Source organism: Halichoerus grypus, chromosome 8, assembly GCF_964656455.1.
Source record: "Halichoerus grypus chromosome 8, mHalGry1.hap1.1, whole genome shotgun sequence".
NCBI classification, from domain to species: Eukaryota; Metazoa; Chordata; class Mammalia; order Carnivora; family Phocidae; genus Halichoerus; species Halichoerus grypus.
The window spans coordinates 19,255,513-19,327,601 of record NC_135719.1 but is presented as its reverse complement, the minus strand read 5'-3'; the positions used below and the strand labels follow the sequence as shown (position 1 = coordinate 19,327,601).

The window sequence follows — 72,089 nt, the reverse complement described above, 5'->3', positions numbered from 1 at the left end:
TCATCAGACCTCTTTCTCTGGGGAATGGCCAGCCAGCGTCTTCAGCAATTATACCAGTCAGAGGAGAAATTTCCGTGACTTCCGTGGGCCATAAAAATCTGATACCGTCAGCAAACTGGAAGGCATTTCCAGTGAAGGTGGCTTCACATACAAAAGCAGCAGAACTGAGTACCACAAGCTCATGGCAAACCGCCAGGCCTGTTCCAGGACCCAGCCCTGCTCAGTGATGCTTATTCATCTGGGAGACGAATCCTAAATCTCAACTCCAAGCTGTGGGGCAAATAAGGCACCCAGGGGAGACTTTCTGTGCACCTGAGCACTCAGAGACACGCTCCACTTGCAAACACGTGAAAGAACCTGAAAAAGTAATCTTTTTTTAAGTCTTTAAAACATGAGAGAGCTTATCAAGACAGGGAGGAATTGCTAAGCCAATATGACAGAGAAACTGCTTACGTGGATAGGTACATCAACTGGGAAGAAAGGTTTGCCCTAAGGGTACTTGTCAAGCCCAGAAATTTTTAGATTTCCTTCTGACAGCCTAAGGGGGGAAAGGGGATAGAAATGACAGGTTTGGCAAGGTGTTTTTTTTACAGTAATGGAACTGTTCTAAAATAAGCTTATTGTGATGGTTATATAATTCTTTATATATGCTAAAAATTCGTGGACTTGTACACTTAAAATGGATGAATTGTATGGTATGTGAATCGTATCTCAATAAAGGTTGGGGGGGAATTCAGTGAAGTGAGATCACTTTCTATTTGAGGGCAAAGTTAGGGGGAAACTGTCTTCTAGAAGCTGGCTGGCCTCCCCCTTCCCCACCCCAACTGATCTGCTCTGGTTGCCAGGCACATGTTTACCTTAGAGACAGAGCACCCCTCCCCCCAGGGTTGTGAGCCTTCAGTTGAGACCCATAGAACACTGGCCCTTGGAGGCAGAGCTGTGGAGCCCTACACAGCCATGGAGGGCCTGCTGCCTGCCATCAGATCCACTTTCCAGTTGGTCCTAGAGCCCCTGTGGGGTGCCCTGCTGGTGATTTCTGAAAGCCGGAGACATGTTGCAGTTCTCCATGAGTTTCCCTGGGAGATCGTGGCATATATTGTAATACTGGTTTTGACAGCGAAGAAACGACCCATTTGGAGAAGTGTGAAGGTGCTAGGCAAAAGGTGTTTGGCCCACGCTAAAGTCTGTGGAAAAGGTAGTGGGAACATGGGACCAATGACACAAGCTGATGATGCCCTAGGGCTGCCCGGGGTGGAGGCCAGTCTTCCCACATTACAAACCTTATGCTTCTCAGCAGTAAGTACTAACCGCTGTAGGCTGGCACTTCAGAACACCATTGACTTTCTGAAAATGGCGCAGAAGACCCAGCCTCTTAAACTTTCCCAAGTGACTGGTGATAGACCCATCTTAAGAACGTCAGAGAAGAATGGAAAACAACTTTGGAAGAAAATAATGGATGATTTGAATGGAAACACTGACGTTCTAGAGAGTCCAGAACTGCTCGCCCAAGAAATCGCGAGATGGAAGCAGAGACTCCAGGAAACGGAGCAGGAGAAAGAAAGGCTAGAGCAGTCGAACGCAGGAATGCAGCGGGCTCTGAATGATAAAGTCAGCCAGTTAATACCACTGGGTGAAAACCTTCTGAAGGCCATCCCCTGGCCTTGTCTCCTTGGAGATCTCTTGGGTCACGTCAACTGGGAAGTCAAGCAAAAGAGGGAAGCAGAAAATGACAATCAGCCCATCCATCGGTCAGAGGGTGATCTGAAGGGTGTCACTGACGATGCTGATTCCAATGTGTCCCTTCAAAGTGCTGAAGAGAAAAAAGAGGAACTAGCCAGACAAGTGTGGGAAGAAAAGCGAATCAATGAAGAGCTTATGGGACAAATAACAGATCTTCGAGCCAAGGAAGCCTCTTTGCAGACGGAAAATTCACAGCTTCAAAGTGAGATTCAGCAGTTGAAACGGAAGCTTCAACTTCTGCCTCAATTATATCAAGAATACACCAGGGAACTTGAGAGAAAATCATTGGAGAAGGAAGCGCAGTGTTCAGACATTGAGAAGAGTCTTTCCTACACGTGTGGAAACATCGAGTCCGCAACTCAGATTCGCAACTTCTACAAGAAGATGGCCGAAGACACCCGCAGAGAACTGGAGGAGAGCACCTCGCACTATCTAAAGGAGATGCTCTTCTATGCGAATAAAGTCCAGGAGAGCTGGATGGCAGCTGTGCTTACGGAGCGAAAAGTCAAGGAGCTAAGGGAAGAAAATGATCCCATCAGGCAAATGTTGGCCAAAGCAGAGTTCAACTTCCCGCCTTTCCCAAGTGGCCGTTTTGCTCCTACTCCCCCACAGGCAGCCCACGGAGGCCCAGAAGTCTCAGGGGACCCCCTGGATCATCAGCACCGCCAGGAAGGAGAAGAGCCAGGCCGCGAGGGCCCACGCATCCAGGGACACCCGCAGGTTTGACTGAGCTCACCGCAACCCGGTCCTGAACGCCCACCACCACGGCATAACATCTGCATGTGTTTTCTGTCTTTGAAGTAGTTTTCACTTATCTCTTTTTGGTTTAGATACTGCTATTTAATTGATATTACAATTGCTTTTATTCAAGTAGATTTAGCATTATACTTTTCAGATAGTATTTCTCCAGTAAAGTGTCATTTCCTATAATTCTTACCAATATGTTGTTTTCACACTATCAGACCCTCTAGAATTAGATAATATTAAGTATTGTATTTTGATTTAAATTAAAAATCCACAATTACTTTAACAACTATTGAAATTTGGCATGGATACAAACATTTAAAATAACATTTTTCTATGGCATGAGCATTTTTGTATGCCATTTTGATACTCACGAGCATGTATTAGAAGGCTGTACAAGTAATTTAATATATATCTGAATAAATTTTGATTTAAAAAAATTGGAAAAGAAAATCCCCTATTCCAACTTCATAATATTTTGATTAGACTAGCTTTAAATTCATAAATTAACTTATCGTAGTTTAAGGTTTACAATTTTTTTCTCCTCTTGTTAACTTTTTTAAACGTGTTTCTTTTGTTTAAGATATTGTTTGCTCTTTAGACGTTTCTAAATTTTATGCAGTGAAAATGAAGGTTTTCCCTTGATGGCAAGCAAACACACACACACACAGCCCACCATGCCGATTCCAAGGCTCCCTGAGTAGGTATGTCAGGAACAGAGGATAATATAACAGGAAAGAAAGCTGCAAAATTTAAAAAAAATTTTAAAGAAAGAAAGAAAGAAACCATGCTCACACAATTTGTATAATATACCTAACTCATATACACACAAAAGGAGAGTTGCCCAGAAAGTGAGGAAAAAGCACGGGGAGACTCCCAGATGCTAACAACCGGGAAAGCTCTTCCCAGCCCTGGGACTGCCTGGAGGGAGAAGGGGGGTGCAAGTGGGGGGCTGTCCTCAAGGAAGACAAAGATTTGCTGCAGGTACACATGACAGCTACCAGAGGGCGAGGGAGCGCAGGCCAGGGAAGTGCATGGCACTAACTTGGAGAAGGACCAGCACACTTGGGTCTATACAATCTAAAGTGTGTGTGTGTGTGTTAGTGCATTAATTCATATCCATTTATTTAGTACAAGCAGATCTCAGAGATCGTGCAGATTTAGTTCCAGGCCACCACAATAATGCAAATGCCACCATAAAGCAAACAATTCAATAATTAATATTTTTCTGGAAGTCATTTTTTTTCTGGTTTCCCAGTGCACACAAAAGTTATGTTTATTACACTACACTGTCATCTAGTAAGTGTACAATAGCATTATCTCTAAAAAAATAAAAATTAAACCATGTTGAATTAAAAAATATCTTCTTGCTAATAAATGCTAACCGTCGTCTGAGCTTTTAGCACGTTGTAATCTTTTAGCTGATGGAAGGGTCTTGCTTCAGTATTTGCTGACTGATCAGGGTGGTGGTTGATAGAAAGCTGTGGCAATTTCTTAAAAGAAGACAACTACGAAGGTTGCCGCCTCAGCTGACCCTTCTTGTCACAAAAGACTTCGCTGTATCGGGCAGCGCTGTGGAGGGATGTGAAGAAATTGGAGCGCTGTTGGGTGGGAATGTGAAACACCATAGCTGCTGTGGAAAACAGTGTGGAGGCTCCTCCAAAAATTAAAAAGAGAGATACCATATGATCCGGTAATCTCACTTCTGAATATGTATCGCCCAAAACTGAAATCAGGATCTGAAAGGGGTACCTGCACTTCGAGTTTCATAGAGCACTATTCTTAGTAGCCCACGAGAGAAAGCCATCCAAATGTCCACCAACGGATGGATGGATGGGCTCAGAGAATATGGTATGAATGAGTAAAGAAAACGTAACATTATTCTGAAAAGAGAAGGAAATTCGGTCATACGCTACAATATGGATGAACCTTAAGGATAGTATCCTATGTAAAATAAGCCAGTCTTACACACACACACACACACACACACACACACACACCAGATATTGTCTGATGCCTCTTATATGAGATCTCTAAAGTTGGTGAAAAATAAAATAAAAAATAAAGCAGTCCAACTCCTACAAACAGAAAGTGGACCCGTGGCTGCCACGGGCTGAGGAGTGAAAGGAATGGGTGGTTATTGCCTGGGTGTAAGAGTTTAAGATTTGCAAGTTTGAAATTTCTAGCAATCTCTTGCTCAACTATGTGAATTTAGTTAATAATACAAAACTACCAAACTTAAAAAGAATTAAAAGGGTAGATTTCATGTCATGTGTTTTTTACCACAATTTGAAAAAAAAAAAGAAAAGGAAATGTGAGTTTTGGGATTTGAGTGGTGGGGAATTAGACTTGAGCTCTGTCTCCGACCAATGACTTCACCTCTCTACGTTTCGGTTGAAGGAGTTGATCTAAATAATTTTTAATGGTTCTACCCAGTTCTAAAATCTAATTGCTTTATAATTATAAAGAGAATATCTTAGCCATTGACTCTAAGACAAAGTACTTTATAGTACAAAATGTTGACCTCCTTATCTTCCAAAAAATCCCTCCACTACACCTTGTCAATCGTATCAGACAGACAATCAATTCACATTGGATGCTCAGTGATCAGCATCTCACTAAAGTAATTCATGCTGAAAACAACATGATAATAACTTGAAAAAGGACAATGTTTTTACCTCAAGCCGAAGGAGGACCAAATTTTAAATATTCATATTATGCTCATTATATTTTTGATGACTTATCTTTACTGGATGTGTACGAGAAAGATGAGAGCAAAGGTCATTAGAAGAAAGAAAATTATCTCTGAAATGACCCTGATATCAGGTGAAGATCATCTGAATGCAGGAAGTACTAGAGGGATGGAAAGGAAGGAGCAGAATTACGACAGGTTGAGGATGGAACTTGGTGGGTATTAGACAGCAAAGGATCAGAGGATTTTCTAAGGTTTCAGTCTGGAGGGATGGGGTAACAATGAAACAAGCAATGTTTGTAGAAAGGAAGGTGCCTATGTCGAAACACACAGGAGAGAGCTTGGGTCCTGGGATGAAGAGGCATCCTGGGGAGACTGCATGGGTACTTCTACATAGTGTTTGAAGAGAGACAAGAGCAGCAAGGCCTGGACCGATCCTCGGGGCACAGCGGCAGTTAAGCCAAAATCCTCACACTTGCAGCAGGTGTCTTAGGTGTTACAGAGTGTAATGAATAAGAAAGCTTATGAACAAGGAAGAAGAGGCCCTGGCAGGGGTGTAAACAGGGAGGAGGAAGTAACCAAGACAGAGAAATGAAGCCAAAGGGGCCAAGGGTGAGACAAAAGAGCGCCCTGCAGCAGAAGTCAGAGGAAGGGGCTGGTGGGGAGGTGTTGGTTAGTGTATCTTTGCTGCCAGAAAGGTATGGGAAGGAGGACATCCAAAGTGAGAAAATTCCTGAAAAGGCAGGAAGGGAAAGATTTCCAGGCTCAGACGAGAGAATCAAGTTTGGAAATCGAGGTGGGAACGGTGGAAGGATGAGTGTAGAAAGAAAGGTTATTTGCTGGAATGTATGGCCACAAGCCACAGCAAAAGAACTTTGCTAGCTCAAGTAGAAAGGAATTTATTTGGAAGGCTTTGGGGCAACTCCCAAAATGCATACGAAGACCAGATAACCAGACTCGGCAAGAGGGCTGAACCAAGGGAGACTGGGCCTAAAAAAGACATGTGAGCTCCAAGCACAGCATGAGCTTGGGTTAGGCCCCATCACTGGTACTAGACACGTACCAAGGACACAGGTGTCATCTGGTCTCCTCTACTGTCACCTCAAAGCTCTGAAATCCCCAACTGTCCTCCCAAGATTCAAAAGCCCGGTGCCAAGTGTCTTCTTAGCTAACTCTCCATTATCTGCCCACTCTCCCCCCGCCATGACTTCTAAGAGCACCTGACTCTTCCGCTTTCTGAGACATACTTGATGTCCCACCAGATACCCAGGGCAGACATTCTTTCAAAAAATAAGGCTCTTACAAAAACAAAATAAAACAAATGAACCAAAAGCCTCAAAGAGTCAAAAGCAGTCAAAACAAGAGACACTTGTCTACCACTTCCCACCTCGCCAATTCCCAGACCTGCATTTCAAAACGAAAAGCAAAACAACGTATATGATGCAAAAGTCTTCTGCCTCACATAAAAACAGTCTGCCTTTGTACCGCCGAGAACACTCTACTTCCCAGAGCAAGCCATTAAAATCTCTCCACTCTATCCAAGCTCCAGCCCCAAGACCCCCGACTGACACCCTTTCCTTTGGTTTGCATTCTCTAGCAAGCTTGTTCTGGTATTTTGCAAACCACAAAGCAGTGACAAAGTCCGACAACACTAATGCATGTGTAAACTTGGTGGAAAGAGATTGAAAAGGAAGTTAAAACACTGACATGATACAATAAGGAAGGAAACTCTGGGTAATGGCTTTAGTTCTCTTCTCTGTGGCAGGTCTCCGCTGTGGGTCACATCAACGGCTTCCCTACGCCAGAGCCCCCTCCACGTCTACTTTGCCTTCAGCCAGCACTTTTGCAGCTGGGGACACTTAATCCTCGGGGTGAGCCTGTGACCCTCAATGTCACACATGAAGATGTCAGCTCTGGGTCATCCTGCGTGTATAGGGTTACAACAGCCTTTCAGAACTGCCTTTCACTAACTTTTTCTTTCTTTTTAAAACATCCTTGGTTTTATATTGGGCAAGAGCAAAAATAAGATTACTTGATAGTAAATCGCCCCTACCGTACAATTCCAAAATGCTGCTCTTTACCACATTGTAAGATTTCAATACGCAGCCAGCCTATTTCTGATTTCTTCATGGGGACTAATGTGATATAATAATAAAGATGGCTGTATCCCCACCAGGTAATTCAAATCCCCACTTAAATCCTCCACAAGTGGCCCCAACTTTTCTCTTGTCAAAATAAAGACTAAGACGCAAAATGCTTTAAGAACAAATGAAAACTCCATCGCCTTCAACCAAACTCTAGCTCTATCTGTGTAAATAGTAAGAAGTATTTCCCTCTGATTAAACCATCTTTCATTTAAAGAACTATTTCACACTTGAAATTCTTAGGCCATATGCAAGTGTTATGGGATAAACTGTGTTCCTCCAAAATTTATGTTGATGTGCTAACCCCAGGTAACTCAGAATGTGAATGTATTTGAAGATAGGGCCTTTTAAAGAGTGATTAAGCTAAAAGGAGACAATAAGGGTGAGCCTAATCCAATCTGACTGATGTCCCAATACGAAAAGGAAATTTGGACACACAAAGGGACACCAGGGACATATACACAGAGAAAGAAGGCAGCCATTTGTAAGCCAAGGAGCAAAGCCCCAGAAGAAACCAAAGCTACCTCTACCTTGATCTGGGATTTCCAGGCTCCAGAACTGTAGGAAAATACATTTCTGTTGTTTAGCCCCCAGTCTGTGGTACTTTGTTATGGCAGTCCTAGCAAACTCATACAGCAACCCGTTCAAGAGACCAACTGGATTATTAGTAAAGAAAACAATGTATGAATTGCCATCTACTTTCATTGGTGTTTTAAATATTTTTCCCATGTCATGGGTGGATGGATTTTGTAATTCCCAGTAGGAATACATACTTGAAAAGCCTAATGGCAAATCAGTTGTAAAATGTTTTTGCTGTGTCGGGGCAGGCAGTAAGGACTGTCTTCGAAGTCCCCTGACTTACTTTACTAGAAGGCCAGATAGATGCTGGCTGCTTGCATGACTGTCCCTCGTTAAGTGATCTGTGTTGTTTTTCTTTCAGCAAACGCTTTATTTGTTTAAAAGACATGAGTCTCGACTTCCAAATTGAAGTGACCATTTGCAGATAAGATTCGTAAGTGTCCTATGTCCACTGCCCCCACCTCAGACTCTCAGACAGGGAGTGTTGTACAGGTGACTTATGAATGAAGTAATCCCAAAGGCAAATTAAGTCAGAAGATCAGGAAAATAAAAAGGAGGAAGCCAAATAAGGACATGTCTTCAAGCAAAGTTTTACAGATAATCACTTCAGGTTTATCCCACGATGAGGATCACTGGATCATGAGAGTATAATTTGCACCTCAGCCCTGTCCTGACCCAAGGCAACAGCCATGGAACTTTCAAACTCCCAAATCCATCAGTCACTGGCTTAGGGGATAGGAAATTGCCAGACTCTACCAGGCCAATCCTTTGGGAGGAAAAAAAAGAGCTTCAGATGCTGTCTATTGGGAGCAAAAGTGCCTCAAAGTCCTGGGGCCCCAAAAATAAAATAAAAGGGACTTGAGGAGGTCTGGTGGGAATACCAGCATTATACATCACAGTAAACACTGAATCATTCTGTTTCTTCAGCTCATCTGGAAGATTATGGGTCGTATTCTGGAAGGTCACCTAGACATTTGGAGTCTGCATTGCTTTAAGAACTAAGGCATCACTCAGATTTTTATTAGGCCCAGATATTCCTATCATTTCTACCATGCCCCGCCTCCTATTCCAGGCATTCCTTCCTCAGGGAAACCAGCTGAAATGAGCTACCTGAGCTATAGAGTCTCTGTATTCCCTCTTCCTCTGCCCCGCGCCCCACCTTCTTCTCAAACCTTCTTCACCCGGCCCATCATCTTTCTGAGGGTCTCTCTCTCTCTCTCTCTCATCACATCCTTCACTCCTACTCTGTGATGTTCTACATTTTTCTGGACTCTTGGTTGGATTTCTTTCAGCACTGTGCTGGCATCCTTATTGTAATCTGGTTGACAAACAAGAACAGTATCATGGGCTGACTTTCCGCTGGGTCTCAGAAGACTGCGTGCTTTCTCCCGCCACCCCGGGCTGGGTTGATTAGGACTTACATTCCTGTCTCTGTCACGGCCTCCAGTGGGACCATACACGTTTTGCAGTCTGAAAAGTCCCTTGATTTCTTGGGCTTTATATTGACTAATTGAGAATTTGGCTTAATAGGATACAGCAAAAGTAGGCATAAGAGAAATGTGAGTCATATGCTGATACAATTTCTCTGTGCCTGTGGGGCCTGCTCAGGCCTAATCTTTACATACTGCTTGGATACGGTGATGCTTTGCTGAATGGAATAGATACACAGGTCATAATGAGTAACTCAGGGCCTAGGGTCATCTGGTTTTCCATAACCAAGAGTTCAGTTTTTATCAAGGCCCAATATCAACCCCAAAGCTCTTTCTGTCGAAGAGAAGAAATTCCTGCTAAAAAGTAACTTGACTAAATCCTCAGTGGTCTGAGATTCTCCTCTTGGGGTTTGTCATTGTCTCCTCCAGTATCTTGATATACTTCCAAAACTTTAAGTGCCATTTATTGGATCTGCTTAGACTGCAATCTGGACCATCTAGGGAAAATTGTTCTGGATCCCATTCCAATTGGGACCCTGTATTAATTTTCTAGGGCTGTTCTGTTGTAACTAATTACCACAAACTCAGTGGCTACAAACAGCAGGAATTGATTCTCGCACCGTTCTGGAGGCCAAAAGTTAAGCATCAAAGAGTTGGCAAGGTTGGTTTCTGCTAGAGGCTCTGACGAGAATCTGCTTCATGCTCCTCTCCTAGATGTTGGTGCCTGTGGCAATCTTTGGCGTTCTTGGCTTGTAGATGAATCACTCCAATCTCTGCCTCTGTCTTCCCATTGGCCTCCCCTCTGGGTCTGTTTGTATCTTTCCCTTTTCTTATAAAGATATTTATCATTGGATTTAGGGTACATGTTTCTATAAGGATGATCTAAATCTAGGATGGTTTCCTCTAAGATCCTTGACTTAATTATGTCTTCAAAGACTCCTTTTCCAAATCAGATAACATTTACGGGTCTTGGGATTTAGGACGTGGACATATATTTCAACCCACCACAGAATTATTTCTGATTACTCAGTTATTAGCTTTAAATATCCATCCAAATCTAACATATATTCTTACTAGTACACAATACAAGGTGGAGGAAACAAAGGAAACCTGTCTTTTACTTTGGAAAAAAATACCCCAACATCTCTAAGACTATGAGGTAGTAGGGTTTTCACAGAATTTATGCCCCTTTCCATGACATACATAAGTTTTACTAAGGCCAAAGAATTTTCTTGTATTCATAGTCTAGCAGCTCATGTCACCAGTATATTTGGCCCATGTAATATGTTATGAATGAGTGAGACAGTCATGCCTCTGTAGACTAAATTGTGGCATGGAGCCGAACAGTTGAAATAATTCTGAGGTGAGATGGTTATGACATGCTGTTAGATATCTACCTACGTAAAATAAACTATCCCAGTGGATCAACAGGAGGACTTTTATTGCTTTGCTCCTCGAAAGAGATCACCTCCAAATAATAAATGCAATTGGAGTTGCCACCTGCTAAGCTTTAACAATTCATTTTCATTCTCCAAGACCAATCCAAGATCAGTTGACCTGGCCAAACCTGAGAGTTAAGTAAAAACAAAATAGAAATCACCATCCTCACATCTTGAGCCCTACTTAATGCCCATCACCCAATGTGATGAGCACTGGGTTTTACACACAACCGATAAATTATTGAACACTATGTCTGAAACTAATGATGTACTATAAATGTTGGCTAATTGAATTTAAATAAAAATTAAAAAAATACATCATCCTCATATTTTCCCAGGAAAAATATTTTGGGGGGTAGCATTAAGTTTAGACATTTCTCCATAGAAATTGTAGTATCTTTGCATTATTAGTTTGATAGCTAAAGGGAGCTCCATAGGCTTCAACTTCGCTCTTCTTACCTTAATAGCTCTTGTATCAAAATCTGGAAAGCCAGTTCTTCCAGGAGAGAGGGTATACATAGCAACTACATGCTCACCAACCAGATAATTGATTTAGTATCAGATAAAAGGATTTGTGATCTACTAAAACTATGAGAAGCATTTGTGAATCAAAAGTCCATTTGTTTCTTGACCCTTGTAAGACTCTATTATGACCAGTGCAAAGCAATGGTACACTGAGATCCCAAGAATTGATGTTACATATAGCCAGTGTCCAGTGACCCTCGGAAGATTTGAGTAGCTCATTCTCTTTAGGGGGAAAAACAAAAAAACCTGCTACATAGCTGAAGGGAGGTTAAATAAAGATTTAATATGTGTATTTCTGACTTTTTTTTTCAAAATCTCCAAGGTACTCAGTTTGAGAATCAGGCAGTGAGGTATGACATTTTGATCCAAATTCTATTCTCTCCCGACCAGGAGCTACTTTTCAATTATAAGAACCACGAGAAATGGGATTTCCACTTTGGAGAAGATGGACTCTTCCCAATATTTTTCAATATGGACTCTTCTCAATATTTTTCTCTGTTCCTCTTACTAAGTACAACTAAAAATCCTGGATGTCTTCTCTATTTAAAGGAGAAACAGAAAGATCCACAAATACAGTTGGAGACTTCAACACCCCTGTCAACACTTGATGAAACAACTAAACAGAAAATCAGCCAGTATAGAGAATACAAGATACCCTCAACCAATAGGATCTAATTGACATTTATAGAATACTCCACCCAGCAACTGCAGAACCCACATTTTTTTAATTGCCTGTGAGACACATACCAAGATAGACCATGTTCTGGGCCATAAAACAAACCTCAACAAGTTTAGAAGAACTGCAGTGATACAGAGTGTGCTGTCTGACCACAGCAGCATGAAACTAGACATCACTCATGGAAAGAAAACAGGAAAATCTTCAAACACTGAGAAACTAAAAACACACTTCTAAATAATACATGGATCAAAGATGATGTCTCAAGGGGGGAAAAAAAAAATTAACCTGCATGAAATTATGTAAACCCCTCATTCCTTCTTTTCAGCTCTCTGGGGTATGAGGGCAGCTGTCTCATTCTGTCTTTCTGGAAGATTCCATGCCCAATGAGACTTCGAATGGTAGAGACACCATGGCCCCAATACTGACTGTCAGTGGGCACTTTTTTCCATATTACCACATGCAATAATTACATCAGTTATTTAAATATTTAAATGTGGCTTTCAGAATCCTGTTTCTTAAGAGAAAAGAAATTTTATTATCTTCAGCCACACCTCAGCCAGATAGACAACCCCAGAGAGCCACTGCTGTTCTATCCCCTTAGATTATACTGCCTTCAAGACACTCCTGGATCCCACACTGTAGATCACTGGGTGTAAGGACACTTGGTTTCATACAGTGGAGTCCAACTCTGCCTACGGAGACTTGGTAATTTCCAGAACTGATGGGAAGCTGGTAACCAGGCTTTGAAACTCAGCTGGGACGAGGAGAGACCAGACAACAGTAAGTATAAGCATCTCCTTCCACAGAACTATCCTTTTAGGACATCTCCACCAGCAACACTATCACTAGACCTCAACATCATCATTGCAGGACTCTGGATGCTGCCATAGCGCCCCCCAACCCCGAATAATGTTCCAACTCTCTCTACAGGACACGACCACTCATTTAGGAATAAACGTCCCAGACAAGAACATCCATCTGGCCCCCATGCCACCAAGTCAGGATTCACAACTGCATTTACTTGCTTTCACCCTAATAATTATGCTGTCTTGTTTCCCAAGGATGGCCTTTAAGATCTCGGTAAATTAGAAGTGTGCAGGTAAATGATGGGTGGATAGAGGAGATGAAATTGATGGGCTAAAGAAGGTGGATTAAAAATAATCTATTATTAAATTCTTTATTTGCCTCAACCCATTGATTGGCAGAAGGGATGGAATGTCCAGGCCAAATTTTATGGTGAAATTTACTGTATTACCTTACTGAAAAGACCAGGAGTAGATCTGACTTTAATTGATAATTAATCAAGAGTTCAACGGTCCAGACCTTGGTTTTTGTCTGCTTCTCGGAATCCATCCCCTCACCTACGCCTCAGACTCAGTCTTCTACTCCACATGGTGACAAGAAACCTGCTGCTTCCCTGGGGTCCTGGTCCTCTCAGCTTTAAGCCAAGTAATAATAAGAAGAAGGGTCTCAAGGGTCTCTTTCATTTGAGTGCAGCAAACCCTCAGTGTTTCTCACTATGTTAGCCCCGGACACATTCCCTAAACCCTAACCTGTCACCACAGTCAATATGATGTTCTGCATTGATTGGCCAGGCTGGACCAATTCCTAACTTTTGGAGGGGTCTAGAGCAAGATTATAAATAGAGGCCCCTATAATATATGTCAAATTATTTTAAAATTATAAATCAAATGACATGTTAAATAAAATATATTCTACCCTCTTAACAATATACTTTAACAATAACCTGGGAGGAAGGTCTGCATTTAGAATTCTCAGACTCCTTAGAGGCCTGCTCTGGAATATGGGCATCATGGAAAAGGGTAGCCCAAAGCCTGATGAATTCTCTTTCCTTTCTTGCCTCTGGCCTATGGCCTGATGATTTCTCTTTCTTTTCTTGGCTCTAGCCTGTAGCCATATGTACACATGTGGTCACTCTGGCATGCACATCCATACTTGGTCCACAATGCCACAAACAGCTAGCTATTAACCACACAGGTGAGCACATACCAGCTGCCTTGTCTGCTCTCAGGAGAGGGAAGAGGCCACCATGTGACTTGGAAGCAGGTAGAGATGTTTAGGCAGGTCATTTGGGATCCTGGATACTTAGATCTAGAACATGGACAAAAATGGGAAGTGGGGGGTCCTGTTGGGCATATCAGCTGGGCTCAGTGTATTCTCCACAGTGCAGATCAATATGATGCAGGAAGGCTGAAGCAGGACCCACGATAGGGTCCTACTTGCACAGATCTGGGGGCAGTGCTGAGCAGAGGGTCAGCTTCTTGTCCTTCCTTCTAGCCAGGAGTGAAATCAACACCACAGGAAGCACAGGGCCATTGAATGAAGATCTAGGAGTGGTCGTCCAGAAAGAAATTAGAGATCGCCCTCAGACTTTGGATAAATGGATATCGGGTGGCCAGGAAATAGCAAACGCCAACTGCACGCATGACTTTAAATATGCTTTAAAATTGGACAGGTGTTTTTGGCTCCCACTTTGTTGCTCTTCTGGGTCCACTGTGGGTCAGTTTGGTTTCCTTCCAATTTAAATTTCACTGCTTGCCTCCATTAGCCCCGTGCCTTTCTCTGCTGCGCTAGTGATCCCGGGCTCTGACCCAGGCAGAGATTCCACTGGACTCTCTCATGGAACATCACCCCAGCCACAGCCCATTGCCTCTCATTCAGACGATCGTAACTGCCTCCTTGTGGGTCCGGTTCTCTGAATCCTGTTTTTTCCCTCACCCTTACACCCGACACTCTACCCCTCACTGCTGCTGCCTTCTATCAACAGACATTTTCCGTTCTGTAGTGAGAGCAAGAATCTTTTAAAAATAATTTTTAAAAACCTAAATGTTGCACCTGCTATGAAGACCCCTAGCCCTCAGGACAACGCTGCCCCTCAGTGTGGTTGGCAAAGCCAGCATGGTCTGGTCCAGGTTAACCCCTCCTCAAACACCTCTCTCCGCTCTGCCCCACGGGCCCTCCCTCCCCAGTTGTGGGGGATTTCTTTCACTTCTTTGGATCTCTCTCTCTCTCTGTCTGTCTCTCTCCCTCCTTGTCTTGACTCTCTTATCTCCATAGTTTCACAAAGTATTTTCCCTCTCCCAAATCCATTTACATCTCATTCCTTTTACTTTAATTAAATAAATACTCATCATCCTTTAGCTTTTAACATAAAAGTAATAACCTCTGGGATACCATCCCTGACTCACCAATACAGGGTGTGTTCCCCAAATACAGAACCCCACAGAGGATGCAGCCTCATGGCAAGTCAGATCATGTGTATAATGACACATTCCTAAATTAGGCAAATTCATGAGGAATGTCACCTCCAGTTCTCAACAGAACTCTATGGGGTGCTTGGTTTTATTAATGCGTGAAAGATGGGGACTCTGAAGCCTGAGGACTTAGGGACTTCTCCAAGGCCAAGGCTACATAGGTAGCAATGGGAGGTGCCAATTTTCTCTCCAAATACCATGAACATCAGCCTATTATTTGCATCCCTGGTGTGTCCCAGCCTTCCCGACAGTAGAGAGATCATGGTTTCCGTAATTCCTAACACATCCTCCTTAAAAGCCCAGGCTGGAGCTGGCTGAAGCTGCCAAGAAAACAGCCAATTAGTGCTCTGTTTGGGGTTCCTTTTCCTCTGTATTACTGCACTCCTTGAAGACTCCTTCCTTTGTTTATCCACTGAAGTTCAGCACACCCCCTGGGGCTTGCTCTAACATGGAATCATAATAATTAGTCCAAAATGACAATTCTATTATAATTTCACTTTATCTCCGGAGATGCCTAGACACCTTGCCAACACTCAGTCTGTACTTTTGTCTGAAGATGGGACCAACTGTGGGAGGAAGTGGGAAGTCCCCTTATGGAAGCAAATGTTGTAAAAGAAAATTGGTATCTGGTTCCTGTCCCTTGTGCATGTGTAATATTTGGGGGTTAACAGAATGCACTTGTAATTTATAACTCTATGCTGACAGATATAAGCTTGGCAAAGGCAATTTTAGGGCGGGGAGAGGGATGACTGTTATATCTGGAGTGGTCTATGTCTCAGAATTTGACTGTAAGTCAAGTTATTCATGGCAATCAACTTGGAATGAAGGGTTTCATGGGATGTAGGACTTCCGGTGATAAAGCTGGGACAGTCCAGAGCAAAATAAGATGCGCTGGTTGCTTTCCCTAACACAGATACCAGCTACGTACCAAGGTTTGGCAAATGACCTGCCACCTACTTTTGTAAATGAAGTTTTATTGGGATACAGCCATGCCCATCTAATTATGAATGGTCTATGGGTGATGTCCCACTACGCTAGCAGAGCTCAATAGCTGTTTAGAGGGAGACCATATGGGCCACAGCGCTGAGCATACTTGCTACCTAGCACTGCACAGAAAAAGTTTGTCACATCCTGATCTATATTTCACTTAGAAAAGATCTTGAAGACGATGTATGCAAAGATGTCTAAGGATTTTGGGGCACCTGGGTGGCTCAGTCAGTTAAGGGTACTACTCTTGATTTCGGCTCAGGTCATGATCTTAGAGTGGTGAGATCAAGCCCCGGGTCAGACTCCACGGTCAGTGGGGAGTCTGCTTCTCTCCTTCTCCCTCTCTCTCTGCCCCTTCCCCCACTTGTGTGCTCTCTCTCTCTCAGATAAATCAATCACTCAATCAATCACTCAATCAATCTTAAAAAAAAAAAAAAAAGTCTGAAGTATTCATCAGAGATAACCAAACCCACATTCTTTCACTTTATGATCAACCACCATAAAATGGCTTTATATAGTGAAGTTCTGATACAGACATCCAATTACTCCTTAATAAGAGGGAATGCTAACCTTTCACCAGAAAGAACAAGAGAACAGTTGCTATTTTATCTAAAATGTTCTTTTCTGTCTAGGTTCTCTTTGTCCTGGGATTTAGCTTCCTGCTGTTCAGGATAGTTTGTAGATCTATAAATCTCTCAATGCTCAAAGTTGGGTTTTTTTCCGTAATTTTATTAAGTTTTTAAATTTTAATTCCAGTAAAATCATCATACAGTGTTTATTAGTTTCAGCTGTACAATACAATGCTTCGAATATTCTATACATTACTCAGAGCTCAACATGATAAGTGCACTCCTTAATCCCCATCACCTGTATCTCCCAACCCCCACCCACCTCCCCTCTGGTAACCATTAGTTTGTTCTCTATAGTTAAGAGTCTGTTTCTTGGTTTGTCTCTCTCTCTCTCTCTTTTTTTCTTTGTTCATTTTTTTCCTTAAATTCCACGTATGAGTGAAATCATATGGTATTTGTTTTTATTTCACTTAGCATAATACTCTTTAGCTTCATCCGTGTCATGGCAAATGGCAAGATTTCATTTTTTTAAAGATTTTATTTATTTATTTGTCAGTGAGAGAGAGCACAAGCGGGGGGAGTGGCAGGCAGAGGGAGAAGCAGGCTCCCCACTGAGCAAGGAGCCCAATGGGGGACTCGATCCCAGGACCCAGGGATCATGACCTGAGCCAAAGGCAGATGCTTAATTGACTGAGCCACCCAGGCATCCCAAGATTTCAATCTTTTTATGGCTGAATAATTTTCCATTGTATATGTATACCACATCTTCTTTATCCATTCATCTCTAGATAGGCAATTGGGCTATTGTAGATAATGCTGCAATAAACACAGGGGTGCATCTATCCTTTCGAATTAGTGTTTTTGTATTTTTGGGGTAAATACCCAGTAGTGTCATCACTGGATCATAGGATAGTTATAGTTTTAAATTTTTGAGTAAATTTCATACTGCTTTTTACAGTGGCTACGCCAGTTTTCATTCCCATCAACAGAGCACGAGAGTTCCTTTTTCTCTACATCCTTGTCAAGATTTGTTGTTTCTTGTGTTTTTAATTTCTCAATGCTCAAAATTTTAGGATTTTTTTTTTAAGTAGTCTCCACGCCCAGCCTGGAGCTCAATGTGGGGCTCCAACTCATGAGATCAAGACCTGAGCTGAGATCAAATCAGATGCTTAAACAACTGAGCAACCCAGGTGCCCCAAAGTTCTAAATATCAAGTTTTTTTTTTTTTAAAGATTTTATTTTTTTATTTGAGAGAGAGGGAATGAGAAAGAGCACATGAGAGGGGGGAGGGTCAGAGGGAGAAGCAGACTCCCCGCCGAGCAAGGAGCCTGATGCAGGACTCGATCCAGGGACTCCAGGATCATGACCTGAGCCGAAGGCAGTCGCCCAACCAACTGAGCCACCCAGGCGCCCTAAATATCAAGTTTTTAATGTATAAATTTGTATAGATGATTGTCTCCCAAAGCTATTCCTGCTATGATGTTGACTGCTTGCTTTGTATATAAAAATGGACTCTAGAGGGCACCTATTATGGTATGTTCAAAGAATTAATGTAGCCAGAGTACTAAGCACCAAAGTATACACAAGCATTCAATACATTTAACCTACTGTTTATTAATATCACCATTATTAACAACTCCTTAAATCATTACTTGGTCTATTATTCTGAAGTTATAAACTTTTACTTCCTTCTTGGTGCCTGTATTAGTCAAGGTTCTCCAGAGAAACAGAACCAATAGGAGATAGATAGATAGATAGATAGATAGATAGATAGATAGATAGGTAGATAGATAGATAGATAATGATTTATTATAAGGAATTGGCTCATGGAATAGTTCAAAGGCCTGAGTGTTGGTGGTATAGATTCTGGGTCAGGTGTGAAGGTCTGAGAACCAGGAGCACTGAGGGCAGGAAGATATCTCAGCTTCAACTGTCAGACAGAGAGAGATTCAGGCATTTAAGAGTTTGGGTTGAATGATGCCTACCCACACTGCACAGGGCCATTTGCTTTAGTCAGTTCACCTTTTCAAATGTTAATCTCTTCTGGAAACATCTTCACAGGCACACCCAGAAATAATGTTGAATCAAACATCAAACACACCCAGAAATAATGTTTAATCCTGTGGCCCGTCAAGGTCACTCATAAACTTAACCATCACAGCGTCCAAACTAGAACACATCCCCTTCTGGACAAACAACTGAACACAGTGGTAATACCTTCTCGCACAGATCTTCCCGAGTAGCACTTGCTCAGAGACATTTGTGTTGAACGTCTCGGGACCCACTCTGCGGGCTGCATGTACACATGGGCCCCTTGAGGCATCCCATTTCCTTCATCTCTACAGCTCAGTGAGAAGCAGAACCGTCCCTTCTCCTGACCTCAACTGAGCACGTCCATGTCACACAGTTAGGGAGCAGTGATCTAGATCCCAAGGCCTGTCCTTTTCCTCCAAGTCCAGCGCTTTTTTTTATTGTCTCCTGTGTCTCTTGAGATAATCCCTAGCGCCACCGTTAAACAAAAAGCAGTGGGCAGTCTTAAACATTGAAATGTTGCTCAAAACCTCCTTAGTAGGGACAAAATAATCTATTCCTGAAGGAAGAAAGTTGAAATTCAATGTATTCAGGTTGAACTTGCTGCACCCTAGAACATTAAGCCTGGATGGTTCAGGCGATTAAGCATCCGACTCTTGATTTTCAGGTCATGATCTCAGGGTCGTGAGATTGAGCCCCTGCATGGGGGGTCTTCGCTCAGCGTGGAGTCGGCTTGTCCCTCTACCTGTGCCCCTCCCCCCACTTGTGTGCTGGCTCTCTCTCTCTCTCTCAAAAAAATAAATAAATAAAATCTTAAAAAAAAAAAGAACATTAAGTCTCTGGCATTGTTCTCTCCGACCTTCTGAAACCTCACAGAGATTGGAGGACATTTTGAGATTAAGCATACGGGTCAGAGAATGAGGATAGGAAGGCCTCTTGAAACTCCACTACAGATATTGACTTTAAGCATAATAGTCCTTTAAGGAGAATGTTTAACTGACAACATAGTCTTTTTTTTTTCTTTCTTCAGATACCTCTTGTGAAACCTATTTTGACCCAGAATGTTTATTTGGTGATGATGATCAGTGAATTTTTACGTTGAAGGGGACTTCAGGGGTGACGCTGAACAATGCCATTTTGTGGCCAGCGACAACTGAGGCTCAGGAAAGCTGAGTGACATGCCCAACGTCACACCCCAAGGAAGGAGAAGCACCACTGACAGCACCTAGATCTCTTGATTCTTAGTTAAGGGTCTCTTCAGCTGTGAGGCTTTCGCTGTAGATCCCTTGTTACATTTTTCTACCAGCTACAAATGTCCTCCCAAGTGTAGCTTTCTCGGAGAGCCATGAGCCTGGAGCGTTAAGGATATGCCATGTGGAAGTCAGCCAAATCTTAAACCTTTCTCTCTGGCCTGCCTGGTCTTAGCCTTGTTTGTGACCTGGGTTCTAGCTTCCATTCGGACTCCCTATTTTTCCTCCTCTCCTCTGTGCATTTTTTTTTTTTTTTTTTGGATTTTAGTAGGATTGATAAAGTTTGCTTTTGTCTGCAGTCAGGATATTACTTAATAAAATACAAGGTCACTTGTGTGAATGGGAGTCAACATATGGTAGTGATTACATGGTAAAGGAACAAAAGCCCAGCGAGGGAACACAAAAGCACATTTTCTGCTGCCAACTAGCAGCACTCACTGAGGGAAGCAAATAGTCTGCCTGTAATTCTGTCAACAAGCCTGAGGCACAGACTCTTGAAAATCCCAGAAGTGAATCTGTGAGTGAGGGGAAAAGCCCTAATGAAAGAAAATAGAGAAACGAGCTCTGTGCTGAGCAGAGTCACTCCCTGTGGCATTGTGATTGGGGCGCAGGCATCCATCCACATACACTTGGGCTGAAGTCCCTGTCTCCCACCCTTGTGAACTTCACGTTGTTGGTCACATGGCGCAACCTCTTTGAGACATAGTTTATTTTCAACAACAACAAAGAGGGGAATACTAATAATACCTACTTTGCTGAGTTATTGTAAAGGTTGTAAATAGTGTCTGATGCTGGGCATGAGAACTCAAGACATGTTAGTTATTATTATTATTATTATTATTATTATTATTATTATTATTATTACTAGCACCTTCCATCATTATCATCTTAGTCTAAGGCATCATGATTGATCTTACCTGGCAAAGATCAGTAGTTCATAAGAACTTCCTGACGAGTTATACATACAAACTATTTATATTTAATATATGTGTGTTTGTGGATACAGTTACACAATCTTTTATCCAAAATCACAGGTCATACACACTTTAGAGAAAAAAAAACAGAAATCAGAACTTTGGAAATATTAGATAAGTTATACAGGGCACATAGCGTATGCTATGTAAGAATCCCAGTGAATTCCTGAGTAGTGCCCTACAATCAGTCACATTCACTTCATTGTCAGGGGTTCCCAAGACCATCCCCAGACCTGGTGATTTGCTAGAAGGACTCGCAGAAGTCAGTATATAGTCATGCTCATAGCTATGATTTATTATAACAAAAGGACACAAAGCAGAATCAGCAAAGATAAAAAGCTCAAGGGACAAAGTCCAGAGGAAACCAGGCATAAGCTTCCAGAGCCTTCTGCCAGGGGGGTCACACAGGATGCACTTGATCTCTCCAGCTACATATGTGACAACACATGTGAAATGGCATCTACCATGGAAGCTCATTGGACATTCAGCGCCCAGGGTTTTTATTGGGGACTCGACACATAAACACCCTCCACCTTGCACAGACCAAAATTCAAGCCTCCCATAAGGAGAAATAGGTTTTCAGCATAAGCCACATCGTTTCTATGAACAGCTTAGCATAGTAAGCCGCTCTTATGAGTCAGGGATGGTGGCAACCCTCCCAAAATGCAAGTTTCCAGATGCCAGTCAGGAGCCAATCATGCAGAGGCCTTTTTAAGGGGGAGCAGTCTCAGGCCTGCTGCGCTCACTCTTCCCACGCAGCTTTCTGTAGCAAAATCTGTGAATAATTACATGAAGAGTCATGAAGACTCCAAGCAGCCTCATGCCACTTTGGGTCAGGCTTTGCCACCAAATCAATTCAGATTAGGTCAGGTATTGCTGTAAAACATGTCATGAAAGCCTCTGGTTTTCAGAACTTCTTGGGTTTTGGAATTGCCATGAAGAGATTAAAGCTGTTTTGTTCTCTCTCTCTCTCTCTCTTTCTGCTTTTTCTTTCTTCCTTCCGTTTTTCCTTTATTCCCTTCTCTTCTCCCTTTCTCTCTCTCTCTCTCTTTCTTTTTTCTTAACTTTACCTTTGCTCAATCTAATTCTTAAGGAAAATGTATACAGTTGCACAAAAGTCAGGAGGTGAGAAATGCAAGCGTTTCATACCATTACAGGCTTTATACCCTACATGGTGGTATGATGTCCCTTGAAGGGAGATTTTGATAAATGTAGGGCAAACCCTAAAGCAATGACTAAAATAACCAAACAAGTGGTTCAGCTAATGAGCCAAAAAGGAGATAAAATGGAATCCCAAAATTATATTTAATTAATTCCAAACAAGATAGAACAACAGAAAAAGGGAACAAAAAACAAATGAGACAAATAGGGAACAAACAACAAGAAAACAGAGTTAAACCTAATGATATCAATGATTACATTAAAAGTAAAGAGCCCAAACATTCCAATTAAGAAGCAAAATGTCAGATTGGATAAAAAAGCAATACCCACATTCGTGTTGCCTAGCAGAAATGATCTCTATAACAATGCAAATAGATTAAAAATAAGGATGAAAAAATATGCTATGTTAACACTAAAAAACAAAACAAAACAAAAAAACAGAAAAACCAAGCAGAGTGAGTATATCAGTATCCCACAAAGTAAATTTCAAAGAATATTAGAAGAGATAAATAAGGTAATTTTATGGTGGTAAAAATGTCCTTTAAGAAGACAAAACAACCAAAAATGTTCATGACCTAAGAGAGTTTTAAAATTCACAAAGCAAAAATCCACTGAAAGTGCAAGAACAAACAAATTCACAAAGAGAATCAGAGATTTGTATCCCCCTCCCTCAATAATTGATAGAGTGAGCAGACATAAAATTCAGGCAGGACATAGAAAAATTGAACAAAATTATCAACAAACCTGACTTATTTTACATATATAGAACAATCCACTCCAAAACATCAGACTACACGTTCTTCTCAACCACACATGGAACATTTTATAAAGTTATAATTTGGACCAGAAAACAAATCTCAATAAATTTTGAAAGATTCAATTCATGCAAACTATGTTCTAGGATAAAGTTAGAATTTAATTACAATTCAAAACCAGACAGATTTCTTGAAAACTTATGAAGTACAGAAACTAAGTAACATATATTTAGGCAATCCATTTATCAAAGAAGCAATCAAAAAGGAGAATTAGGAAATATGTTGAATGGAAAAAGAAAATAAAAACACAGCATGTTAAAATTGGTTGAATACTGTAAGATAACACTAGGGTGATACTTGTACCACAGAACAATTCTATTAAACAGAACACATGTCTTACGTTAATGGCCTATGTTTCTACCTTAAGAATCTAGAAAATAAAAGGAAAGGCACATTTGATCCAAAGAAGAAGAAAGCAAATAGAAATGGAAATCAATGAAACAGAAAACCAAAAAAAATTATTCCTAGAGATAATAAATGAAACTAAAATTATTTGAGAAGACTGCTAATATGTAATATTGACAAACTAGCCAGGCTTGATGTGAAGGAAAGAAAAGAAGACCCAAATTGCTAATGGGACAGATTACATTAAAGCTGATTCTATAGCTCTTAGTGAACCTCAAGGGAATTTTGTGGACTTTTTCTTTTTCTTTTTTTTTAGATTTGATTTATTTGAAAGAGAGAGAAAGAGAGAGAGTGGGGGGAGGGGCAGAGGGCGAGAGAAAATCCCAAGCAAACTCCGCACTGAGCACAGAGCCTGACTTGGGGCTCAATCTCGTGACCCTGATACCATGACCCGAGCCAAAATCAACATCAATCTCTTAACAGACTGACCAATTCAGGCGCCCCCAAAGTAATTTTCTAAATAACTTCATGTCAATAGATTTAACAATGTAAACTTTGAATTAGGCAAAAAAAAAAAAAAAAAAATTGTTTTAGATCCAACTTCAAAGCATAGTTATAATCAAATATTTTTTTAAAATATACTTCAACACTTTTTAAATGTCTGCCCTTCAAACAACACTGTTGGGTGGATAAAAATATAATCCACAGACTAGGAGAATATTTGCAAAGTTTAGCTCCGATAAAGGATTGGAATCTAGGATAGGTAAAGAATACTCAAAACTCAACAAGAAACAGCACAATTTTAAAAATGAGCAGAAAGTCTGATCAAATATTTTACCATAGCAGATATATTGATGGCAAATTAGTACATACAAACATGCTAGATTTTGACAAGTCATTTAAAAATGCCAATTAAAACCACAAGGAGATATCACTACATACCTTTTAGAATGGCTAAAATTAAAAACCATACAAAGTACTGGCAAGTGGGTGGAGAAATTGGAACCCTCCTATACTGCTATTGGAAATGTAAAATGGTACATCCACTTTGGAAAATCATTGGAAGTGACTTTAAAAATTAAACATCCATGTACCTTATGATTCATTCTACTCCTAGCTATTTACTCAAGAGAAAAGAAAGCGTATGTTCTTTCAAATACTTGTATACAAATATTCACAGCAGCCTTATTTATAATTGCTATAAACTGGAAAGAATCCAATTGTTCATCACCAAGTGAATATATAAACACATTATGGTATATCCACACAATGGAAACAACTCAGCAATATAACTGAATGAGCTGTTGGTATACACTACAACCTAGTGTATGAATTGAGAACTAATTATCCTGAGTGAGAGAAGCCAGATAAACATAGAATATCTTCTGTAGACTTCATTTATATAAACTCTAGAAAATGTGAGTTAATCTACAGTCATAGAAAGCAAGGAAGGGATTGCCAAGGGGCACATGGAAACTTTGGAAGATGGATATGTTCACTGTCTTGATTGTGGTGATGGTTTCGTGGATGTATAAATAATTCAAAACTTTAATAACGGTATACGTTAACACGTACATTTTATTATAGGTCAACAATTAAATAAGAACATCGTACAAATATGTCAAAACTTATTAAATTGCATACTTTAATATGTAAATGTTATTAAAGGTCACCTATACCTCGATATTTAACCCCAGATGAGAGATTGTTCCATATCCACCCAACAAAGCTTAAAAACAACCCTCAAGAGAATCAAACTATTTCCAAGCAAACTTAATCCGCATTCCAGAAAAAAAAAAAAAGTCCCCAGATACTTAAAGGAATAATCATTTAAAAAATTCAGCACTAAGCAACATAAACTTCACACTGCATGGCATTTAATCGAGATTGACAAGGCAGGCAGGGAAACAGGAAAAAAGACCCATGGCAAGTAGAAAAAATTCATAAATAGAAAAAAAACCAGAAGCAAAACAAATGATAAGAATTAGTAGACAAGGAAGATAAACAGTATTATCAATATACTCTCTACATTTAACAAAGTGGAAGAGAGAATGAGCAGATAGGAAAAATAAAAGATATACAAAGAACCAAAATCAAAATTTTCAAAATGAAAAATAAAATGTCTGTTGAAAAACACATTGGATAGGATTAAGAGCAGGTAAGATATTGCAGGGAAAAATTAATTAACCTAGCCATATAGAATGAAACACACAGAAAATGGAAGCCTAAAGATGGAGAAAAAATGAGCAGAGCATTTGTGAGCTCTGGGACAACATTAAGTGGCCTCACATATATATGTGTGTGTATTATTATATACGTGTATTATATATGAGTATATTAAGTGTATATACATACAGTTTTCAAAATGAAAAAAAATGGGGTCATAAAATATTTGAAGAAAGGATATTTGAAATTTTTTTTTATCATAACCAAATTCAATGAAAACCATAAACTCACAGGTTCAAGAATCCTAAACAGATTATTTATCACACACTTATTGTGTGTGGTAATTAGGCATGGTAAGAGGTCTCTAAGTTTATAATCCTGGCCTCCTGGTGTTCATGTTCTTGTGTCATACCCTCTCCCTGCATATGTGATGAATTTATTGGTTTGCATCTAATAAAATAGAATATGGCAGAAGTGATCAGATGTCATTGCCAAGATGAAGTTACAAAAAGATGGTGGCTCCATCTTGGTCTCTTTCTTTCTCTCTTTGATCACCAGTGGCCATGACATGGGGACCCATAGGCCACCTATGGAATAGCCCATATGGTGAGGAATGATGGTCTGCCAACAACTGTTTGAGTGAGTTTTGAAGCAGATTCTCCAGCCCCATTTGAGCCTTGAGATGACTGCTACGTCATGAGAGATGTTAAGCCAGAAACATCCATCCTAGCCACACCAGGATTCCTGCCCCATAGAATCTCTGAGATCGTAAATGCTTGTTGCTTTGAGCCATTCAGTTTTTAAGTAATTTGTCACCTATCAATAGGTAATTAACATGTTGAGTATGCATGAATTTAAAATCAAAAATCTTACATTCTAGAGTTTATCCTTGAATCGAGAAGGTTTTCCAGAAACATTTGCAAAACAAATGAATGTATGAAAGATAAGACAGGTACCCGAAATAACTGTTACCATAAAGATGAAAGCAATTGTTCTTCATTAAAGCTTTATAAGATTGGCAAGGATATTGCTCTGAGAGTTCTTGGGAGGAGGCATTGCTTCTGGTTGAGAAAAGAGGGGATTCTTTCAGGAGGAGACAGTATTTTGGACCTTGAAGGGATAGAATTTGACTACATTTTGCTGACAATGAATCTAGGCACTTGGAATGAAAGAATTAGTCAGAAGACTGATGGGAAACCAAAGGGCACGTATAGGAAACCATGAGCAGAATGTAGCATGAGAAAACAAGAGAAAAGATATTGACGGAATAAATACTACTCTTCTAGGCAGATCACCATAACTTCTGTTTTGGACTCATGTTATAGAGATACTGCATATTAACACAAAACATTAGTTCTTACAAATAACTCTTTTTTCATTATACTTTCCTTAGTCACATTGGACGTGTGGTATCTACCTGCGTTAAATTTAAAGGCATGAGCTAATTAGCTTTCTTATTCTCAGAGAATAATAGTCAGATAAAGCGCAATGGTAGACTACTAATCTCTTCATTAGGCAGAGTATTTCTGTATTTCAAAAAGCTGCAATGACAGGTACACCTCGAGAGAGGTGTGATCACAAAGAAGAAAAATCCATTTTCTTGTCTGACTTACGTTACACCTACACGTAGTATGAACTTTGATTATATTGGGCCCCTTTGACTTATTGTCTATATTATTTATCTTCACACTTTGATTTTCTTTCCCTGATGGTTTCTAGTAGTTTTTCCTTGCCAATTTAAATTCTAGCTTGCTTCTCCATACTGTTCATTGATCACTCACTTTCTCATTATTAATTTCCGCCCTTTAGAGTCCAATAACACTTTTCATGGTGCTGCTAATTCCGTCCTTTTTTCCGCTGCCATGTTTCATCATTAAGTGACCGTGGGAGTTTCTAGCTTGTTGGGGACACAAGCCTCCTTGAACACACCTTGCTAAAATGTGCACTTCAGAGCTGTACAAAACATGAGCAGGAAACAGCACAATGACCCTACATGCATTTTAAAGTTTTTATTTATTTATTTTACTTGAGAGAGAGAGCGTGCACACAAGTGGGGGGGAGGGGCAGAGGGAGAGGATGAGAGAGAATCTCAAGCAGACCACGTTGAGCAGGGACCCCGACTTGGGCTCGATCTCCCAATCCTGAGATCATGACCTGAGCCAAAACCAAGAGTCAGATGCTTAACCCACCCAGCCACCCAGGCCCCGCATTTTAAATGCTGGTCCTCTGAGCCTACTCCTTCTGACCCAATTTGCAATTCTCTTTAATTTAACAAAATTGACATTTATGCCATATACTAAAATACAGTTTGTTCAGGTGAAATAACATGATGTTAGGCTTTGCTTGGTTCTTAAGAGAAGTGATTAGTTTTTATTGCTGGGGAAGAAAGAGCCTGTAAGAAATGAGACATTATGGACACAAAACTTAACCAAGGCCCAGAATGTTTTCATCTACTGTGTGGGCATATAGCTTGGATGCCTGCCTTAGTTTTATGGAATTCCTGAACATATTTTACCCCTGAATGTGTGTGGTAAAGCATACTCAGTTCGATATCTAAGGCTGGGATTTTCAAATGAGAGTTACTGAAGCGAAATTCCATTTTGCAAATTCATCAAGTAGGGTCCAGTTTCACCAAAATCCATCAAGAATAAGGAGATAGGTCACAAACTCATTTGGAGGGTGGATGCAAAGGTCATTATAAAAGTTCAAAACTACAACCAAATTTGTCTGACATTGAGAGAATCAGCTGTGAAACTCTCTTTCCTTTATGATCTAAAATATATTTTGCATTTCACTGAATTGGTTTTTATCCTTCCCATTCTTCATTTTAAAATAAGCCTAATAGGAAGTTCAAACTACCAAGCCAACTTATTTTTTTAAAGAATAAGCCCTTAACAGAATGTATAAAATTTTCAACATAGAAAAAAAAAGAGCACATTTATACTGGAAATTAAGAAATTCATTTAGTATTAAGGTCAAATTTATTATTATTTTTAAAAAAGATTTTATTTATTTATTTCCACAGAGATAAGAGCACAAGCAGGGGGAGTGGCAGGCAGAGGGAGAAGCAGACTCCCCACTGAGCAAGGAGCCCAATGTGGAACTTGATCTCAGGACCCCAGGGTCATGACCTGAGCCAAAGGAAGACGCTCAACCGACTGAGCCACCCAGGCATCCCAGATTTCTTACTATTTTTTTCTCTATTTTGGGCCCAGAGTCTCTCAGGAAGATACAACAATAGTCATTATAAATATGAACCTAAAAAAATAGGAAAGCAGGTCATTGTTTACCAAGTCAGCTTGAAAATATTATTATGTGCTTAATAAAACCCCATGTATTTCCTGACTACTTTTCAATCCATTCATTAGTGATTCTGTATTTTCTTTTTAGGTCCTCATTACAGCCAGTAATTGGAGGCTCGATGAGTGAAAACTTATTCAAATTATATGTCCCAGCACTCACAAATATAGGCTGCAGACGTCAAGTCCAAAATTTGTTAATGTCCTCGACTAAGTGTTATTTCTTTCCATGTATCTATATTTTAATTTTCTGATTACTCGAGTAAATAATCACGGAAATATTGCTAGACGGGTCTGGCTTCATTTTCTGAATTGATCTCCTGCTGGTTGAGTGTGTGTTCCTTGCAGTGGTGTGCGCTAAGACTCAATCCTGAGGATCTCCTCTCTCAGCAATTGGGGTTGCCCGGAGTCATTGTGTTTGCTAATTCCCTTGTATATTTTCTACTGGAATCCTGCACCTGACTCTGTACTTTACTTGCTGGACCCTGCAGGTGCTCCTACTACTTCTGACATGCTATTGTGCTCATTTGTTTCCATGTTTTCCCCCTTCAACAAACTGTGAGCCCCTGGGGGGCAGGAGCCTCATCTCTTATTTATGTATAGCCATAGTGTTTACTTCAGGGCTTGACACATTGTTGGCCAGGGGGTAGGAATAGCCACCTGACTTCTAGCCACCTGCCTTATCCGGCCAGCACAGAGTTAATAAATGAATTCCTTTAGGTGGGCAGTTTGTGGGAGTCTCTATTTTTTTGTATGTGGCCAGTCACACATTTATTTCACCAGCCTGGCCCCTATAGGCATGCTAGTCTGTGGCCCTCATTGTAGCTACTCAAAATATGTTGTAGTTATGTGGGTGAATGTGTCAATGAATGCCCGTCTAATTGCACAGAAAATTATTATTCCAATATTCCAGTCCGAAAATTCTTTCAGTGTCATCTCAGACTTACAACAGTAAAGGTAGAAAAATATAACTTTGTTATACAATGTCCAAAAAAGCACTGCAGAGGTAGACCTCTCTGAGCATTCTAGTAGTCAAATTAGGAAAACCAGTTCACTTGTGCTCTCTACAGAATTCAGGGGATGCCAACAAACCAATCGTGTGGAAAAGCCTAGGTTTGCATACCCGTCATGACCGACAACTTCTACCTTGGATCATCTTAAAACAAGCCCCAGGATTTTAAGAACAATAACCCTGGCCAACATTCCAAGTGCAAATTCAACAACACATTTCTCAAGACTGATTCCAAGATGCTCCAAACTAGGGCCAATGGCAGCACGCAAGAGAACAATCCAACAAAGTGATTCCGTGTGGGGCCACGGCAGTGCTGTACCGTATGGAATGCTCTCTTGGGCTGGTTTAATCTGGGGGGAAAGCTTAAGCAACAAGCTCATTGGATGGAATTCACATCACCATACATCAAAATACCGATGATGACGAAGTATTCTTGAGAAAGGTTAAGCTTCACCTAAAAAAGTAAATTTGGGTCTGCTTTAATTAACTGATAAATGGGGGACTGAGGCTCTAAGTTTTCTCCTACCATTTCTCCAACAATTTTAACTTTTTAAAAGCAACTATTACCAGATGTTCATTTTGTCCATAAAAATTCTCACCCTTGAAAACTATAATATTTATGAAAATGTAACTTTGAGCAACCTACTACCTGGGAACATATACAGCCAATTAGCTTGTGTTAATACATGTGTGGGTATTTGAAATAATTTGTTACATAGGCTTATTATTAATAAGACAGTTAAATGTTGGTTTTGGTTTCCAAAGAAAGATTTTATAATAAGTCTTCCTTCTGAGCTATTAGAAAGTAGACTCCTTTTCTGTTGGGGCCACTCCCTTGTTCAAGAAACTGAAACCCCACCAACCACTGTCTTTTTTTTTTGTTTTTTTTTCTTTTCTTACCAACTGCAGGAAAACATGGAGTTAGTTAAGTGGCAGGGCTAGGAGTGAGTCACTAAGTGTGGTCTCTCCACACAAGCCACTATAAAAAGGGGATATATTTTCTGTAAACTATCATGACAATTATATGATAGGAAGAAACCGAACCGAGCAAATATAATAACAAAGATGATTCTCACGAACAGTAAAAGGAATGCCATTTTCTCAAGGCCATGCAGCAAAGTGCATATGCTTCCTTATGGCAAACACTAAACATCGGCCACTTGGATGGTGGATTAAATTTTACCTTAACCATGATGTGGATTTCACCTCCTGGAAGATCTAGATCTATATATTTATATCTCAATTGTTTTCCCACTTCAGTTTTGTTTTTTTTTTTTTTTGGCCCAGAAATTAAAAGAAGCACCAATGAAGGAAAATGTGAGGGATGCTCATTGTCAAGTTTTTATGTCACCGTTAGCAGATCTCACAAACTTTTCCTTGGGCATTCAAGGGGTTCGTACCCCCAAGATGAGCTTTGAGTCCTCCAAAAGAGCTGGACTGGACTGACCACGTGACCAGCTCTGGAGGGAGGGCACAAGGAGTCCTGTTGTGATTCCCTAGGAGCAGAGAAGAGTTGGAGCTTTTGATCCTTTGCATTTACAGACTGGGAAAACTCCTTTAACTCCATGGGCCGAGATCCCAGGTGACTGTAGCCACTGAACTTGTCCTATTTAAATTACTCTTGCTCGTTCAGACAGACACAGCGACATTGCTAACATACCTCCACCGCAGTGCTTCTGAAATACGCCATTGAACATGGAAAAGAACAGGTGAAATTATTACATCGCCCTGCAACCCAGCATATGCTGTCCAGCATCTAAGAGCGATTGTATCTGGTAGGACTCTAATCTGAATGTGGGCAGTGAGAAATCCCCACCTCGAAGATCATATTCACAACGGAGTTGTTTCTTCAGAGGCTACACATTTTGATGTTCATGTGGATTAAGAAGGCAAGACCGAGAAGAGTGGAGATTTTATTTTTTTTAGAAAAGTAACAATTATGACATCAAGGACAGTGCCTATAAAACTTGGTTCAAAACTTGTTTACGTCAAGAAATTCAGTGTTACAACAGTGTATTGAAAATTTATCAGCCACATATGTGAGTCCAGCTGCTGGCACAAAATGAAGTCGAGTTGGTTAAAGTGATGAGATTATTTCCTGGATGGAACATACTAGAAAGCAGGAGGCAATATATTTGGACAAGTAGAAAAAAAAAGAGAGAAGAAAAAACAACAAAAAAACCTTCAAGGAAGCTTGACAGAAGAGTATATTGTGGTGAGAGATGAGGAGGTATGACCTTCGATTTCTGTCTCTTTAGATGTTTCACTTTCTGCAGGATTTAATGATTGAAAAATGTTAGTCATTTTCAACCTGTGGTTGAGCTGCAGGAACCACAGAACAGGAACCCCACTGTGGCAGGAGTTGGAAGCAAAAAGCTTTTTTGTGTGGGTTCACTTACTATTTTAATTCTGTTGTATTATTAGTGGGCTTCCAAGGTATGGTTGCTACTTCTCCTATTTACTGCTCTTTCCCTCCTTCCTGTATCCTTTATGTCCCCCCTGCCCCCATTACCTTCCCTCCCTAAGGCAGGGGATCTTGCCAGCAGGGAGGCCACTGTGGGAAAAGCCAGATTTGCCATAGGCTCAGGTGACTCTGCTACTAACTTGGTTCATACTCTCAGGCCAATGATTTCATGGTTCTGGGGCTAATTTTCTTCATCTTAAACCAGGGATATTATGAACTGTTTCACAGGTTTGTGAAAATTAAATGGGATCCCATGTTGTAGGCCGAGTCCAGAGATCAGTGAGCGGTGAGCCGTTGTGTTCATTCACAGGGAGCTGCTACTCTAAGTATTCTTTGCATGAAGACGGCAGCTCTGCTTTGGCCATGTGTTCTAAATGTTTTTCCTCCTGGCCCCCAATATTTCTTACCATACTATTATTCTCATTAGCCAACGTTTAGTAAGTGCGGATCATGGGCCAGGACACTGCGGTTAAGTACTTCATGAAAAGCACTTAATTATTTCTCAGAATCTATACAATAGCTATTATTTGCACCCCAATTTATTAAAGACAAAGTGGAAATTCAGAGGCATTAAGTGAACTCTCAGGTTCATACCATCAGTTGCCAAGGCAGGACTCGGTGAGGTCTTTCTGACTCCGGAGCCTAGGCTCTTAACCACCAGTTACACCAGCTCTTAAATTCTCCAGCTCACAGGCCACCCACTCCCACAACCTATAGAATGCCAGTCTGTCCCACACCCAGTTTAGCTCCTCTAACTCTCTTGTATCTAATTTCTGCTGTTCCGTGGGGGTGGCCGGGTGTGTATTTCTGACCTCCCGGGAGGCAGGGATCATATCCCGCATATCCAGCGCCTTGCAGGGCAGACTCGGTACACGGGAGACATGGGCTCTTCAATCCAAGGGAAAAGAAACTGACCAGGCAGAGATCAAGAGTAAATAAAGTGCAAGAAGAGTACAGCAGGAAGAGGAGAGGAAGGAGGGAGAAAAAGAAGTCAAGGGAAAGGAAGCAAGGTCAAATATTTGCTGAGTGCCTTAGTGCCCATCATTGGACCTAAGGATCTCTAAGGGTCTCTGAGTAGGAGTACTCAACGCGCTGGGCACGGAAATCGGCCTAATCTTTCCAGACCAGGAACCAAGGCTCAGCAAACAAAGAGCTCAGCGCGTCTGGGTGGCGGACTTGCACCCACAATCGCGCATGCATGGCAGGGATTTAATGGGGTGCCTGGTTCTGGTACTTCCTTGCCAGGGTCAGGGTGGTAAAAACGCAGGCTGCTCTCTCCCCACTGATCCCTTAGGGAGCCACGGCACAAAGCGGGCACCCCTCTGAGTATCCGCGAAGACCTGTTACTCAGCAATTTTAAGTTTGCAAGGCACACCTCTCCTCCTTCCTCACTTTGAATTCAGCTCCCCTAGTCCCTGCCAGACTGCGGGGGCACATCTTCCTTTTCTTTCGAGCCAAGCCAGAGGAGTGCGTTATGAGGGATCTCTTCCTCTTCGCTCCGCGGGGGCCCAGGACCAGCCGCCCGCAGAACCAGCGGCCGCAGCGGCGCCGGTTCGGTGGGAGGTGGAACCAAGGGGACGCGCGGTCGCCTCCGCCCCCTGTAGGCGGGGCTGGCGAGCGGGGGCCGAGGAAGTCGGACGGCCCCGGAGGTGCCCCCGCCCCCGCCGCGTCCCGGCTGCTCCTGCGCGTGCGAGCTGCCGCGGCGGCGGGTCCCGGCAGGTGAGGGGCGCGCCCGGCCGGTCGGCAGCCCCCGCGACGCAGCCTCGGACAGGTGAGGGGGGCGCCGGGCTCAGCTGGCAGCGCGCGCGGAAGGGGCGCGGGGGTCGCCCCCTGCTCTCTTCCGGGGCCGGGCGTCTGCTTGCCACCGAGGTGAGGCGTTGGGGAGCCTGAGGTTCGGGATAGGAATTCAGTGGAGCTCCTTCCCGGGAGCTGCGGGTTGCGGAATCCAAAAGGTGTGCCAAGGTCGGGAGGCCGAAATCCGAGGCGGGTAGTCCTGGAGAGCGCACGGAGGGCGGGCGGCTTGCCCCAGGAATTCTTGGCTTTTTAAAGGGCACACCTTTGGTCCCCTCGGGGCGCAGTGGAGTTAGTCACCGCCACCGGCCGGACTCTTTCTGCAGAGGTGAGCCCCTCATTTGTGTGGGATTTGATGCGCTCCCTTCGTGGAGACCTGGAGGTTCAAAAACAGAAACAAAGGACGTTATTGACAAAAGGGTTATTCCATCAAGAATATATAATGATTATAAATATGTATGTATCTTTCTACAGAGCCTCAAAATATATAAAGGAATATTGAGTCTTCCAATTCATGAATATAAAATATCTCTCCATTTGATTAGATACTGATTTCTTTCATCAGAGCTTTGTAGTTTTCCACATGTAGATCCTGTTTAGATTCATATAAGTATTCCATTTTTTGATGCTACTTTCAATAATATTTTTTTTTAATTTTAAATTCCAGTTGTTCATTACTGGCATACAGGAAAGCAGTTGACTTTAGTATATTAGCCTTGTTACATGTGCCATACTTGCTTACTATTGCCAAGAGTTATTTTGTAGATTCCTTGGGATTTTCTACATGAACTATTAGGTCATCTATGAATAAAGATTGTATTTCTTCCTTTTCAATCTACACACCTTTTTTTTTTTTTTTTTTTTTTTTTGTCTTATTGCACTAGTTGAGACCACTACTACAATGTATAATAGGAATGGTGAGAAAAGACCATCCTTGCATTGATTCCAAACTCAGGGGGAAAGCATCCATTTTTTCACCATTTAATATAATGTTAGCTGCAGGGTTTTCATAGACAATCTTCATCAGGTTGATAAAGTTTCCCTCTACTTCTCGTTTGCTTAGAGTTATTATCAAAAATGGTTGTTGGATTTTGTCAAATACTCTTTCTACATCCGTTGACATGATCATATGATTTCTCTCCGTTAGGCTGTTGATATGATGGATTACATTGATTGTTTTTTTATTGTGAAATCAGCCTTTCATAACTGCAATAAACCCTACTTGTTTGTGGTGTATAAATATTTTTACCCATTGTTGGATTTGATTTGCTAATGATTAGTTTAGAATTTTGCATCTGTGCTCATGAGAGTTATCAGTCTGTATTTTGCCTTTCTTGTAACATCTATCTGGTTTTATTATTAAAGTTCTTCCTTTTTTTCTTTCTCCCTCTCTCCCTTCTTTGCATCCTTCCCTAGGGGCTCCTTCTCAGAGACGTCTGCATCTGGCTGCTAGTTCAACTGTACTGCACTGTTATACTGAAGGTCTGTCAGTGTGGTAGCAAGGTATGGGTGAGGGAAAGCATTTTATAATCTTATGGGTTATTTTCAGCCTTTTAGTGGACCTGTTTATCTGGGCTATGGATGTTCACAAGTGTTTCTTCAGAGGTATAATTCCCCCTTCCCCTTCCACATGGCTTTGGCGAAACAGAAAGGCAAGTGGGAGTTGAAATGGGAAAAATTATTTTCTCCATCTGAGATAAGGCAAGATGGATATAGTTTTTCTGCCCCTTGGAAGGCAGCGCTATGTTATAGAGCCCTCTTGGAGAATATGTCACAATAAATAATCTTTCCCTTCCCCTTCCAAAGTCACAAAAGGGACTTTGTGACTGTGAGAATCTGATGGAGTTCCTCGAGGTAAACTTGAGGGTTTCTCCAAGACTGAAGCAGCCAGGAGTTTTCCCTCTCACACCAGTCCACACTCAGCTTCCAGCAATTCATCAAAATTACCATGATGTGTTCCTACCAGTTTATGACTCCAGCAGGTCGGCTCCAGGTATGTATACCTCAGCTGTGACTCCCTGCATTGGCTTTTCTCCCCAGTTTTGGAATGGCAGCTTGTCCTTTGATCTCTGTTCTCTGAGGAGCCCAAGAAAAGTCATTGATTTTGGGTTTGTTCAGTTTTTTCTGTTGTAAAGATGAGAGTGACATCTTCTAATCTCTTTACATGTCAGAACTGAAACCAGAATTTATGTTTTTATTTTCATTCAGTTCAAAAGACTTTCTAAAATCCTTTAATTTTTCTTTGTTCTGTGGTTTATAAAGAAGTGTGCCATTTCATTTCCACATATTTGGGGTTCTTTCAGTTTTTTTTCCTGTAAGCTAATTAAATTCTATTGTGATCAAAAAACATACTTTGCACATCTTGAACCATTTCAAATATATTGAGACTTATTTTATGGCACAGAGTATGGTATATCTTGGTAGATGCTGCATATGCAGTTGCAAACAATGTGAATTCGGCTGTTTTTTGGTTGCAATATTTTATAAATTAGGTCAATTAGATCAGAATGGTTGATAATATTATTCAAGTCTTCTGTAGCCTTACTGATTTTCTGCCTACTTGTCCAGTCAATTAGAGAGAGACTAATTATGGAATTGTCTGTTTCTCCTTGCAGTTCTATCAGTTTTTGCTTTATGTATTTTAAAGCTTCATTAGTAAGTGCATAAGTATTTTGGGTTGTTATACCTTCTTGATGAATTGGCTTCCTTATTATTACAAAAAAACTTTTATTTCTGGTAATATTTTTGCTTTGAAATTTAGTTTGTCTTATATTAATATAACCACTTCAGCATTATCTTTAAAAAAAAAAGATTTTATTTATTTGAGAGACAGCGAGAGAGGGAGCACAAGCAGGGGGGAGGGGCAGAGGGAGAGGGAGAAGCAGACTCCCTGCTGAGCAGGGAACCTGACACAGGGCTCAATCCCAGGACATTGGGATCATGACCTGAACTGAAGGCAGACACCTAACTGACTGAGCCACCCAGGTGCCCCAACAGCATTATCTTGATTAAGCTTAGCATGAAATGTCTTTTTCCAACATTTTAACCTATTTGTGTCTTTATACTACTATACGTACTTTAAAGTAAGTTTCTGATAAGAAGCATATTTGGGTCTTGCTTTATTTATCCAATCTGACAATTTCTGATCTGTAATTGAGGTATTTACACATTTCACCTGCAATATAATTATTAATATGGTGGGCAGAAATCTACCACCTTGCTATTTGTTTTTTAATTGTCTTGGCTATGATTCATTTCCTTTTTCCTCTTTTTCTGCTTTCTTTTGGATTAAATGAATATTTTTTATGATTCCATTTTCTCTCCTTTTTTGTCTTTATTAGCTATAACCCTTTGTTTTGTTATTTTAGTGGTTGCTTTATGATTTAGAGTATATCTATAGTATTTTTAATAAGTTTATTTTTTAAAATAATCTCTACCCCCAACATGGGGCTCACACTTATGACCCAGAGATCAAGAGTTGCATGCTCTACAGATGAGCCACCCAAGGACCCCTATCATACACATTTTTATTTAATCACAGTCTCATGTCAAGTGACGTTATATGCATTCATGTGTAGTATAAGAAACTAACAACAATATACTTCCATTTCCCCACTCTTAGCCTTTTTGGTTTGTTTATATGCATTGTAAATCTACATATGTTATCAACTTCCCTACTACATTGTTTAAGCAGTCTACTACCTTATAGAAAATGAAATATTTTTAAAATCCTATGTATTTACACTTATATCTTAGTCAATTTAGGCTGATAGAACCAACTACCATAGACTGGGTGACTTACAAACAATCGAAATGTATTTCTCAGTCTGGAGGCTGGAAGTCTGAGATGAGGGTGCCAGCATGGTTGGGTTTTGGTAAGAACATTCTTCTGGGTTGCAGATAGCTGAATTCTCCTTTCTCTTCACATGGCAGAAAAAGAGCAAGCTATTTCCTGGCCTATTCTTATAAGGGCACTAATCCCATTGATAAGGGTTTCATCCTCATGACTTAATCACCACCCAAAGGTCCCACCTCCAAATATCATCACATTGGGATTTGATATCAATAAATGAATTTTAGGGGGTACATATTCAATCCATATCATTCAGACAACATTTCTGATTTTTTATTTTTATAGATTGATATTTCTTTGATATTTTTTCCCCTCTGCCTGAAGAATGTCCTTTAACATTCCCTATAGTGCAGGTATTCTTGTGGGGAAATTTTTCAGATTTTGTATTTCTGGAAAAATCTTTTTTTACATTTGATGCCTCCATTATATTTCTACTGGATAGTGCTGTGTTCGATATATGTCCCATATCTTTTTTTTCCCCTTGTTTTTCGCCTTTTTTTTTCTTTTGGTCTGTCAATCTTGATATTTTTTACTGATCTGTTTTTCCATCTATTAATCGTCTTTTCTGCTTTGTCTAATCTTCTATTAAACCAGTAAGTTAAATTTTACTGTCAGATATAACATTTTTGTCAGTTTTAGAAATTTACTTTAGATTCCTATTCTCTGATGAAATTTTCCATCTTTTCTTCATTTTAAAGAGCATTTTAATCATAAGTTATTTAAAATCAATTATCTGGGCGTGCCTGGGTGGCTCAGTCAGTTAAGTGTCTGACCCTTGATCGGCTCAGGTCATGATCTCAAGGTTGTGAGATCCAGCCCCACGTTGGGCTCTGTGTTCAGCATGGAGTCTGCTTAAGATTTCCATCCTCTCCCTCTGCCCCTCCCCCTCTGCTCACATACTCTCGACATCTCTAAAAAAAAAAAAAAATCAATGATCTGGAACTCTTTGGTTGTGTTTCTATGTTCTTTATAAAAAATATGATTTTGTATGTCTTTTGGTCATTTAGTCCTGTTTTAATTGTCCTAGTAATTTTTAATGGATACATGACACTGTAGATGACACAATACAGAGGCTCTTGATGATGTCATTTTCCTCCACAGCAAGAGAGAGATTTTCTTCCAGGGACCATATAGGGACAGTGGATCACCATAATCTAGTTGCTGTTTAATTTTAGAGTTTTGGGGTTGGTGTATTTCAGTTTTGAGATTATTCCTAAGCCATGGTTAATCTTCTAGAGTGTGGTCTTTCTTCCAAGTCTGTGCTTTTATTCCTAGTTCATGGTCCTTTGGGAATCTCAACTGAAAGTCTAGGCTATATTCTAAAGCTCCTCCAACTTGTTAGGAATTGAAATCCAACCATAGTCTCCCCAGCAACAAGCAGCTGCTAAAATTTCTGCTGTACTATTTGGCTTCCCAGATGTTGTAGTTGGCAGGACTTTTGGACTCTTACCCTGACACATTTAGCATAGGAATTAACCAAGGATTTCGATGGGAATTAGAGATTTGGGGGACTTCTCTGTATTTCCCTATTCTCTGGGATTTTGTCCCTCAAATCCCAACCAATGTGGCAGTGTGGCACTCTGCCAACTGTATCTTTGCTCCAATAAGTGAACCACTTTCTGCTTGGCCTCTATTTCCTGTACAGAAAATAGGGAAATGTCTTCATGGGAAAAGCCAGGATAAATGTGGAACCTTCTGTGTGCTTCTCTCTTCTAAAGGATCACAGTCATCCAAGTCTCATCTCTGTTAGGTATTCTTCAATGAGTTCCAAGAGTCATCTCATACGTAGTTGTCAGTGGGAGGTTTAGTTTTATTCAGTCTAATCCACCTGTCCCAGAACCAGAACTCTGCAATGCTCATTATGTTTTACCTGGTAATTTGAAGTGTCTTATATTGGAAACTGTTTCTCTGAAATTCTAGTTTGCCATATTGCCTCCAAAAGACTTACATCTGTAATAAACCATGGTACCTTAAGAGATCCATTTATAAAAATTAATGTGCAATCCATCTTTTCCTCTTAAATTTCTAAACTATATTTAACCTCCACTGCCAGGTACTTGATCTATTTAGTTGAATTCGAGTCACACATGTTTTCATTTAATAGCCTATAATTTTTAGGAAATCAGAACAAGGACAAAAGAGTGTCATGTGGCACAGTGAAACCTGAGATTAGAGTCAAACTGGACTGATGATGTGGCCATTTGCACTTTTTTAGCTAAAATTTCCTCATTTGTGGGGTGCTTGTTTGGCTTAGTTGGTAGAACGTGTGACTCTTGATCTCAGGGTTCTGAGTTCAAGTCCCACATTGAGGATAGAGCTTACTGAAAAAAATAAAATAAGGGGCACCTGGGTGGCCTCAGTCCATTAAGCATCCGACTCTTGGTTTCAGCCCAGGCACGATCTCATGGTCCTGAGATCGAGCCCCATATTGGGCTCTGTGCTCAGCATGGAATGTGCTTGTCTTTCTCCCTCTGCTCCTCCCCCCACTCATGCTCTCTCTCTCTTTCTCTGTCCATCTCTCTTAAATAAATAAACAAATAAAGAAAGAAATAAAATCTTTTAAAAATAATAACAAATAAAATTTCCTCATTTGTAAAACTTTTCTTTACCTTTCCTTAATTATAGTTTCCTCATTTGTAAAATGAAAATAACACTTAATCTCTTTATGTGTTCTTGTCATGGACAGGCACTAAGATGTTTACAATAGCGTTGTCCATGGGGGCACAAATGTTTAAAACAGAGTAAAGGCAAATTTTTCATTTAAAAATTGTAAAACCCTTTCAGTAGGGTTCTGGCTGAATAAATTATGGTGTATCCACACCATGAACTAGTGTGCAGTCATTAAAAAGAGTAGCGAGGCCACTTGACTTCAGAGACTTATTCTGAGATATTAAATGAGAAAAGAAAGATGCAGACACGTGAATATAATTTTTAACTATGTAATTGTGTGTACACATATCTACACATATCTATATTCCATTGAAAAAACCACTGAAATGCATATATTATGTTAACATGGGCTTCTGGATAAGGGAAGGTGGGAAGGGGAATAGGGTTGATACAGAAGAAAGAGAAAAAGACAAGAAAAGGAAAAATGGGCAAATAAAATTTATTTCAAGAAATGCATGTATGCCATAATCACTTTTATATATTTTTTTAAAATTTTATTTCTGTTTGTTTATAGGAATAAGTTAATTTTTAAGTGCTGACTTTTCAACTTTAAAGTGTAAATTTAGTATCATGAATGTAAGTTCTTTAATAAAACACTTAAGTCATGAAAGGCAGTTAGAGTTGAAGGGGTAGATCCTTAGCTTGAAGATCTTCCAAGTGCAAATTATCACATTTACTAACAAAACAATCTTGATTCCTGTGCCAAGATCTCCTGCTAGGCCTAGTAGACATCCTAGCTTGACAGAATCTGGCTTTTATTTCTGGTATTTGTAATACTCATTTTAATGCTAAGGTCCTCCATATGCATTTTCATAATACAAAGGCTGATAATTCATGCCATGTATCTCTTTATGAAATAAGTTGAATGAATAATTGAAATTTATTCCTTGGTTCCAAGTAAAAGGTTAGCAAAAAAAAATAAACTATCCAAGAGTGAATGTTCAGTGTGTGCACGTAAGTATAAATTTAGTTGAATCACTAAATTGCACTTCCATGAAATTGTACTAACATGCCCTTACTTGCCTAGCTCTTCCTAGTTCTTTTCCCACCCTCACAATGTTTTGCAAGTTTCAAATCGTCGTTCAGATGAATAATATTCACAAAAGAACATATCTGCCACTGAACTTTTGGAATTTCTAGATTGCCTAGTCAGTCGGAGGTTTTGTGTAAAAGACCAGGTGTGAGCGGGGAATGATGTTCATGCCCGAGAGGTCAGGCTATCAGCCCTACCCTGCCAGCCTTGAGGGAAGATATCACATAACTTACACACCTAACCCATACTACATTTATTTGTGCTATTTATAAATGTCAGTAGGGACCTAAGTCCATGCTGGAATTTGCTAAATGGCATTTGACCTCTTGATCCAAAGTGAATGGCTAAAGATTTGGTATTATGTGCCCAAAGGCTAAAGATGTATGACGGAATAATATGTGAGCTATTAAGGGAACTGATTAATCACAATTGTTAATAATTACCAAACACTTATTATGCATGAGTTGCTCTTGGTGAAAAGCCTTGTGTATAAGAATGGACTTAATCCTCAAAGCCCTCCTAGGAAGTAGGAAGCATTATCCTTCTTATTTTACAGGTGGGGAAACCGAGGCACTGGAAAATTAGGTAAATTCCCACTGATAAAATGCAGAACTAAGATTGAACAGAGTTATTTGAGATCCACATGACATCCTCTCAACCACTATCTTATATCTGTTTAAACCCAGAGTGCCCAGAATGTGTGCTCTTCTCTTCTGTGCAGAAATTAGGCCCCTGTGTTCTTGTGCAGTGACCAGCACATGGAGAGTCTCGGCTTCTGTGGTAACAGGTCAAGAATTCAAGGATGAGACACAGATTTGAAGGTCCACGTTATGGTAGAACTGGGTTGTCATTACCTGGCTTTCATTCCTTCTTTATGTAAAGAGAGTTTGGGGTTGGGGGTGGGCACGTGGTGAAGGGGGACAAAGGATAGGATGGAAGAGGGATGTAGGGAGAGTAAGCTGTACACCGAAATTTGCTCTCAGCGCCTGGCAGCTCAGGGGCAAGAGAGAAATAAAGAAGATCCTCTGGGAACTTACATGTGTTAACAGTGAGACAGACAGACACACTGCGTCCCAGATGGAGTAGGAAAACAGAAGTCTCTGAGACACTAGGAGGACCCCTGGGAATGTGGACAGCAACTGAAGTGGCAGGTGGGGCATAACATACAGGCAGTAACATGGATCCTAGAAGGCCCACCCTCAACACCTGATAGATGTCATTCAGATCTCTTGGCTCAGAATGTATTCCAAGAATATCTTCCCATGAAACTTCCAGAGTGGCAGCAAGGAGCTAGCCTGCTTGTGGGACATGCTGGCAACAAGAACAAAGTGTTTCTCTTTTCCCTGCCCTGCCACTGTGACTCCAATCAAGAGTCAGCAGGAGAACAGAGGAAAAGCTTCCGATGAAATTTTGAGCCCGACTGTGATGATTTGATAATCCTGAATTAACCCCAAATTGCTACCTGTAATAGAGAATATTTGGAAGGTGACCAAAGAAGCTGTCTAACTCACCACAGCGACTCCAAGTAACCCTATTCACAGTATCCCTCCTACAGCGTTAATATCTCCAGCCTCTCCCCCACTTTCCTACAATAAGGCTCCTTAAGTAGAGGTCCTATGTTCTTTTAACTCTTTGAAACAAATTGGTGAACTCAGATAATTTCAGCTATATTTACTTCCGAATTAGGAAAGAATTCAGTAAGGTCCCTTTCCAGCGCTACATTCTTGGAGTCTGAGAGATTTTTTAAAAGCGCATGCATGCGTGTTTGTATGTGTATGTGGGAGTTGGGGGGGGGTAATCATAAAATCTATTGCTTTGACAACTTTCCACTGACTATATGAATTATATGAAATATTTTTCAGCCTCAAAGCTAGGAAAAAAATATTATCTAGAAACCGATAAACTTTCTCCTAATAGTCAATAGTTTACATATAATATTTGACATTAAATAATCAGAGGTCCTCAATCAACAAAAATGGGGGGGAATGTTCTAGAACTGCTGGACACTATCTCTCTTAGAGAATGTCTGTAACATATAATTACATTCTACAAGGTGTTGATAGTGGTTTGATTTGGATAGTTGATGGCTTAGGAAGGAGTCTACCAAACAGTGCCACAGACTATAAACCACAGCTCCTAAAAACATCAGTTGTACTAAGGAGAACTACTAAACTGTTTTGCTCAATGATCCATCCCGTTTTATGCCAACTCGTTGATCTTTGTAATCAAATACCATTCAGGTTAGTCTGGCCTCAGCTGGAAGCTTAGGAGTAAATTAATATGTCATGGACTGAGTTCTTAACAGTGATGGACTTACTAATACAGACTTCAAGCTAATATCTATTTTCTAAACAGTTTAGAGAGTGATGATGAAATATATTAGCAGCTTCCCCCAAAAGGAGGTGTTCTGATAATTCTGGAAACAATGTTAAGAACAACATGGAAGGGGATGAAGATGAAACTATTGGGGATTGGTGGGAAAAATATATACCCCCTATCAATTTAAAGGTTGATGCTTATAGGATGCAGAAGGGTCTGTTATAGATACTGTGTAGGGAGATTTTTAAAAATAAAAAGTAGGCCAGAAACATGTATGCAAATGAAAAGCACTATATCTAGGAAACTGTGCGGGGAGTGGGGAGAAGGTCCTTATGGACATAGTCCGTTTCAAACCTTTTCCACTATGGACATTGGGTTCAAGAAGGTCAAGCATATAATAGTTCGTCTCTTTCTATTTCCCTTAAAACAAACAGTCAAGCAGGATCTCAAATCATCTACAGTGTCATCTGTGTGGTTTATTGGTGTTATTGGAACAACATAAACTGGAACATTGCACGTAGGAGGGATATATTATCAACAACATATCCATAACACCTAGGACTGCCTAAAACCATGAATGCATATTTCCCATTGTCTTAATTTCCTCTTGTCTTGAAACTTCCTTGTTAGAAGTTCACTGAGACTGAGTCCATGCTTTTTCTGAGGCAAGCGGTTATTAAAATGTGCAAAGTAAAAAGGTAAGCACTAATCACTCCAACTAAGAACAAGATGGGGAGCATCCTGAGAACAATTAGAAATGAGTTTGAAAAAGGAAAATATATCATGGTAGATGCCTTTTCCCCCCAGATAACACCTATTTATTTAATTATTTATTTTTAAATATTTTATTTATTTATTTGTCAAAGAGAGAGAGAGCACCAGTAGGGAGAGTGGCAGGCAGAGGAAGAAGTAGGGAGAGGGAGAAGCAGACTCTCCACTGAACAAGGAGCCTGATAGGGGACTAGATCCCAGGGTCCTGGGATCACCACCGAGCTGGTGGCTTAACTGATTGAGCCACCCAGGTGCTCCAAATTACACCTCTTGATTCAATCCAGTGCTTGGTAGAATGACGGACAATTTTGAACAACTGCACTGAAGCCTCTGTCTTTAAAAAAAAAACCCTGTGTCATGTAGCTTGTCTTTAATGTGGAACAGGGCAAAATCGCTTCCTAGTCTAATTCTCCAATTATAATTTAGTGTAAAGCCCCAAATTTGACAAAGATCACCATTTTGCAGTATCATAGGTTTTGTTAACAGATGAGAAAAATGTCTGTCTCTGGAAAGGGAGGAGTGGTATATTCTCATTTCGTAACATATATTTCCTCATAGAATTTAAGGACTATACTCAGCTTATGTATTAAATTCAGTTGGTAAAAATTCATTGATAGTCCATTACTATTGGTGAACTGCAGTGTAGGGACTTCAGGAAATCCTCCCAAACCCCTGCTTGCTGGATACTTCTCTCCCCTCCCTCGTTTCAACTTCCATCAAAAGTGATTCATTATAAGCAGACATATTTCTCTTCCAGCTAATCCCAAATGGTTGGAATAAAGAGCTTGACACCAATTTTAAGCTTTTCTTTTTTTCCTCCCCTAATCATTTATTGTGGAAGAAAAATAGCCCTACAAAAATGGGTTTTTTACTGCATCCTCAATAAATCCTACATGCATTTCTCTTATTCTCTGTCCACTGCAAACATGCCTCTATCAAGATTAATACTAAATTCAGCCCAAGGCTGAGCACTAGATTTGAGCAATGACAAATTCCTCACATTTCCCCACAGATCTTTTACTTTTTCTGCTAAGTTGTGAATTTCAGGCTTGCCCTCAAAATAGACGCAGTGGAAAAGCATTCCTATCACTGACTGTAAGTCATTATTTTTGAACCCTGACACATTGATACATCTCAGCTTTTTGTGTTATTTGATCTTTCATCCAGCTAATTTTTGAACTTTCTAAAAATTTAGATCATTCATAGTTGAAGTCCAATCTTGTGTCTTGAGAGGAGAATAGAGAAGGATATAAGTAAGTTTATATAAGTAAGTTTTAGGTCAGTTGTCCCCAGATTCTGCATTTTTATCAGTAAAATATATTTTTTAAAAATTAGAAGATGAAAATGGGACGCAAACTCGAACGTGTCAAGTACAGACGTGCACTCACATAAAAAAAAAAAAAAAAAAAAATCTCTACCAGCTACTGTTTCTTCAATTTCAGGATAAAAATCTCAGGATGAAAAAGTTTTTTAAAATGAATCGTTTGCTTTATGTGAATTTTCTTATTTTGTTGGAGATTTATCATGTATGTACCACTGTCTGCAGCTTTGCTTTTGGGTCAATGGCATCAGGCAAAAAAAAGAAAAAAAGAAAATAGAAACTTCTGTCCACACAGTTCTAAAACGGGGATTAGCTGACCTGGCCTGTGATCCCAGCAATTTTTTTGATAAATAAATAACAATTCTATGGGATTGTCATTTGGGTCAGGAGAATCATTTTCTTTCAGAAGCTCATGAGTTCATTTATATTGAAAGATCATCATAGAGATCAAATGAGACTGTGAAGCATGTCACTGATTAAAGGGACAGACTTACTAATAAGTATATACCGCTTGACTACGAGCCAGAAATTGGAGATGAAAACGGTTTTCAACTAAATTCTGATCATTGCCATCCAGGGTGCATAGAATTATTCTGGACGTTTTAATTTATACATATTTTACTAAGTTAATCATGAACCCAAAACACTGAATCACAGAGAAGCCCATTATAAGAAACATTCTGCCTCATTCCAGGTACAAAAATCACATTCACCTTTTGGGATTCACACTTTGCTTTTGAAAAGATAATTTTCCTCATTCTTGGCATCCTCACTATGACCTTGATTTTTTTTAAGATTTTATTTATTTGAAAGGGAGAGCATGAGCAGGGGTGAGGAGCAGAGGGAGAGGGAGAGGGAGAAGCAGACTCCTCACTTAGTAGAGAGCCCTGATGCGGGGCTCAATCCCAGGACCCTGAGATCACGACCTGAGCTGAAAGCAGATGCTTAACCGACTTAGCCACCCAGGCACCCCTATGACCTTGATTTAGAAGGCTATTTTTAGGTGACGAAGATTTCTTGGAGAATCTCTGTACTATTCTGTACTTGGACTATTTGAGTGAGGCCAAAGGCTGCCCTAAGAAAGTAACCATAACGTGTTGATCACATTTTATTCAAATTAAATGAATTCTGTAAACAGGTGCTAAACATGAGTCAGTGTGGGGGACACCTTCCCTTGTTTTTCATTCTATCTGTTCTGTTTGGAGAGAACAGCTTCCCTTGTTCTATGCCCTTTTATTTGAGAAATTGTCTCAAATTCTTCTCCACTCAGGGATTTGAGTTTTCTTTTTGGGTTGCATTACCTGTGTCTCCGTCATGCCTCACCATAAAGCCATGTGTGGTCCACTGAGTGGTCAGGCTAGCCCTGGGACACTCTCCCTGGTTGTGCTAGTCTAGAAAGACTACAACCCCTCAGGTGCATAACGGCATCTACGAAGTCAGAATTTAATCTCTGAGTTTTTTAGAACTAATTTTAATTAATTAGTTAGAATGCATGGGCCTCGTTGGACCTGCTAAACAGTGACCAGATATTGTACATGGTAATTTATGTTGGGGATGGGGAGGGATACCTCGAGTGACTCCAGATACTGAAAGGTTATGCAAGTGCATTAAGTGGTGGAAATGCCATGTAATACCATTGGAGGATGGGGGGGTCAGTGCATATGCATGCCCGTTCCATTTCTAAATGGAATGTTTTAAATATTCCAACTGCTAATTTTTGATCCTGGTTAATTGTGATCTACCCCCCATACACACAGAGAGTCCCTAAGTCCCCCCTTTTCCCATTGCACTTAACATTTTGTAATACACTATATGGTGTCTCTATTTTAGCTGTTTCTTTCTTGAGTCTCCCCTCACCCCTTAGCCTTATAATTAAACTACATGAAGGAAGGGATTTTTGCTTGTTTTATTCACTTCTGAATCCCCATCGCCTATGTAAGTGCGAGACATGCAGCATGCATTCAAATATTTACGAATGGAGAGCTTAATTCTCTCCCCCATCACTATACAGATAATCAGCTTTTAATGTGAGATTTTATGTTTGTGTTCTCAGCTTGCAGGGCACTTAGGATCTCATTGGAAAATGTTCAGGTGAGGATCAAGACAGATATGGCCCATATCTGGAAGAGGATTTCCATCTAGCAATGCTGTGATGCAAACAATCATTGTGTTCTTCCCAACTGAGATCTGTTCTCTTCACTGCATGTCAGGCAGACCATATGAACACCAATTACAGTTTGCAATAGAAAGGAACACTTTTGTCATTCCTGAGCTCAGGCAACTTCAGTATTCCATGTAAGTATACTATATTGCTGGATAACATATTTTAAATTAAGATATTTGGCATTCTAGATGTAACCCACGACGACCATATTGGCCAATTCCTCAAAATGCTTGAGACTCACAAGGGTGTCCTATTGACAAAAGACGGAAAACAGATGGAAAAACAGACTTGCAGAAACGGTAAAGTATTTCTCACCAACAGACTCGGTAAGCAGCCTTTGCTGGCTCAGGCACCAGCATCTAGAATATAATGATAAGTCGGCTCCACACACAGCAGGTCCCACAAACTATGGGTCTTTGGATTCACCTGTACACATACATGTTAATTTGGCCAAAAAAATGTTGGCCTCATTACACTCACGTCAACATGTCAAAAATCTACTGAATTCAAGTCAAAATCTGGGTTACTGGCAGCTCTTGGACAATTAGGAGGCCTGGCAATATTGGGCAGGCATTCCCACAATTCCATTAGTGATAAATCTTGTGCAATTCATCCTGGCCGCGCCACTACTGAACCTTTTTTTTTTTTTTCCATTTTGTTCTCGCAACGATATCGCCTGCTGCCTGGTCTATATTTTTAGAGTGTGATGTTGACTCTATTCTTAATTTCTGCTGAAGTTCCAATTACATGCTTATTAAATTACTTCGGCAGAGCGCGTGACTCTTGATCTCAGGGTTGTGAGTTCGAGCCCCACGCTGGGTGTAGAGATCACTTCAAAATAAAATCTTAAAAAAAAAAAATGAACACATATTTAAGGGGCGCCTGGGTGGCTCAGACGGTTAAGCATCTGCCTTCGGCTCAGGTCATGATCCCAGGGTCCTGGGATCGAGCCCCCCGCGTGGGGCGCCCTGCTCAGTGGGGAGCCTACTTCTCCTTCTCCCTCTGCCCCGCCCCCCTGTTTGTGCGCCTGCTCTCTCTCTCGCAAATAAATAAATCTTTTTTTAAAAAAAAGAGTAAATCAGGATGTGGTAAGGACAGAATGGTTGAACAAACTATTAATTTACAGCAGCAGCATCCAGGCACCAATTCTATGGACCGGACAGTAGGGTCCCAGAGCCATGTACCTCCTTCACTGAGAAGTTGCCACGATACCTCTGTGGGAAGGAGGGTATCTCAGCTTGGAATCTGTCGCTCTCCTTCTTTCACTGTTTTGCTCTGATGATTCCTAACTTGGGCCCCACATATTCCACGTCCCATGCTGCCGTCTTTGGAGTGCTCCTGCACTTAATCGGGACCGTTGACACTAACCTGTGGCAGAAAGAGAGGGGTCTCTACAAATGCAACAGAAGTTGTATATATTGGTACAGAGATCGCTGCACTCCATTTCCACAGCTCTCGCTGTCTGCGCTGAACTGCCCCTCCTGCAGGAGCTTCTGTCTTCTAGAGTAAAACTTGCAGGATGTGTGATGCAGGTACTTGTCACTCTGGAAAAGCATCTTTTTGCTTTGTGTTCTCCTGGATCTCTTTCTGTGCCACTCTGTGCTGCACCAAGTCATGGAAAAAGCAGTTTCCGGGCTGATGGCAACCCCCCCCCCCCAAAATACAAAAATCAAAAGATTTTGATAATTTTTATCTCACAAGTAAATTTTTGTCTCCTTCATCCAGATCCCAGAAGATTTTTTTTGTTTTGCTTTTTGGTTTTTGTTTTTGTTTCAGATCCCATAAGATTTGGCTGTTCACCCGTATCGGTCTGCTGTGTGTAGGCTGCGCTTAGTGATCCTAAAGAACATAGTGCCATGAGCCCGTTTTTCTATGATCCACGTGGATGTATGAACACGGGCATCCCCAATGCGGTGGTGTGACCCACACATGCCTCGTCCTTCAGAGACCTTCTGAACTCACAAGGGAAATAGATGATTGCTGGATGGGATTGAACCAGCATGAGCAAAAGGAGAAACAAGCAGTTTATTTTATTTTTTTTTTAAAGATTTTATTTATTTGACAGAGAGACAGCGAGGGAGGGAACACAAGGAGGGGGAGAGGGAGAGGGAGAAGCAGGCTTCCCGCCGAGCAGGGAGCCCGATGCGGGGCTCGATCCCAGGACCCTGGGATCATGACCTGAGCCGAAGGCAGACGCTTAACGACTGAGCCACTCAGGCGCCCCTGGTTGTTTTGTCTTCTTAAAGGACATTTTTACCACCATAAAATTACCTTATTTATCTCTTCTAATATTCTTGGAAATTTACTTTGTGGGATACTGATATACCCACTCTGCTTGGTTTTTCTTTTTTTTTTTTGTTTTGTTTTGTGTTTTAGTGTTAACATAGCATATTTTTTCATCCTTATTTTTAATCTATTTGCATTGTTATAGAGATCATTTCTGCTAGGCAACACAAATGTGGGTCTTGCTTTTTTATCCAATCTGACATTTTGCTTCTTAATTGGAATGTTTGGGCTCTTTACTTGTAATGTAATCATTGATATCATTAGGTTTAACTCTGTTTTCTTGTTGTTTGTTCCATATTTGTCCCGTTTGTTTTTTGTTCCCTTTCTCTGTTGTTCTATCTTGTTTGGAATTAATTAAATGTAATTTTGGGATTCCATTTTATCTCCTTTTTGGCTCATTAGCTGAACCACTTGTTTGGTTATTTTAGTCATTGCTTTAGGGTTTGCCCTACATTTATCACAATCTCCCTTCAAGGGACATGATACCACCATGTATGCTATAAAGCCTGTAATGGTATGAAACGCTTGCATTTCTCCCCTCCTGATTTTTGTGCAACTGTCTACATTTTCCTTAATAATTAGATTGAGCAAAGGTAAAGTTAAGAAGAAAGAAAGAAAGAGAGAGAAAGAAAGGGAGAAGAGAAGGGAATAAAGGAAAAACGGAAGGAAGAAAGAAAAAGCAGAAAGAGAGAGCGAGAGAGAGAACAAAACAGCTTTAATCTCTTCATGGCAATTCCAAAACCCAAGAAGTTCTGAAAACCAGAGGCTTTCATGACATGTTTTACAGCAATACCTGACCTAATCTGAATTGATTTGGTGGCAAAGCTGACCCAAAGTGGCATGAGGCTGCTTGGAGTCTTCATGACTCTTCGTGTAATTATTCACAGATTTTGCTACAGAAAGCTGCGTGGGAAGAGTGAGCGCAGCAGGCCTGAGACTGCTCCCCCTTAAAAAGGCCTCTGCATGATTGGCTCCTGACTGGCATCTGGAAGCTTGCATTTTGGGAGGGTTGCCACCATCCCTGACTCATAACAGTGGCTTACTATGCTAAGCTGTTCATAGAAACAATGTGGCTTATGCTGAAATCCTGTTTCTCCTTCTGGGAGTCTTGAATTTTGGTCTGTGCAAGGTGGAGGGTGTTTATGTGTCGAGTCCCCAATAAAAACCCTGGGCGCTGAATGTCCAATGAGCGTCCGTGGTAGACGCCATGTCACATGTGTTGTCACAATATGTAGCTGGAGAGATCAAGTGCATCCTGTGTGACCCCGCTGGGAGAAGGCTCTGGAAGCTTATGCCTGGTTTCCTCTGGACTTTGTCCCTTGAGCTTTTTATCTTTGCTGATTCTGCTTTGTGTCCTCTTGTTATAATAAATCATAGCTATGAGCATGACTATATGCTGACTTCTGCGAGTCCTTCTAGCAAATCACCAGGTCTGGGGATGGTCTTGGGAACCCCTGACAATGAAGTGAATGTGACTGATTGTAGGGCACTACTCAGGAATTCACTGGGATTGTTACATAGCATACGCTATGTGCCCTGTATAACTTATCTAATATTTCCAAAGTTCTGATTTCTTTTTTTTTTCTCTAAAGTGTGTATGACCTGTGATTTTGGATAAAAGATTGTGTAACTGTATCCACAAACACACATATGGTAAAATATAAATAGTTTGCATGTATAACTCGTTGGGAAGTTCTTATGAACTACTGATCTTTGGCAGGTAGGATCAATCATGATGCCTTAGACTAAGATGATAATGATGGAAGGTGCTAGGAATAATAATAATAATAATAATAATAATAATAATAATAATAACTAACATGTCTTGAGTTCTCATGCCCAGCATCAGACACTATTTGCAACCTGTACAATAACTCAGCAAAGTAGGTATTATTAGTATTCCCCTCTTTGTTGTTGTTGAAAATAAACTATGTCTCAAAGAGGTTGCGCCATGTGACCAACAACGTGAAGTTCACAAGGGTGGGAGACAGGGACTTCAGCCCGAGTGTATGTGGATGGATGCCTGCGCCCCAATCACAATGCCACAGGGAGTGACTCTGCTCAGCACAGAGCTCATTTCTCTATTTTCTTTCATTAGGGCTTTTCCCCTCACTCACAGATTCACTTCTGGGATTTTCAAGAGTCTGTGCCTCAGGCTTGTTGACAGAATTACAGGCAGACTATTTGCTTCCCTCAGTGAGTGCTGCTAGTTGGCAGCAGAAAATGTGCTTTTGTGTTCCCTCGCTGGGCTTCTGTTCCTTTACCATGTAATCACTATCATATGTTGACTCCCATTCACACACGTGACCTTGTATTTTATTAAGTAATATCCTGAGTGCAGACAAAAGCAAACTTTATCAATCCTACTAAAATCCAAAAAAAAAAAAAAAAAAAAAATGCACAGAGGAGAGGAGGAAAAATAGGGAGTCCGAATGGAAGCTAGAACCCAGGTCACAAAGAAGGCTAAGACCAGGCAGGCCAGAGAGAAAGGTTTAACATTTGGCTGACTTCCACATGGCATATCCTTAACGCTCCAGGCTCATGGCTCTCCGAGAAAGCTACACTCGGGAGGACATTTGTAGCTGGTAGAAAAATGTAACAAGGGACCTACAGGGAAAGGCTCACAGCTGAAGAGACCCTTAACTAAGAATCAAGAGATCTAGGTCCTATCAGTGGTGCTTCTCCTTCCTTGGGGTGTGACGTTGGGCATGTCACTCAGCTTTTCTGAGCCTCAGTTGTTGCTGGCCACAAAATGGCGTTGTTCAGCATCACCCCTGACGTCCCCTTCAATGTAAAAATTCACTGATCATCCAAAATAAACATTCTGGGTCAAAATAGGTTTCACAAGAGGTATCTGAAGAAAGAAAAAAAAAAAGACTATGTTGTCAGTTAAACATTCTCCTTAAAGGACTATTATGCTTAAAGTCAATATCTGTAGTGGAGTTTCAAGAGGCCTTCCTATCCTCATTCTCTGACCCGTATGCTTAATCTCAAAATGTCCTCTAATCTCTGTGAGGTTTCAGAAGATCTGAGAGAACAATGCCAGAGACTTAAAGTTCTTTTTTTTTTAAGATTTTATTTATTTATTTTTTTGAGAGAGAGAGAGAGAGCCAGCACACAAGTGGGGGAGGGGCACAGGTAGAGGGACAAGCCGACTCCACGCTGAGCGAAGATCCCCCATACAGGGGCTCAGTCTCACAACCCTGAGATCATGACCTGAAAATCAAGAGTCGGATGCTTAATCGCCTGAACCATCCAGGCTTAATGTTCTAGGATGCAGCAAGTTCAACCTGAATACATTGAATTTCAACTTTCTTCCTTCAGGAATAGATTATTTTGTCCCTACTAAGGAGGTTTTGAGCACATTTCAATGTTTAAGACTGCCTACTGCTTTTTGTTTAACGGTGGCGCTAGGGATTATCTCAAAAGACACAGGAGACAATAAATACAGGTAAGAAAGCGCTGGACTTGGAGGAAAAGGAGAGGCCTTGGGATCTAGATCACTGCTCCCTAACTGTGTGACATGGACGTGCTCAGTTGAGGTCAGGAGAAGGGACAGTTCTGCTTCTCACTGAGCTGTAGAGATGAAGGAAATGGGATGCCTCAAGGGGCCCATGTGTACGTGCAGTCCACAGAGTGGGTCCCGATACGTTCAACACAAATGTCTCTGAGCAAGTGCTACTCGGGAAGATCTGTGCGAGAAGGTATTACCACTGTGTTCAGTTGTTTGTCCAGAAGGGGATGTGTTCTAGTTTGGACGCTATGATGGTTAAGTTTATGAGTGACCTTGACGGGCCACAGGATTAAACATTATTTCTGGGTGTGTTTGATGTTTGATTAAACATTATTTCTGGGTGTGCCTGTGAAGATGTTTCCAGAAGGGATTAACATTTGAAAAGGTGAACTGACTAAAGCAAATGGCTCTGTGCAGTGTGGGTAGGCATCATTCAACCCAAACTCTTAAATGTCTGAATCTCTCTCTGTCTGACAGTTGAAGCTGAGATATCTTCCTGCCCTCAGTGCTCCTGGTTCTCAGACCTTCACACCTGACCCAGAATCTGTACCACCAACACTCAGGCATTTGAACTATTCCATGAGCCAATTCCTTATAATAAATCATTATCTATCTATCTGTCTATCTATCTATCTATCTATCTATCTATCTATCTATCTATCTATCTATTTATCTATCTCCTATTGGTTCTGTTTCTCTGGAGAACCTTGACTAATACAGGCACCAAGAAGGAAGTAAAAGTTTATAACTTCAGAATAATAGACCAAGTAATGATTTAAGGAGTTGTTAATAATGGTGATATTAATAAACGGTAGGTTAAATGTATTGAATGCTTAGAGTGTATACTTTGGTGCTTAGTACTCTGGCTACATTAATTCTTTGAACATACCATAATAGTATTTGTACTAAGCAGATGAGAAAATTGAGGTCCCAAGGAGTTAAACCTACTCAAGACCACTCAACAGTGAGTGGCTAAGCTATATTTTGAACCAGAGTCCAATTCTAGAGTCCATTTTTATATACAAAGCAAGCAGTCAACATCATAGCAGGAATAGCTTTGGGAGACAATCATCTATGGAAATTTATACATTAAAAACTTGATATTTAGAACTTTGGGGCACCTGGGTTGCTCAGTTGTTTAAGCATCTGATTTGATCTCAGCTCAGGTCTTGATCTCATGAGTTGGAGCCCCACATTGAGCTCCAGGCTGGGCGTGGAGACTACTTCAAAAAAAATCCTAAAATTTTGAGCATTGAGAAATCAAAAACACAAGAAACAACAAATGTTGACAAGGATGTAGAGAAAAAGGAACTCTCGTGCTCCTTTGGTGGGAATGAAAACTGGTGTAGCCACTGTAAAAAGCAGTATGAAATTTACTCAAAAATTTAAAACTCTAACTATCCTATGGCCCAGTGATGACACTACTGGGTATTTACCCCAAAAATACAAAAACACTAATTCGAAAGGATAGATGCACCCCTGTGTTTATTGCAGCATTATCTACAATAGCCCAATTGCCTATCTAGAGATGAATGGATAAAGAAGATGTGGTATACATATACAATGGAAAATTATTCAGCCATAAAAAGATTGAAATCTTGGGATACCTGGGTGGCTCAGTCGATTAAGCATCTGCCTTGGGCTCAGGTCATGATCCCTGGGTCCTGGGATTGAGTCCCCCACTGGGCTCCTTGCTCAGTGGGGAGCCTGCTTCTCCCTCTGCCTGCCACTCCCCCCGCTTGTGCTCTCTCTCACTGACAAATAAATAAATAAAATCTTTAAAAAAATGAATTCTTGCCATTTGCAATGACACAGATGAAGCTAAAGAGTATTATGCTAAGCGAAATAAAGACAAATACCATATGATTTCACTCATACGTGGAATTTAAGAAAAAAAAATGAACAAAGAAAAAAAGAGAGAGAGAGACAAACCAAGAAACAGACTCTTAAGTATAGAGAACAAACTGATGGTTACCAGAGGGGAGGTGGGTGGGGCTTGGGAGATACAGGTGATGGGGATTAAGGAGTGCACTTATCATGTTGAGCACTGAGTAATGTATTGAATATTTGAAGCATTATATTGTACACCTGAAACTAATAAACACTGTATGATGATTTTACTGGAATTAAAATTTAAAAACTTAATAAAATTACGGAAAAAAACCCCAACTTTGAGCATTGAGAGATTCTATAGATCTACAAACTATCCTGAACAGCAGGAAGCTAAATCCCAGGACAAAGAGAACCTAGACAGAAAAGAACATTTTAGATAAAATAGCAACTGTTCTCTTGTTCTTTCTGGTGAAAGGTTAGCATTCCCTCTTATTAAGGAGTAATTGGATGTCTGTATCAGAACTTCACTATATAAAGCCATTTTATGGTGGTTGATCATAAAGTGAAAGAATGTGGGTTTGGTTATCTCTGATGAATACTTTAGACATCTTTTTTTTTTTTTAAGATTGATTGATTGAGTGATTGATTGAGTGATTGATTTATCTGAGAGAGAGAGAGCACACAAGTGGGGGAAGGGGCAGAGAGAGATGGAGAAGGAGAGAAGCAGACTCCCCATTGACTGTGGAGTCTGACCCGGGGCTTGATCTCACCACCCTAAGATCATGACCTGAGCCGAAATCAAGAGTAAGACCCTTAACTGACTGAGCCACCCAGGTGCCCCAAAATCTTTAGACATCTTTGCATACATCGTCTTCAAGATCTTTTCTTTTTTTTTTTTTTTTTTAAAGATTTTATTTATTTATTTGACACAGGGAGAGAGAGAGAGGAATCACAAGCAAGCAGAGTGGCAGGGAGCGGCAGAGGGAGAAGCAGGCCTCCCGCAGAGCAGGGAGCCCGATGTGGGAATCGATCCCAGGACCCTGGGATCGTCACCTGAGCCGAAGGCAGACGCTTAACGACTGAGCCACCCAGGCGCCCCTTCAAGATCTTTTCTAAGTGAAATATAGATCAGGATGTGACAAAATTTTCTGTGCAGTGCTAGGTCCAAGTATGCTCAGCGCTATGGCCCATATGGTCTCCCTCTAAACAGCTGTTGGGCTCTGCTAGCCTAGTGGGACATCACCCATAGACCATTCATAATTAGATGGGCATGGCTGTATCCCAATAAAACTTCATAGGTGGCAGGTCATTTGCCAAACCTTGGTACGTAGCTGGTATCTGTGTTAGGTAAAGCAACCAGCGCATCTTATTTTGCTCTGGACTATCCCAGCTTTATCACCGGAAGTCCTACATCCCATGAAACCCTTCATTCCAAGTTGATTGCCATGAATAAGTTGACTTACAATCAAATTCTGAGACCTAGAGCACTCCAGATATAACAATCATCCCTCTCCCCGTCCTAAAATCGCCTTTGCCAAGCTTATATCTGTCAGCATAGAGTTATAAATTACAAGTGCATTCAGTTAACCCCCACATATTATGCATGCACAAGGGACAGGAACCAGATACCAATTTTCTTTTACAACATTTGCTTCCATAAAGGGACTTCCCACTTCCTCCCACTGTTGGTCCCATCTTCAGACAAAAGTACAGACTGAGTGTTGGCAAGGTGTCTGGGCATCTCCGGAGATAAAAGTGAAATTATAATAGAATTGTCATTTTGGACTAATTATTATGATTCCATGTTAGAGCAAGCCCCAGGGGGTCTGCTGAACTTCAGTGGATAAACAAAGGAAGGAGTCTTCAAGGAGTGCAGTAATACAGAGGAAAAGGAACCCCAAACAGAGCACTAATTGGCTGTTTTCTTGGCAGCTTCAGCCAGCTCCAGCCTGGGCTTTTAAGGAGGATGTGTTAGGAATTACGGAAACCATGATCTCTCTACTGTCGGGAAGGCTGGGACACACCAGGGATGCAAATAATAGGCTGATGTTCATGGTATTTGGAGAGAAAATTGACACCTCCCATTGCTACCTATGTAGTCTTGGCCTTGGAGAAGTCCCTGAGTCCTTAGGCTTCAGAGTCCCCATCTTCCAAGCAGGAATAAAAGCAAGCACCCCATAGAGTTCTGTTGAGAACTGGAGGTGACATTCCTCATGAATTTGCCTAATTTAGGAATGTGTCATTATACACATGATCTGACTTGCCATGAGGCTGCATCCTCTGTGGGGTTCTGCATTTGGGGAACACACCCTGTATTCGTGAGTGAGGGATGGTATCCCAGAGGTTATTACTTTTATGTTAAAAGCTAAAGGATGATGAGTATTTATTTAATTAAAGTAAAAAGAATGAGATGTAAATGGATTTGGGAGAGGGAAAATACTTTGTGAAACTATGGATATAAGAGAGTCAAGACAAGGAGGGAGAGAGACAGACAGAGAGAGAGAGAGATCCAAAGAAGTGAAAGAAATCCCCCACAACTGGGGAGGGAGGGCCCGTGGGGCAGAGCGGAGAGAGGTGTTTGAGGAGGGGTTAACCTGGACCAGACCATCCAGGCTTTGCCAACCACACTGAGGGGCAGCGCTGTCCTGAGGGGTAGGGGTCTTCATAGCGGGTGCAACATTTAGGTTTTTAAAAATTATTTTTAAAAGATTCTTGCTCTCACTACAGAACGGAAAATGTCTGTTGATAGAAGGCAGCAGCAGTGAGGGGTAGAGTGTCGGGTGTAAGGGTGAGGGAAGAAACAGGATTCAGAGAACCGGACCCATAAGGAGGCAGTTACGATCGTCCGGATGAGAGGCAATGGGCTGTGGCTGGGGTGATGTTCCATGAGAGAGTCCAGTGGAATCTCTGCCTGGGTCAGAGCCCGGGATCACTAGCGCAGCAGAGAAAGGCACGGGGCTAATGGAGGCAAGCAGTGAAATTTAAATTGGAAGGAAACCAAACTGACCCACAGTGGACCCAGAAGAGCAACAAAGTGGGAGCCAAAAACACCTGTCCAATTTTAAAGCATATTTAAAGTCATGCGTGCAGTTGGCGTTTGCTATTTCCTGGCCACCCGATATCCATTTATCCAAAGTCTGAGGGCGATCTCTAATTTCTTTCTGGACGACCACTCCCAGATCTTCATTCAATGGCCCTGTGCTTCCTGTGGTGTTGATTTCACTCCTGGCTAGAAGGAAGGACAAGAAGCTGACCCTCTGCTCAGCACTGCCCCCAGATCTGTGCAAGTAGGACCCTATCTTGGGTCCTGCTTCAGCCTTCCTGCATCATATTCATCTGCACTGTGGAGAATACACTGAGCCCAGTTGATATGCCCAACAGGACCCCCCACTTCCCATTTTTGTCCATGTTCTAGATCTAAGTATCCAGGATCCCAAATGACCTGCCTAAACATCTCTACCTGCTTCCAAGTCACATGGTGGCCTCTTCCCTCTCCTGAGAGCAGACAAGGCAGCTGGTATGTGCTCACCTGGGTGGTTAATAGCTAGCTGTTTGTGGCATTGTGGACCAAGTAGGGATGTGCATGCCAGAGTGACCACATGTGTACATATGGCTCCAGGCTAGAGCCAAGAAAAGAAAGAGAAATCATCAGGCCGTAGGCCAGAGGCAAGAAAGGAAAGAGAATTCATCAGGCTTTGGACTACCCTTTTCCATGATGCCCATATTCCAGAGCAGGCCTCTAAGGAGTCTGAGAATTCTAAATGCAGACCTTCCTCCCAGGTTATTGTTAAAGTATATTGTTAAGAAGGTAGAATATATTTTATTTAACATATCATTTGATTTATAATTTTAAAATAATTTGACATATATTATAGGGGCCTCTACTTATAATCTTGCTCTAGACCCCTCCAAAAGTTAGGAATTGGTCCAGCCTGGCCAATCAATGCAGAACATCATATTGACTGTGGTGACAGGTTAGGGTTTAGGGAATGTGTCCGGGGCTAACATAGTGAGAAACACTGAGGGTTTGCTGAACTCAAATGAAAGAGACCCTTGAGACCCTTCTTCCTCTTATTACTTGGCTTAAAGCTGAGAGGACCAGGACCTCAGGGAAGCAGCAGGTTTCTTGTCACCATGTGGAGTAGAAGACTGAGTCTGAGGCGTAGGTGAGGGGATGGATTCTGAGAAGCAGACAAAAACCAAGGTCTGGACCGTTGAACTCTTGATTAATTATCAATTAAAGTCAGATCTACTCCTGGTCTTTTCAGTAAGGTAATACAGTAAATTTCACCATAAAATTTGGCCTGGGCATTCCATCCCTTCTGCCAATCAATGGGTAGAGGCAAATAAAGAATTTAATAATAGATTATTTTTAATCCACCTTCTTTAGCCCATCAATTTCATCTCCTCTATCCACCCATCATTTACCTCCACATTTCTAATTTACCTAGATCTTAAATGCCGTCCTTGGGAAACAAGACAGCATAATTATTAGGGTGATAGCAAGTAAATGCAGTTGTGAATCCTGACTTGGTGGCATGGGGGCCAGACGAATGTTCTTGTCTGGGACGTTTATTCCTAAATGAGTGGTCGTGTCCTGTAGAGAGAGTTGGAACATTATTCGGGGGTGGGGGGGTGCTATGGCAGCATCCAGAGTCCTGCAATGATGATGTTGAGGTCTAGTGATAGTGCTGCTGGCGGAGATGTCCTAAAAGGATAGTTCTGTGGAAGGAGATGCTTATACTTACTGTTGTCTGGTCTCTCCTTGTCCTAGCTGAGTTTCAAAGCCTGGTTACCAGCTTCCTATCAGTTCTGGAAGTTACCAAGTCTCCATAGGCAGAGTTGGACTCCACTGTATGAAACCAAGTGTCCTTACACCCAGTGATCTACAGTGTGGGATCCAGGAGTGTCTTGAAGGCAGTATAATCTAAGGGGATAGAATAGCAGTGGCTATCTGGGGTTGTCTATCTGGCTGAGGTGTGGCTGAAGGTAATAAAATTTCTTTTCTCTTAAGAAACAGGATTCTGAAAGCCACATTTAAATATTTAAATAACTGATGTAATTATTGCATGTGGTAATATGGAAAAAAGTGCCCACTGACAGTCAGTATTGGGGCCATGGTGTCTCTACCATTAGAAGGCTCATTGGGCATGGAATCTTCCAGAAAGATAGAATGAGACAGCTGCCCTCATACCCCAGAGAGTTTAAAAGAAGGAATGAGGGGTTTACATAATTTCATGCAGGTTAATGTTTTGTTTTTTTTTCCCCTTGAGACATCCTCTTTGATCCATGTATTATTTAGAAGTGTGTTTTGAGTTTCTAAGTGTTGGAAGATTTTCCTGTTTTCTTTCCATGAGTGATTTCTAGTTTCATGCTGCTGTGGTCAGACAACACACTGTGTATCACTGCAGTTCTTCTAAACTTGTTGAGGTTTGTTTTATGGCCCAGAACATGGTCTATCTTGGTATGTGTCTCACAGGCAATTAAAAAAATGTGTGTTCTGCAGTTGCTGGGTGGAGTATTCTATAAATGTCAATTAGATCCTCTTGGTTGAGGGTATATTGTATTCTCTATACTGGCTGATTTTCTGTTTAGTTGTTTCATCAAGTGTTGACAGGGGTGTTGAAGTCTCCAACTGTATTTGTGGATCTTTCTGTTTCTCCTTTAAATAGAGAAGACATCCAGGATTTTTAGTTGTACTTAGTAAGAGGAACAGAGAAAAATATTGAGAAGAGTCCATATTGAAAAATATTGGGAAGAGTCCATCTTCTCCAAAGTGGAAATCCCCTTTCCCGTGGTTCTTATAATTGAAAAGTAGCTCCTGGTCTGGAGAGAATAGAATTTGGATCAAAATGTCATACCTCACTGCCTGATTCTCAGACTGAGTACCTTTGAGGTTTTGAAAAAAAAAGTCAGAAATACACATATTAAATCTTTTATTTAACTTCCCTTCAGCTATGTAGGAGGTTTTTTGGTTTTTCCCCCTAAAGAGAATGAGCTACTCAAATCTTCCGAGGGTCACTGGACACTGGCTATATGTAACATCAGTTCTTGGGATCTCAGTGTACCATTGCTTTGTACTGGTCATAATAGAGTCTTACAAGGGTCAAGAAACAAATGGAGTTTTGATTCACAAATGCTTCTCATAGTTTTAGTAGATCACAAACCCTTTTATCTGATACAAAATCAATTATCTGGTTGGTGAGCATGTAGTTGCTATGTATACCCTCTATCCTGGAAGAATTGGCTTTCCAGATTTTGATACAAGAGCTATTAAGGTAAGAAGAGCCAAGTTGAAGCCTATGGAGCTCCCTTTAGCTATCAAACTAATAATGCAAAGATATTACAATTTCTATGGAGAAATGTCTAAATTTAATGCTACCCCCCCAAATTTTTTTTCTGGGAAAATATGAGGATGATGTTTTTTTTTTAATTTTTATTTAAATTCAATTAGCCAACATATATAGTACATCATTAGTTTCAGACATAGTGTTCAATAATTTATCGGTTGTGTGTAATACCCAGTGCTCATCACATTGGGTGATGGGCATTAAGTAGGGCTCAAGATGTGAGGATGGTGATTTCTATTTTGTTTTTACTTAACTCTCAGGTTTGGCCAGGTCAACTGATCTTGGATTGGTCTTGGAGAATGAAAATGAATTGTTAAAGCTTAGCAGGTGGCAACTCCAATTGCATTTATTATTTGGAGGTGATCTCTTTCGAGGAGCAAAGCAATAAAAGTGCTCCTGTTGATCCACTGGGATAGTTTATTTTACGTAGGTAGATATCTAACAGCATGTCATAACCATCTTACCTCAGAATTATTTCAGCTGTTCGGCTCCATGCCACAATTTAGTCTACAGAGGCATGACTGTCTCACTCATTCATAACATATTACATGGGCCAAATATACTGGTGACATGAGCTGCTAGAATATGAATACAAGAAAATTTTTTGGCCTTAGTAAAACATATGTATGTCATGGAAAGGGACATAAATTCTGTGAAAACCCTACTACCTCATAGTCTTAGAGATGTTGGGGTATTTTTTTCCAAAGTAAAAGGCAGGTTTCCTTTGTTTCCTCTACCTTGTATTGTGTACTAGTAAGAATATATGTTCTATTTGGATGGATATTTAAAGCTAATAACTGAGTAATCAGAAATAATTCTGTGGTGGGTTGAAATATATGTCCACGTCCTAAATCCCAAGACCAGTAAATGTTATCTTATTTGGAAAAGGAGTCTTTGCAGACATAATTCAGTCAAGGATCTTAGAGGAAACCATCCTAGATTTAGATCATCCTTATAGAAACATGTACCCTAAATCCAATGGTAAATATCTTTATAAGAAAAGGGAAAGATACAAACAGACCCAGAGGGGAGGCCAATGGGAAGACAGAGGCAGAGATTGGAGTGATTCATCTACAAGCCAAGAACGCCAAAGATTGCCACAGGCACCAACATCTAGGAGAGGAGCATGGAGCAGATTCTCGTCAGAGCCTCTAGCAGAAACCAACCTTGCCAACTCTTTGATGTTTAACTTTTGGCCTCCAGAACAGTGCGAGAATAAATTCCTGCTGTTTGAAGCCACTGAGTTTGTGGTAATTTGTTACAACAGAACAGCCCTAGAAAATGAATACAGTGTCCCAATTGGAATGGGATCCAGAACAATTTTCCCTAGATGGTCCAGATGGCAGTCTAAGCAGATCCAATAAATGGCACTTAAAGTTTTGGAAGTGTATCAAGATACTGGAGGAGACAATGACAAACCCCAAGAGGAGAATCTCAGACCACTGAGGATTTAGTCCAGTTACTTTTAACAGGAATTTCTTCTCTTCTACAGAAAGAGCTTTGGGGTTGATATTGGGCCTTGATAAAAACTGAACTCTTGGTTATGGAAAACCAGGTGACCCTAGGCCCTGAGTTACTCATTATGACCTGTGTATCTATTCCATTCAGCAAAGCATCACCGTATCCAAGCAGTATGTAAAGATTAGGCCTGAGCAGGCCCCACAGGCACAGAGAAATTGTATCAGCATATGACTCACATTTCTCTTATGCCTACTTTTGCTGTATCCTATTAAGCCAAAATCTCTATTAGTCAATATAAAGGCCAAGAAATCAAGGGACTTTTCAGACTGCAAAACCGTGAATGCTCCCACTGGAGGCCGTGACAGAGGTAGGAATGTAAGTCCTAATTCAACGCAGCCCGAGGTGGCAGGAGAAAGCATGCAGTCTTCTGAGACCCTGGGGAAAATCAGCCCATGATACTGTTCTTGTTTGTCAACCAGATTACAATAAGGATGCCAGCACAGTGCTGAAAGAAATCCAACCAAGAGTCTAGAAAAATGTAGAACATCAGAGAGTAGGAGTGAAGGATGTGATGAGAGAGAGAGAGAGAGACCCTCAGAAAGAGGATGGGCCGGGTGAAGAAGGTTTGAGAAGAAGGTGGGGGCGGGGCAGAGGAAGAGGGAACACAGGGACTCTATAGCTCAGGTAGCTCATTTCAGCTGGTTTCCCTGAGGAAGGAATGCCTGGAATAGGAGGCGGGGCATGGTAGAAATGATAGGAATATCTGGGCCTAATAAAAATCTGAGTGATGCTGAGGTTCTTAAAGCAATGCAGACTCCAAAAGTCTAGATGACCTTCCAGAATACGACCCATAATCTTACAGATGAGTTGAAGAAACAGAATGATTCAGTGTTTACTGTGATGTATAATGCTGGTATTCCCACCAGACCTCCTCAAGTCCCTTTTATTTTATTTTTGGGGCCCCAGGACTTTGAGGCACTTTTGCTCCCAATAGACAGCATCTGAAGCTCTTTTTTTTCCTCCCAAAGGATTGGCCTGGTAGAGTCTGGCAATTTCCTATCCCCTAAGCCAGTGACTGATGGATTTGGGAGTTTGAAAGTTCCATGGCTGTTGCCTTGGGTCAGGACAGGGCTGAGGTGCAAATTATACTCTCATGATCCAGTGATCCTCATCGTGGGATAAACCTGAAGGGATTATCTGTAAAACTTTGCTTGAAGACATGTCCTTATTTGGCTTCCTCCTTTTTATTTTCCTGATCTTCTGACTTAATTTGCCTTTGGGATTGCTTCATTCATACGTCACCGGTACAACACTCCCTGTCTTAGAGTCTGAGGTGGGGGCAGTGGACCTAGGACACTTACGAATCTTATCTGCAAATGGTCACTTGCATTTGGAAGTCAAGACTCATGTCTTTTTTTTTTTTTTTTTTAAAGATTTTATTTATTTATTTGACAGAGAGAGACACGGCGAGAGAGGGAACACAAGCAGGGGGAGTGGGAGAGGGAGAGGCAGGCTTCCCACCGAGCAGGGAGCCTGATGCGGGGTTCGATCCCAGGGCCCTCGGATCATGACCTGAGCCGAAGGCAGACGCTTAACGACTGAGCCACCCAGGTGCCCAAGACACATGTCTTTTAAACAAATAAAGCCTTTGCTGAAAGAAAAACAACATAGATCACTTAACGAGGGACACAGTCATGCAAGCAGCCAGCATCTATCTGGCCTTCTAATAAAGTAAGTCTGGGGACTTGGAAGACAGTCCTTACTGCCTGCCCAGACACAGCAAAAACCTTTTACAACTGATTTGCCATTAGGCTTTTCAAGTATGTTTTCCTACTGGGAATTACAAAATCCATCCACTCATGACATGGAAAAATATTTAAAACACCGATGAAAGTAGATGGCAATTCATACATTGTTTTCTTTACTAATAATTCAGTTGGTCTCTTTGAACGGGTTGCTGTATGAGTTTGCTAGGACTGCCATAACAAAGTACCACAGACTGGGGGCTAAACAACAGAAATGTATTTTCCTACAGTTCTGGAGCCTGGAAATCCAAGATCAAGGTAGAGGTAGCTTTGGTTTCTTCTGGGGCTTTGCTCCTTGGCTTACAAATGGCTGCCTTCTTTCTCTGTGTATATGTCCCTGGTGTCCCTTTGTGTGTCCAAATTTCCTTTTCGTATTGGGACATCAGTCAGATTGGATTAGGCTCACCCTAATTGTCTCATTTGAGCTTAATCACTCTTTAAAAGGCCCTATATTCAAATACATTCACATTCTGAGTTACCTGGGGTTAGGACATCAACATAAATTTTGGAGGAACGCAGTTTATCCCATAACAGTTGCATATGGTGTAAGAACTTCAAGTGTGAAATAGTTCTTTAAATGAAAGATGGTTTAATCAGAGGGAAATACTGCTTACTATTTACACAGATAGAGCTAGAGTTCGGTTGAAGGCGATGGAGTTTTCATTTGTTCTAAACCATCTTGCGTCTTAGTCTTTATTTTGACAAGAGAAAAGTTGGGGCCACTTGTGGAGGATTTAAGTGGGGATTTGAATTACCTGGTGGGGATACAGCCATCTTTATTATTATATCACATTAGTCCCCATGAAGAAATCAGAAATAGGCTGGCTGCGTATTGAAATCCTACAATGTGGTAAAGAGCAGCATTTTGTAATTGTACGGTAGGGGCGATTTACTATCAAGTAATCTTATTTTTGCTCTTCTCCGATATAAAACCAAAGGATGTTTTAAAAAGAAAGAAAAAGTTAGTGAAAGGCAGTTCTGAAAGGCTGTTGTAACCCTATACACGCAGGATGACCCAGAGCCGACATCTTCATGTGTGACATTGAGGGTCACAGGCTCACCCCGAGGATTAAGTGTCCCCAGCTGCAAAAGTGCTGGCTGAAGGCAAAGTAGACGTGGAGGGGGCTCTGGCGTAGGGAAGCCGTTGATGTTACCCAGAGCGGAGACCTGCCACAGAGAAGAGAACTAAAGCCATTACCCAGAGTTTCCTTCCTTATTGTATCATGTCAGTGTTTTAACTTCCTTTTCAAACTCTTTCCACCAAGTTTACACATGCATTAGTGTTGTCTGACTTTGTCACTGCTTTGTGGTTTGCAAAATACCAGAACAAGCTTGCTAGAGAATGAAAACCAAAGGAAAGGGTGTCAGTCGGGGGTCTTGGGGCTGGAGCATGGATAGAGTGGAGAGATTTTAATGGCTTGCTCTGGGAAGTAGAGTGTTTTCGGCGGTACGAAGGCAGACTGTTTTTATGTGAGGCAGAAGACTTTTGCATCATATACGTTGTTTTGCTTTTGGTTTTGAAATGCAGGTCTGGGAATTGGCGAGGTGGGAAGTGGTAGACAAGTGTCTCTTGTTTTGGCTACTTTTGACTGTATGAGGCTTTTGGTTCATTTGTTTTATCTTGTTTTTGTAAGAGCCTTATTTTTTGAAAGAATGTCTGCCCTGGGTATCTGGTGGGACATCAAGTATGTCTCAGAAAGCGGAATAGTCAGGTGCTCTTAGAAGTCATGGCGGGGGGAGAGTGGGCAGATAATGGAGGGTTAGCTAAGAAGACACTTGGCACCGGGCTTTTGAATCTTGGGAGGACAGTTGGGGATTTCAGAGCTTTGAGGTGACCGTAGAGGAGACCAGATGACACCTGTGTCCTTGGTACGTATCTAGTACCTCTGTTGGGGCCTAACCCAAGCTCATGCTGTGCTTGGAGCTCACCTGTCTTTTTTAGGCCCAGTGTCCCTTGGTTCAGCCCTCTTGCCGAGTCTGGTTATCTGGTCTTCGTATGCAGTTTGGGAGTTGCCCCAAAGCCTTCCAAATAAATTCCTTTCTACTTGAGCTAGCGAAGTTCTTTTGCTGTGGCTTGTGGCCATACATTCCAGCAAATAACCTTTCTTTCTACACTCATCCTTCCACCGTTCCCGCCTCGATTTCCAAACTTGATTCTCTCGTCTGAGCCTGGATATCTCTCCCTTCCTGCCTTTTCAGGAATTTTCTCCCTTTGGATGTCCTCCTTCCCATTCCTTTCTGGCAGCAAAGATACCACTAACCATCACCTCCCCACCAGCCCCTTCCTCTGACTTCTGCTGCAGGGCGCTCTTTTGTCTCACCCTTGGCCCCTTTGGCTTCATTTCTCTGTCTTGGTTACTTCCTCCTCCCTGTTTACACCCCTGTCAGGGCGTCTTCTTCCTTGTTCATAAGCTTTCTTATTCATTACACTCTGTAACACCTAAGACACTTGCTGCAAGTGTGAGGATTTTGGCTTAACTGCCGCTGTGCCCCAAGGATCGGTCCAGGCCTTGCTGCTCTTGTCTCTCTTCAAACACTATGTAAAAGTACCCATGCAGTCTCCCCAGGATGCCTCTTCATCCCAGGACCCAATCTCTCTCCTGTGTGTTTCGACATAGGCACCTTCCTTTCTACAAACATTGCTTGTTTCATTGTTACCCCCATCCCTCCAGACTGAAACCTTAGAAAATCCTCTGATCCTTTGCTGTCTAATACCCACCAAGTTCCATCCTCAACCTGTCGTAATTCTGCTCCTTCCTTTCCATCCCTCTAGTACTTCCTTCATTCAGATGATCTTCACTTGATATCAGGGTCATTTCAGAGATAGTTTTCTTTCTTCTAATGACCTTTGCTCTCATCCTTTCTCATACACATCCAGTAAAGATCAGTGATCAAAAATATAATGAGCATAATATGAATATTTAAAATTTGGTCCTCTTTCGGCTTGAGGTAAAAACATTGTCCTTTTTCAAGTTATTATCATGTTGTTTTCAGCATGAATTACTTTAGTTGAGATGCTGATCACTGAGCATCCAATGTGAATTGATTGTCTGATATGATTGACAAGGTGTAGTGGAGGGAGTTTTTGGAAGATAAGGAGGCCAACATTTTGTAATATAAAGGTCTTTGTCTTAGAGTCAATGGCTAAGATATTCTCTTTATAATTATAAAGGAATTAGATTTTAGAACTGGGTAGAACCTTTAAAAATTATTTAGATCAACTCCTTCAACCGAAATGTAGAGAGGTGAAGTCATTGGTCGGAGACAGCTCAAGTCTAATTCCCCACCACTCAAATCCCAAAACTCACATTTCCTTTTCTTTTTTTTTTTCAAATTGTGGTAAAAAACACATGACATGAAATCTACCCTTTCAATTCTTTTTAAGTTTGGTAGTTTTGTATTATTAACTAAATTCACATAGTTGAGCAAGAGATTGCTAGAAATTTTAATCTTGCAAATCTGAAACTCTACACCCAGGCAATAACCACCCATTCCTTTCACTCCTCAGCCCGTGGCAGCCACGGGTCCACTTTCTGTTTGTAGGAGTTGGACTGCTTTATTTTTTATTTTATTTTTCACCAACTTTAGAGATCTCATATAAGAGGCATCAGACAATATCTGGTGTGTGTGTGTGTGTGTGTGTGTGTGTGTGTGTGTGTAAGACTGGCTTATTTTACATAGGATACTATCCTTAAGGTTCATCCATATTGTAGCGTGTGACCGAATTTCCTTCTCTTTTAAGAATAATGTTACGTTTTCTTTACTCATTCATACCATATTCTCTGAGCCCATCCATCCATCCGTTGGTGGACATTTGGATGGCTTTCTCTCGTGGGCTACTAAGAATAGTGCTCTATGAAACTAGAAGTGCAGGTACCCCTTTCAGATCCTGATTTCAGTTTTGGGCGATACATATTCAGAAGTGGGATTACCGGATCATATGGTATCTCTCTTTTTAATTTTTGGAGGAGCCTCCACACTGTTTTCCACAGCAGCTATGGTGTTTCACATTCCCACCCAACAGTGCTCCAACTTCTTCACATCCCTCCACAGCGCTGCCCAATACAGCCAAGTCTTTTGTGACGAGAAGGGTCAGCTGAGGCGGCAACCTTCGTAGTTGTCTTCTTTTAAGAAATTGCCACAGCTTTCTATCAACCACCACCCTGATCAGTCAGCAAATACTGAAGCAAGACCCTTCCATCAGCTAAAAGATTACAACGTGCTAAAAGCTCAGACGACGGTTAGCATTTATTAGCAAGAAGATATTTTTTAATTCAACATGGTTTAATTTTTATTTTTTTAGAGATAATGCTATTGTACACTTACTAGATGACAGTGTAGTGTAATAAACATAACTTGTGTGTGCACTGGGAAACCAGAAAAAAAATGACTTCCAGAAAAATATTAATTATTGAATTGTTTGCTTTATGGTGGCATTTGCATTATTGTGGTGGCCTGGAACTAAATCTGCACGATCTCTGAGATCTGCCTGTACTAAATAAACGGATATGAATTAATGCAGTAACACACACACACACACTTTAAATTGTATAGACCCAAGTGTGCTGGTCCTTCTCCAAGTTAGTGCCATGCACTTCCCTGGCCTGCGCTCCCTCGCCCTCTGGTGGCTGTCATGTGTACCTGCAGCAAATCTTTGTCTTCCTTGAGGACAGCCCCCCACTTGCACCCCCCTTCTCCCTCCAGGCAGTCCCAGGGCTGGGAAGAGCTTCCCCTGTTGTTAGCATCTGGGAGTCTCCCCCTGCTTTTTCCTCACTTTCTGGGCAACTCTCCTTTTGTGTGTATATGAGTTAGGTATATTATACAAATTGTGTGAGCATGGTTTCTTTCATTCTTTAAATTTTTTTTTAAATTTTGCAGCTTTCTTTCCTGTTATATTATCCTCTGTACCTGAGATACCGACTCAGGGTGCCTTGTAATCGGCATGGTGGGCTGTGTGTGTGTGTGTTTGCTTGCCATCAAGGGAAAACCTTCATTTTCACTGCATAAAATTTAGAAACGTCTAAAGAGCAAACAATATCTTAAACAAAAGAAAAACGTTTAAAAAAGTTAACAAGAGGAGAAAAAAACTGTAAACCTTAAACTACGATAAGTTAATTTATGAATTTAAAGCTAGTGTAATCAAAATATTATGAAGTTGGAATAGGGGATTTTCTTTTCCAATTTTTTTAAATCAAAATTTATTCAGATATATATTAAATTACTTGTACAGACTTCTAACACATGCTCGTGAGTATCAAAATGGCATACAAAAATGCTCATGCCATAGAAAAATGTTATTTTAAATGTTTGTATCCCTGCCAAATTTCAATAGTTGTTAAAGTAATTGTGGATCTTTAATTTAAATCAAAATACAATACTTAATATTATCTAATTCTAGAGGGTCTGATGATGTGAAAACAATATATTTGTAAGAATTATAGGAAATGACACTTTACTGGAGAAATACTATCTGAAAACTATAATGCTAAATCTACTTAAATAAAAGCAATTGTAATATCAATTAAATAGCAGTATCTAAACCAAAAAGAGATAAGTGAAAACTACTTCAAAGACAGAAAACACATGCAGATGTTATGCCGTGGTTGTGGGCGTTCAGGACCGGGTTGCGGTGAGCTCAGTCAAACCTGCGGGTGTCCCTGGATGCGTGAGCCCTCGCGGCCTGGCTCTTCTCCTTCCTGGGGGTGCTGATGATCCAGGGGGTCCCCTGACACTTCTGGGCCTCCATGGGCTGCCTGTGGGGGAGCAGGAGCAAAACGGCCACTTGGGAAAGGCGGGAAGTTGAACTCCGCTTTGGCCAACATTTGCCTGATGTGATCATTTTCTTTCCTTAGCTCCTTGACTTTTCGCTCTGTGAGCACAGCTGCCATCCAGCTCTCCTGGACTTTATTCGCATAGAAGAGGATGTCCTTTAGACAGTGCGAGGTGCTCTCCTCCAGTTCTCTGCGGGTGTCTTCGGCCATCTTCTTGTAGAAGTTGCGAATCTGAGTTGCGGACTCGATGTTTCCACACGTGTAGGAAAGACTCTTTTCAATGTCTGAGCACTGCGCTTCCTTCTCCAATGATTTTCTCTCAAGTTCCCTGGTGTATTCTTGATATAATTGAGGCAGAAGTTGAAGCTTCCGTTTCAACTGCTGAATCTCACTTTGAAGCTGTGAATTTTCCGTCTGCAAAGAGGCTTCCTTGGCTCGAAGATCTGTTATTTGTCCCATAAGCTCTTCATTCATTCGCTTTTCTTCCCACACTTGTCTGGCTAGTTCCTCTTTTTTCTCTTCAGCACTTTGAAGGGACACATTGGAATCAGCATCGTCAGTGACACCCTTCAGATCACCCTCTGACCGATGGATGGGCTGATTGTCATTTTCTGCTTCCCTCTTTTGCTTGACTTCCCAGTTGACGTGACCCAAGAGATCTCCAAGGAGACAAGGCCAGGGGATGGCCTTCAGAAGGTTTTCACCCAGTGGTATTAACTGGCTGACTTTCTCTTTCAGAGCCCGCTGCATTCCTGCGTTCGACTGTTCTAGCCTTTCTTTCTCCTGCTCCGTTTCCTGGAGTCTCTGCTTCCATCTCGCGATTTCTT

The 72,089-nt window shown here is 41.0% G+C and overlaps 1 long non-coding RNA gene across 1 annotated transcript; it reads left to right on the top strand.

The window, feature by feature from the left end:
• Positions 1-34,310: 34,310 nt before the first annotated feature.
• Positions 34,311-48,367, top strand: LOC144382737 (uncharacterized). Its single transcript, XR_013450116.1, has 3 exons — positions 34,311-34,439; positions 35,528-35,614; positions 48,132-48,367. It is a non-coding gene; the product is annotated as an uncharacterized LOC144382737 (long non-coding RNA).
• The last annotated feature ends 23,722 nt before the right edge of the window (positions 48,368-72,089 follow it).